Source organism: Rhineura floridana, chromosome 7 (assembly GCF_030035675.1).
Source record: "Rhineura floridana isolate rRhiFlo1 chromosome 7, rRhiFlo1.hap2, whole genome shotgun sequence".
In the NCBI taxonomy this organism is placed as follows: domain Eukaryota; kingdom Metazoa; phylum Chordata; class Lepidosauria; order Squamata; family Rhineuridae; genus Rhineura; species Rhineura floridana.
Genome location: NC_084486.1, coordinates 2,626,639 through 2,686,924, shown reverse-complemented (window position 1 = coordinate 2,686,924; position 60,286 = coordinate 2,626,639). Strand labels below are relative to the sequence as shown.

Below are 60,286 nucleotides of genomic sequence, written 5' to 3'. Positions count from 1 at the left end.
ACTCCGTCCTTTCCCTTTGTCCTTCACTTAAAATTTGGCTGTCAAGGTTTGTGTGTGCATTTGTGCCAGACTGAAAGGATTATTCCTCGCCTAGACCATTTTGGCATCATTTTATGTGTGTACATCAGTGGAGTTTGACTAAGAAAAGCAAGCCACCTTGGGCTCTGGGAAGGGCTGCATAGGCTGGATGCTCTCTTTGTTTCCCCTCATATGTATTTGGCTTGGCTCCCCAGAAATCTTTCCTGTCTGGGGACAGAGGAAACCTAAGGGAAATGTGGTGGCAGCTTTCTTGAGCGCCTTTTGTGTGTCTGGCCCACCAAAACTAGCAGACATGGAAGATACGGAGAAAAATGTAATTTGTTCCTTTGTGGCCCCTATGCAAGTGGGTGTTGCAGTCGTAGTGGGGAACGGGATGTGTTGACATAACCCTGGCAATACGCAAGCATAGATTCCCACTACTGGCATACCTTTAGGATCTAGTGGCACTGTCCAGTTGGAGGAACACCAGCTATGCGATTGTGCTGTAAGGGTGGATGAGCATGGCAGATCGTGACAAGTTGAGTGGGTATACGTAAAATCAGAGCCATCTAAAATCATGAGAGGCCCTTTTTGTGCTGTCATCAAATATAGCTGAAATAAGAGCAGATGATAAACTGCTATGTGATGTGAAAATACTGGCATGTGAATGCTACATGGTAAACATTTTCTCAGGACAATAAATATGATCAGGGCGAGCATCACTGTTTCCTGCCAGCGTTAACTTGGGCATTTAAAAGAATTTGGCACTTTGAGAAGTAGGGTCTGATGAATCTGCCAATTTAGTTTTGGGCATTTTTAAATTGTCCTTAAATGTTTTAAATATTATTTTATTTTATTTTAAATTGTACTGTTTTAATATTTTGCTGTTTGCCACCTTGGACTCCTTTGGGAGGGCAGGATGCAAGATACATATTTAATAAATAAATAAATAAATAAATAAAATTTAAATAAATCTGTAGAGTGCCATACCCAGTGGAGCTATTCAGAGTAGTCAGATATAATCTTCTAGTTATGATTTCCTGGAACCATCTGTAGCCTCCTGTGACATGTTTGTGATGGGGTAGGCATCTGCTTTGGATGAAACCCAAATTCAGAATCAAAGTGGAGCATTTCAGAGAAATTCGGGCCTTGTCCAAAATGAAGCAGGACTTCTCCAAAGTGTTTGGGAATGGCCTACTGTGTTTCAGAAGGTCTGGACCTGCTTTGGAGATGAAGAGGCACACACACTCAAATCTGTTAAAAACATGGATACGTGAACCCCTGTCCCCCCCTAAATCTTCATTATCACAAGGGAGAGGAGAGGGGTTAGTTTTCGGAGAGGGGTTACTTTCAGTGAGGAGTGAGTTTACCAGGACCCTCTCCAATCAGAGTGTTTTGGAGAGGGACATGTCAGGATTATGCCACTTGCTCTTTGCAGGTTCATTCTCTGAGGAGTTGGAACACTTAAAGAGATTGTTGTGGAGTCTAGTTAATAGGGATGTGTGAGAAACTTGATTCAATTCACATTTCAAGCAGACTATATCAAATCTGCACTTTCCAAAACAAAACTCGTTTGAATTTTGCAATGCAGTTTGGCAACCAATGTTTACAAAAATGCTATGTTGCGGGAAGTGTGCATAAAAATGAATATATGAGTGAAAATAACATACAAAAATGCATTAGATGAGGAGAAATTGCTTGCAAAAATGTGATTAGTCAAAACTGCCTGCAATAATGTGTTTATTAGAAGAAATTCACGCTAAAATGCTGGGGAATTTTCATGAGTATATATATATTTTAAATTGCTGCAGAAATGTGCAGAACTGAATTTAAGATTGGAAAAATGGGAAAAGGAGAGGACCGAAACTGACCGATCTTTCGATTGCTACTTGGTAGTCCTGCCTTTGGCTTTCCTGATCTAAACTTCTCCTTATTCCAAGTCAGGCCAGTTGTTCCTTACAATTCTTTCCAATCCAGACCCATCCCTTTCCAAAATCCCTTGCATACTAATTGAAAAGTATCATAAAGGAAGAGGCCACACAGAGGATCTAACAATAACAAGAACTTTACTACAACTAACGATATACAGAGAACAAGGCCCACAGCACAGTGCTGCTTGTAAGGCAGGCCTGGAACTGAACCTGCCACAGCCTGGGGCTGACTCAGCAGTTCCTGGTATGGCAAGCCTGGAGGGCCAATACGCTACACTAATATTTTTTATTATTTAATCTTGTTGTTTGTGTGTGCTCTGTCTTGAATGTTACTTATTATTAGGTGTGTCACTCTCCTCCCCTTATCCCTCCCTCCTACACCATTCTGGCTGTAAGCTATAGTTAAGTCGCGTATTTTTCCCCTGAGGTCTGTTTGTGAGTAGTACTATAATGTGTCTGACCCCATGTCTGTGTTCTTTATTGCAAGTATGTGTCATGTGTGACAGTATTGCGTACACAGTGTCATAATATGCACAAGCACTATAACAGTGCACACTTTCAAATTTCAATAAAGTGCCATCCGCTCCATCAAGGAAGAGGCAGGAGTGTGGTAAAACTCCTGTTGTCCCCAAGGCAGGTTCTGAGAGGCAGAGGCAGCAGTGGCAAGATCAGTTCTCTCCACAATTAACTTTAAAGGCAGCCAGCATGAAAGCCCCTGCACTTTATCTGTCAGAAATTTGGCAGGTTTAATCCACTCAGAAGTGGCTTCTATGCTGGAGCAGCCAGTAGTGTAGTGGCAAATTCAGAAGTGCAGGATCCCTTCATATTACTCACAGCCAAGCCCTCTCCCCCTTTATTTTGCTGTGGGGTTAGAATGCGATCCTTGTTGATGCTATCTCCCACAACAGACATTGCTAGGAACGAATAAGCATGAAAGAGGAGAGCGTTAGTTACAGTAGGGCCCCACTTATATGGCGGGTTCCGTTCCAGACCCCTGCCGTAAAGCGGAAATCGCTGTAAGGCGGAACCCACTTGACTTTAATGGGGCACGCCGCGCGAAAATGACGCGAAAATGCTGCAGAAGCGGCTTTTAAAGAGGGGAGGAAAGCCGCCACATTAGCGGAATGCCGGGAAACGGGGCCCTACTGTACTGAGAAAAGTCTTCTCAGTGGCTAACTCACCTTCTCTCACTCAGATTGGCTCCAGCAGGAAAGGACAAGGGAGCATGTTAGTAGACACTTCCCAGTGGCTAACACACTCCCCTTTCATGCTGATTGGTTCATGGGATGCTGGAGACACAGGGATCCTGCTGGGACCCTGCTCCCCAAAAATGTGGGGGTCTAAGGTCCCCCAAGGCCTGGGACAGCTGCACCCTGGAGATGACCAGAGGGAAGGGGACTCCAGATGTAAAATGAAGTGGTGCCTGGGACCTGGTATGAGATGTAAGTGTTGTTGAACCATTTGGGAACAGTGACCACAGTGCTATAAAATTCAACATAAATATAGGTGGACAATTGCCGAGAAAGTACGACATAGGGTGCTTTCATATGGGTGTTTATTCTGGGACTGGCGCTTCTCATGCATGCAAGGTTTTGTTTTCCCCAGTATCCAAATGACAGTGACATCAAAATGGCATCTCATATCCCCTCTCCCATTTCAGCCAGATATACCCTTTCCAAGGAAAATCCAGTAAGAAAAAACAAAAAACAAAAACCTGTTGCTAACAGCCCAAGAAGCAGGGAGTGTGCAACCAAATTTATTCTCCTGGATCTCTCAGCATCTTTTGATACTACCGATCATGGCATCCTTCGGACTGTTTCTTAGGACTGAGGGCTAGACGAGGTGGTTTCATTCCAGACAGATTCCAGAAAATGGTGCTCTGACTTTTGTTCCTAACCAAAGGAGTTATCCTGCAGGGTCCCCTCAAGTTTTGATATTACCTTCCAAGCTGTTTTGTATATACATGAAACAGCTTGTTGAGATTGTCAGGGTATATGAGGTTAGGTGTCATCAATATACTGATGACATCCGCATTTACTTTTCTCTTTTTAAAAATAAATCCAAGATGAATCAGTGAGTTCTTGAATTTGTTCTTGAAATTAGTGAAGCTCAATCTAGAGATAAGACACAGTTGATGACAGTGGACAAGGTAGTTGGGGATATGCCTGTTCTGGACAGGGTGACACTCCATGTTAGTAGTTTGGGACTGTTACTGGACTCCTAGGAGCAATTATAAGGTGCTCCACATGGGACTGCCTTTGCAGGAGATTAATGCAGAATGCTATGGCCCACCTGTTAACCGGTGCAGACAGATACTGTCATGTGTCTCCAATTCTGAAGCATCTGCACTATCTGCCAATTCATTTCCAGGCCTGATTCAACTTGCTAGTTCCTTGTTTTAAAGTTGTAAATTGATCTCTGATTAACACATGGCATTCTTATGTATGAACTTGGCATTTGAGATCATCTGATGAAGCCTGCTGAGGACTTGATATCACAAGGAGGCTAGATTAGGGACTTTTCAGTATTAGCTCTAATGATCTGGAACATTCATCCAAGAGAGATCCCTGCTGTCTTTTTGAAAAAGTGTTAAAAACCTTCCTTTTTCAAAGATTCTTCGAGAATTCTTAATGTGCTGTTGCCATGCTCAGTCCCCTGGCTTTCCTTATTGTTACTGCTGATGGTTAGTTTTGATTGTTCTGGTTTTATGTTGGATTGCATTATTTCACAGTAAATTTTGGGGATATATTTTAATTTTTGTGTACTGCTGCAGATTTTGAAATAATAGCAGTGCAGATTTTAAATGATAGAATCATAGAGTTGGAAGGGGCCTATAAGGCCATCGAGTCCAACCCCCTGCTCAATGCAGGAATCCAACTTAAAGCATACCCGACAGGTGGCTGTCCGGCTGCCTCTTAAAGGTCTCCACTGTTGGAGAGCCCACCACCTCTCTAGGTCATGGGTTCCATTGTCGTACTGCTCTAACAGTTAGGAATTTTTTCTTGATGTTCAGTCGAAATCTCTCTTCCTGTAACTTGAGCCCATTATTTCGTGTCCTACACTCTGGGATGATTTAGAAGAGATCCTGGCCCTTCGTGTGACAAACTGTCAAGTACTGTCTTCAGCTATCATATCTTCTCTCATTCTTCTCTTCTGAAGGCTAAACATGCTCATTTCAGCATAGGTCTTTGTTTCCAGTCCACTTATCATCTTGTTGCCCTTCTCTGAAGTTCCAGTTTGTCTGCATCCTTCTAAAAGTGTGGTGTCCAGAACTGGACACAGTACTCAAGATGAGGTCTAGCCAGTTCTGAATAGAGGGGAACTAGTATTTCATGCAATTTGGAAACAGTACTTCTGTTAATGTAGCCTAAAATAGCATTCGCCTTTTTTGCAGCCACATCACACTGTGGGCTCATATTCAGCTTGTGATAATCAACAATCCCAAGATTCTTCTAGCATGTAGTATTGCTGAACCAAGTATCCCCCATCTTATAACTGTTTATTTGGTTTCTTTTTTCTAGGTGTAGAACTTTGCACTTATTCCTGTTAAATTTCATTCTGTTGTTTTCAGCCGAATGCTCCAGCCTATCAAGATCACCTTATTATTATTATTATTATTATTATTATTATTAAATTTATTTATACCCCGCCTTTTGGCCAAAGGCCCTCAAGGCGGCTTACAAAGAAAAATAAACACAGGTATAAGGATACATCAATGAAAACAATACAATTTACAAAAATTAAGCTAAATAACAAATAACATTATTAAGAAAAAAATGTCCAAGAAAGAAACTCAGAATTGAAGACCTTGTCTTAAAAAGACATCCAGTTTATTTTCCACACTAAACCTTGAGCTGTGTTTCTGTACTCCAGGGTATTAGCTATCCCTCCCAATTTTCTGATCTGCAAATCTGATAAGCATTCCTTTCACCTTCTCATCCAAGTCATTAATAAAATGTTGAAGAGCACTGGGCCCAGGACCAAGCCCTGTGGTACCCCGCTCATTACCTCCCCTCAGTTTGAGAAGGAACCATTAATAAGCACTCTTTGAGTATGATTCTGTAGCCAACTCTGGATGCACCTGATAGTTGTTCCATCCAGCCCACATTTAGTTAGCTTGCTAATCAGAATATTATGGGGCACTTTGTCAAAAGCTTTGCTGAAGTTGAGATATATTATGTCCACAAAATTCCCACAGTCTACCAGGGAGGTTACCTGATCAACAAATGAGATAAAATTAGTCTGGCAGGATTTGTTCTTGATAAATCCATGTTGGGTTCTAGTAATCACTTCATTGTTTTCCAGGTGCTTACAAATTGACTGCTTTGTAATCTGCTTCAGAATTTTCCCAGGAATTGAAGGTCAGGCTGACTGGTCTATAGTTTCCAGGTTCCTTCTTTTCGCCCTTTTTGAAGTTAGGGTCAACATTAACCCTCCTCCAGTCATCCGGCACTTCACCCATCCTCCACGATTTCACAAAGATAATAGTGGTCCTGAGCATTCTTCAGCCAGTTCCTTCAATACTCTCGGATGCAGTTAATCTGAACCTGCAGATTTGAACTCGTTCAAAGTTATTAGGTATTTCTTGACCATTTGTTTATCAATCTCAAGCTGCAATCCCGCCCCATCAACTTCACGTTTCTCAGGAAGGTCATAGGCCTTTATTATCTTGTGTACAGATTTTTAGTGTTTATTGTATCTGTATGCTTATTTTGTACGCTTCCCAGAGTGGCTGGATAGCCAGCCAGATGGGCAACTAAGAAATTCAATAAATAAATAAATTTTGGGAGAAGACGGAGCCAAAGTAGGAATTGAGCACTTCTGCCTTTTCTTTGCCATCTCTTATCATTTTGCCATCTTCATTGTGCAGCTATACCACCATTTCTTTTTTCTGTCTTTTACTATGGATGTACCTGAAGAAAGCTTTTTTGTTGCTCACTAACCTCACCTCATTCTCAGCTTTAGCCTTCCTGCCGCCACCCCTGCAAATCTGTGCTACTTGTCTGTGCTCTTCTTTTGTGGCCTGGACTTCCTTCCAGTTTACTTCTTGTATGTATCCTTTTTAGTTTTCAGGACATCTCTAAGCTTTTTGTGAAACCATATTGGCTTCTTCTGCAGTCTTTCCCCTTTTTTCTTTATTGGAATTGCTTCCCATTTAGAATTTCCTTTTTTAGAAACTCCCACCCATCTTGGACTTCTTTTCTCATTAGGGTTGCTTGCCACAGGACCTTACTTATCATTATTCTGAGTTTATTAAAATCAGCTTTCCTGAAGTCCAGCATATCCGTATGGCTGCTCTCAGCTTTTGCTTCCTTTAAAATCAAGAACTCTAATAATAATAATAATAATAATAATAATAATAATTATTATTATTATTATTATTATTATTATTATTTCTATTTTTATGTGATAATAGTAAATAAAAATAATTTGTTACATTTGGCAAATTAAGCATGACTGTGATGTTTCAAATCCAAACTGTAGCAAGCTGTGTTTCTATTTTGGAGAATCAGGTAATATCTGGATGTTGCAATCGCAATGTTGCTGTTAATGAAGCCATAATTACCTCCATATCTCTCAAATGTACTTCCCCCCTTTAAATATCTTGGTTGTATGATTGGTGGGTCAAAGGGAATGCATACCCAGTGGCTTTTTGTAATTGTGAGCACTTTCTTTCAAAAGAACTTGACCTTATTACCATCCTGCTGCATATGTAATAGAATTTGCATTAACCATATTACACTCCCAGCAAGCAGCCAAGAGGCCAGGATACATCTTACTCATTTTCTCTGGCATTGTGCCATTGGCTTTAAAAATGTCTTTCAAACCTGTACTTATAGATAAAGGACATCTAAATTTCAAAATGTATATCTTGTACACTACTGGGCATTGATTTACCAAGATTACCTTTGTACCTGATCATAAATTTCATTCTGTTGGACAATTGTAGATTCAACAGCTCACTTTAGATAATAAATTATTTTGTACCAAGGAATGAAGTCAAGACTGGTCTTTTCACATTCAGTCCTGTTCCCAGGTAGACCAGTTTTTCCTATAAATTGGTTAACACAATGTCCTGCTTTAATGCACTGGAATATTAGGGACTGAAAGCCCTCATCCAGCTTGGATTTCTTTATAGCCAAGTGGAATTCCATCTCTCAATTGCCATTACTCTAATTCTTGCCATTAGGCTTGACTGTTCTTCCTTTTCTGCCCAGAGACAATCTTTTAAAAGTGTTCCTAAAATGTTTTGCTCCAATATTAGCTAAGAAATCTGTTCTCCTGTTTGTAAACCAAAGGAAATTGTACCTAGTTAAACAAACTCATAGTACAGCATTGTATTGTGGGACATTCAATTCTTGCTCTTGCTTGGGAACATAAAACACTAACGGGGGTGCCATTGCTACATCCATGGAATGGGGGTGGGTCAGCCAGCCACCAAGAGAATGTTGCTATCTGATTTGAAAAGTTTTTAAAGGGGAAAAACCCTGCACTTTCGCACCCTAAATTTCCAGATTTCCCACCTACCCCAAATAGTGCAGGGCAGAATGGTGTCTGATCCCATTTTGAACTGAACATTTGTTTCAAGCCTACAAATGTTAAGCCTTGGCACACACACATAACCATCCCTAGGTATCCATGACTCTTTCCCCCTCCCCTCCTTCTGTTGTATTTCCCACTGTCATATTCAGATTGCAGGTCCTTCCCTCAGACAGCTTATCTCTTTTGCTTGTGAAACTGTGTAGAACTCTGTGTAAATTGCTGGCACTGTATAAACAAACATTCCTCAACCTGGCACCCTCCAGATGTTTTTTGACTCCATTTCCTATCAGCCCCAGTCACCACTGCACTCCTGGTTTTTTTCCTGCATTGTCCCCTTCAGCATCTTTTTTCAAGAGGCAAGAGGATTTCCAACCCTCTTTTCTTTTCCTTAGTTTTCAGTTTGCACTTATTTGCCTTGATAATGAATTTTCATGTCAGGAGAAAAGAGAGCAATTATCTCAACAAGAGGATGCCAAATTGGCTCTTTAAAAGAGAAAATAAAGTTTAAATCTAATCTGATTAATGAGATTTCTTCTAAATGGATCTAAAAATCTCCCTTGGGAAAGGTGAGAAAAAGCTTGGAATGTCCACCCCCAGCCACCTTCCATTCATACATAATGTTTGACTGTTCTATATATGAGCAACCTCTGGATGGGGAGAGCTGTCCCCCCACAATGCACATTGAGTTGGAACAAGCTGTACACTTACCTGTGCTTTGGGCATCATCATCATTTCCCCTTTGGATTGTCTTTGGTAGTGGGTCATTGGTATTTACATGAAATGGGATGTTTGGGTGTTGGCCGGATGAATGTTTGCAAAAAAAAGAAAGTCATAATTTCCCCATGCTTTTGTAAGACCTCTGCTATATTTTGCTGATATGTTATGCAGTTGTTATATTGTCCATAAATAAATAAAATAGTTACACAAATACCAGCCCACAGTTAGCTAAACAGAACATTCTGGAAGCTTGGGGGTGGGGGTGAAACTAGAGAAACCTGGGGATGTGTTCTTATTTGCAATATTGAAGTACTTATATCAGAGTCTGTTGCTATCACACATCCCATTATATCTTCTTTGCTGCTCTTTCTGCTGGATACCTGTTGGATGGAATCTTGGCTTCCAGATGGCACTTGCCTCAGTGGTTCCAATGAAAAAACCAGAAGCAAGTGAAATAGCATCTCCAGGAAGAGGAACACACAACTGTGGAGGTCTGGCGCTGTGATCACTCTCTCCTTTGTACTGATTGTTCTTTAGCCGTGCTGATCATAGTAGTCATTTGCATTAGAAACAAGCAGGATGGGGATCGCCACTGCCCCTATGCAGTTTGGTGTACTAGTTAGAGTGTTGGATAAGGACTTGGGAAACCAGGGGTCAAATCCCCACTCAGCTAGAAAGCTCACTGGGTGACCTTGAGCCAGCCACTGTTTCTCAGCCTAACCCTGCGAGGGAGGACAGTCCTGAGTTCATGCTTCATTCAAGGATGACACATATTTTCCACATATATTCTGGATATTGAAAAGCACACACTCAAAAAACAAAATATGTTGGAAAAATTGTTTCTGTGATTATGAGTTTCTAAGAGACCAAAAACCTCACTTTCTTTTGATCATCCCAGTTTTCCTTTAATTATTACTCTCAGAAACTTAAAACTTGGAACTTAAAAACATCAGTGAAAGAGATTGGAACACAGTCATAAAACATACCACAATAAGATTTATGAAAAGCTTGGCTTTCTAATTAAAGCAGTATAGAATACATAGATTTCAATTATTGTTTAATGCTTGTCATGATTTGTAGAAGTCCCTTCTTTTCCTCTGCACAGAGCATTTAACAGTAAGGCATAATCTTCTCTTCCCAGTTTATTTTTAAAAGTATATTTCCCCCAGTAACGGAGAAAGGAACAATCTCAGCTATTCCCATACTTCGCAGTTCTCTTTTGGACCACTGTTCTTCCGTGTGAACCATAACATTTTCATATGTTTCTTACTTCAATTTGTTTTTATAAAATTCTCAGCTGCCTTTCTGCCAAAAAGGTGGTTTACACAGATCCATGAAAATAATTAATATAAAACCCAATATAAAACCAGCACTGTATCAGTCGTGGGTGTACCATTTGAAACAGCAGTCACCAATTGACCAGAGGAAATTAAAAAAATAAAACAGACAGCAACAAACATAATTAAAAACAAAACCCTAACAAGTTCAGAAGAAAAGGAAAACCTTCACTTGAAACCTAAAATGTAACAAAGAGAGTACCAAGCAAACTTTCCCGAGAAGATAGTTTCATAATTGGAGTGTTACTTGCCACATGCCTTCATCTACACATGTATAATAATGCACGTGATACCTGAATGACACTTAAGGTCTTTAACCAATAGTAATGGTGTGCCATGGAAAAACTGGGTTTCCTACTTAGCATCATGGCAATGAAGCAGATTTTTAGAGTAGTCAGTTCAAGTTTCATTTTTTATAGCCTATGGCCATTACAATATAAACACAAGACACAATCTAAACAATTGATCCAATAAAACAGGGATAAGACCCTGAGAATACAAATAAACAAGATTTAAAACAATTCAATTAATTTAAAAGCTCCTCATGACATTTGGTGCTAGTATGATTCAAAAAGGCCGCTCCTATCTTTATTGCAGCTAAAGCAAATAAAGCTACTCTAGAGCTGACAAATTTATCTACAGCAGCCAGCAACCATCTGATCTTAAACTCACCTGACTGACCTTCTAAGGAAGTCTGAAGAGGGAGACGAAACCGAGTCCTCGGTGCATTATATTAAGGGCAATACAGAATATAATGCACAACTCAGTCAATTTGGTCTGATCCGCATGCAGAGAAACGTTCTTTTACTGGCCTGTTAGAAAATCTGCCAGCCAGACATTCAGTAGGCATCATTTGAAATCAAAGCTGAGTGACAGCATGCCTAACAGGAGAAAAGGTTAGTTGCCGCGAATAAGTTGCCCCTTTATGGTCTGATTTTATTTTGGTATACCAAATGGTGAAAGCCTTGCAGTTCCTCATGCATTAAACATCTCTTTTGGCATCTTTGGCAAAAACTGTGTTGTGGATCCTGTGATGTCATTGCTAAGAGAATAGAATAGCTCAGCATCAGACATCTACAAAATTGTACACAGCGTTCTCTGTTCTGTAAATCTTAATGGTGTTTATCGGACATTGATGATAGCTTTTCCAATACGATATAATAGATTTGTGAATACGTATTTTAGAGAATGGAGACCTACTTTTGTCCTTAGTAAGGCACACCAGGTATACTGTGTGATGCTGCCAAAAACATGTGCAAGAACTTATTTTGAATTACATTAAGTTCGTCTCAGCAACGGTTACCCCAGATACAAAAGAGGCAACTGAAGGCCACATAGACACCATGTACCTATATGGGATCAATCATTAGGAGTTTGGGAGCACAATGTCATCAGTACAGAGATGACAAGCTGCTCTGTGTTACTGTATTATATTTTCGTAAGCCCTCACTCCATCATGGTGTCATGATGTCACAGTGATAGCGGGGGTGGGCCAACTGGTGAGCTATATGGCCGCAGCAGCATGCTGATGGTGGGTGTGACCTGAGAGAAAAGTGGTTGGGGCCATTTTGAAAACATTAAAAACATATTTGATGCAATGTTATATACTTTTTAGGGGGAATTGTACAGAAATTATGTAAAATGTGTGTAAAATACATAACATTTTAACTCTAATCCACAGAAAGTGTGGAAAGTTGTGGGGCATATCAAAATGATTGATAAGCCACATCAAATGACATCACATGGTTGGAGACTGGCAGAGTTATGGCTGTGTGAGCCATTTGGAGGGGCCTGGCATTTTGAATTAGATTGAAAGGCTGGAGGTCTCCTACTACTGCTATATAGAATATGGAACAGATGGTTTAGCAGATTTTTAAAAAGGGAATATGGCAACATTTCTCACCATAAGTGATGTGGTATATAGGCTATAGTGGATTTTTAAAACTTTCAGTCCCTTAGGAATTAAGTCTTGCTGTACTGTGTCGTTATGGCGGCCCTTAGTAATATTATGACTGAGAAATGTGTTTGGCTCAGCAACACATTACCTAACAATGCTTCCCTTTCATTTTACTTTGTATGTTTAGTACAGATACATTTATTTATTTATTATTTACTTATTTATTAGATTTATATCCCGCCATTTCTCCCAGTGGGAACCCAAGGCGGCATCAGAGCGTAGAAGGAGTTGAGTTTGATGTTTTTACTAGCCCTCTTCAGAAATTTGCATGACATCAAGTCAATTAAAAAAGGGGGGACTACAGGGATCATCATGCTAGCTCTGTGCCCCAGGTCACTTATTCATGTCACTCCAACTTGTGGAGGGCAGCTATCTGGAGTGTGGAGCATCCTGTACTTGTCTTCTGCCCCAAACAACAGCACCCCAAGACCATCCCTGGAGGCATGGATCCTGATTTGCCCACCATTGTTGAACTGTGAAGGAAAACCAGAGAGGGAGGGAGAGCATGTGAACAGAACTGTCCCCAAGCTCACAAAAATAAAACAGATCACTGAAGTACTCTACCGTGCCTAAAGATTGCAACAGTGAGACCTTTAGTATGGCCCTTTGGTAGAAGTTCATGGCAGATTGTGGAAGCTATTAAATCCTTCCTGTTTTTCTGTGTCTTTGCTTTTAATTTAGCACTCCTGTTTTAAGGGAGCTACAGCACATGATTTCGTCTGAAATTACTGGGGGGGGGGAATCCGAAGGAAGTCTACTTACTTTTTTTTTTGCTGTTAGCCCCCCCCCTCCAGGTCATGTGACAGTTGTTTGGTTTGTTAGTTTTGCTGGCTTTTGAGTTAATATGGGGAGAGCATTTATAAATGATAGATCATGTGGGTTTTATTGGCAGGAGGGCTTTCCTTCTTGACTGAAGTCTTCTATCTTGGCGAGGTAACTCTTCTGACTTCCTATTGACCTGTATTGAGAAACCTTTGCTTCTGCAACAGGCTGATTGGACTAATTGGCTGCTCAATAGTGTGAATGATACACCAACATTTGCAGTCTATGGTGGGTTGCCTCACCTTGCCTAACGATAGAGCTGACCCTGCAAATATACACAAAGAAGGCCCACATGCCCAAATTGTGTTTTGCACAATACATTTGCAAGTATGCATTTGTGAAGTAAATGCAACAGTTATCTTTTTATGTTGACTATCAAATCGTGGTTATTTCTCAGTCCATGTCTGATTTCTTGCCTGTGAATTCTTTTTTTTTTTAGTAATTCTTCTCCTGAAATGCAGACACCTATTTTCATAATTGCATTTTACCAATGTAGGAGCCTTTGAGTTTCAGAGAACAGCTTTCAAATGTGAACTTTTGTTTTAAATGTTCTCTTCGCCATCCTGACCTGTAAATTATGCCCTAACTTTCTGACAAGCAGGTAGCTGTTATGATGAATCCAGGTTAGCATTTCCTTCCTGTCTTTTTATTTTTGTGTATATGAAGACTGGGGATAAATAAATTGGATTGAGCCACAAATTACTCCTCTGTTCCCCCAGCATTGTAAATTGCCGGGAGTTGGCTCCATTTTTAAACTTTTCTTTCAACTGAACAAGATAATTAATGTAGGGAGGAAAAGACCATATACAAGTGCCCTTCTGCCTTGATGTTTGGCAGAGAAAGTTCAAGGTGACGGCAGGAATGAGGTCCCTGCATTTCAAGCCCTGGGATGGCCTGGCTAGGGAGTGTTTTTGCTCTTGCTTATGGTGGGAGGTGGAATGGTAACGTGGGTTGTGACCCTATTTAATAAAATACTGAGAAAGAGAAGGCTTTGATGGGCGGGGGAAGGCTGCAGAGACAAGCACTGACCCTTTGGTTAGGAGGAGGCTGTCGCAAGATGAAAGTGTTCCTCGCTCCTTACTGCTGTCAGCACTTTTTAATGTCAACTCTCAGCAAGCCGGGCAGGTATCTGTCTAAACTTTCCCAGGCCTCTAGCTTGGGGAGCTTGGTACTTGCACAGGATGGCACAGTTTGTCTTGTGTTGTCTCAACTTTCTGGAGGTTGAGTTGCTCCTTGATTTTTTTCAAAGGCTTTCCTATAGACAAGAGGCTATGAGGAGCGTATCAGCCCTGTGTGTGCACAGGGGTGTTAGAAACAGAACAACTTCAAAAAGATGGAAGCAAGTATCTATTAACATCGCCGTTCAGATCACAGTGAGGCTGACTACTTTTTCAAATGATCAACTTCTGCACCCCCAATCACATTTTATCTATGAAATGCTCCTCCTGGTTGCAAATTATGTGTTATTGAGTCCCTACAATAACCATGAAAAAGGATTAGATTCCCTCTACTTTTATTAAGATATTGCTGGATGAGCGCTCCCTTGCTTCAGCTGCAGAATACAAGGACACTTATCCAGCAAAGAAGAAAAGTTGACAAAATATCACAGGTAAGGTGTGTGTACTGGAATGTGTGCAAATGTGCATATGGCACACATTGTAAGCCATGATATGGAGATGATCATTATATTTGCTCGACCGTAGTCCACACAATCATAATGCTAGAAATAGTGGCATTTTCTGGTGGGAGAGTCACATTTACTCTGCAAATAAATGTCGTACTTTGAGTACTGGGCAGCTGGAACATCACACTGCCATTTACTTCCCAAGCTCCAGGCAGCCTGCTAGGCAAGGAGCTGGAGCTATAAGCTACCCCATGGAGCTGTTGCATCAGCACTGAGCAGCTAGGCCCTGATGGTTTTTGCAGAGTGCCTGATAGGCCTGCCTCTCCCTAGAACTGCTCTGGGCCAGGATCAGGAGCACGCATCAGACTTGCCTCCACGTCCCAAGTAGATCAGATAGATGGGAGGCCTTGGACTGCTAAATGAGCACTGTATCAGCTGAACTTTGGCCTGGGGAGTTTGGCACTGTCACTTCTGGGGATCCAGGGCTAGTATGTGGGTCCCAGGAGGCAGTTGAGGTCTGTGCTATTGGGCTGCCATGGGTAGAGTGTCTGGATGATGGCCTGTCTGGATGTGCCTCAACAGATAGTCCCTATTTGTGCTGGGCTCACTGTAGGATCGTGAGCGTGTAGAAATGGCAAGGCATTTGGGGGGGGAGTAGTGGGCCTTTAACTGTTCCCCTGCACACACTTCCCTGAGTACCCACCTGCATCCTCTTTTCTCCTTCTATTTCTACTTACCTTTCACATTCCTTGAAAGTCTGGATCCCATCGGGAACATATAAATTATGCAAAATAAATAATTATTTATTGCAGTGTGTTCTGCGTGCAGAATTTGTCGTGAAAGATGAGTTACCAGGGAGCAAACATCAGTTATTATTTTCGCCTGGAATATGCATGACTTTGCAGGCATTCAGTAGGTGGTGATGTGTTCGACAGAGTGCGTGCCAGTTTGCCTCCTGGGAACTGGCAAGGGCAGGGCTGAGTGGGTAGATCGTGAGGCAAAGATGAAGAGAAGGTTGGAGAAGAGCTGAACTTCCTACATGCACCCCGGCTCAGGACTAGCCTTAATAGTTCCTTTACTTCTGCATGGTTCAATGTGCTAGAAGTTTGGCTTTGCAGGTGTGCCATGCCATTGTGCTGCAGTTATAGTGCACCTATAATTGTACATACATGCAGGACTTAGTTATAACTTCGACAAATCATAGCATGTATTTTGTGTGAGTGGCTGAAATGATATATGAAGTGTTCTTTATTTTCCTGTGTCTTTTTGCATTTGGAGTGTTTTGCTCTGTGAATCAAGCCAGTTGTGGTATGTGGCTGCACCCCTCTTCTGTTGGGTCAAAGTGTGTGGCTCTGTCTGGTGTCTAACGATGCATAGTTGTTTCTGAGGGACATATAACATGATATTTTTCTTTCTTTGTGGGGAGGGTTCTTCCTTTTTAAAGCATCTTTTCAATATTTGGGCACAGCTCATTGAATCTTTAACCATCTTCTCTCTCTTTTCCTGCCAATTCTGTGTGTGTGTGTGGATTAGCAGCCCCCTCTGCTTGTTTTCCTCCCCTTCCTCTGGGTGTTTCTACAGAACTCAGGACTTCTTTTCCATTCTAACCCTAGCATGGAAAGAGTTAGTTAATGGCCCATTAAACATATTGAGAGTACTTCAGCAGCTATGTGGGGGGAAAGAAAAGCTGAGCAACAGGAGAATTTTTAGGGGGAGAGAGCAACTCTCCAGACACAAACACAAAAGGCTCCCTGTAAATATGACAACAGGGGCACAGAGGCCTGTTTCTGGAGGAATGTTTCCAAGGGATGGGAACTGGGCCAGCAGCCAACAGTAAAATACATGGTTCTCATCCTGCCACAAATTCTCTGTGCCACCTTTGGTAAATCACCAAGGGCATGTGTGCTCACGATGTTTTTGGACCATTAATCCAAGGCATAATACTGCAGTGCCATCCTCAGTTTATGCTGGTTGGAGGAGGACAGGATATCAACTAACAATACAATCCTATCTCTGACTTTCACTGGCTGGAGGGGCATGGAATATAATGACCTTAGCCTTCTTCAGAAATCATGATGCAGGTTTCAGACAACATATGAAGAAGGCAGTGGGTGCTGAAACTTCATGATCCCCCCTCCGCCATGATTGTTTCCAGTGCCCTCAACTTGTGGTGGGTGATTGTGTGAAGCAGAGAGCTTCCTGTATCTGTGGAAACAATGATGAGGTGATGGAGCTAGTGCTCCACCCATGTGCTGTCAGAACACTGGGTCACAATGCTTGAAGACCTGCTGCCAGATACTAAAGATATCGTGGCAGGAGGGATCACAAATGCACTGCCATAATATTATGCTGGTGTAACCATAATACTGCTATGACTTTGTTAGTGTAAGGCCCAAAATGCTGTGACTCTTTCCAAGCTTGGCTGCTATGGGGTTGGTGGTTGGCACACAACACCACGATTGATGGGTGTCAGTGGTGTTGCCATGGACTCTGTGGAAGTCTCTCCTGGTGTTCTCTGTTAATTAATAAAATATTGTTTTGCTGTCAGCATTGCTGCTGGGAATGCATAGGACCCTGTCTATATTATGCTGCCGTTACACCAATGTTAGTAGTTCCTGGAATAGGGGAGGCACTGGACAGCCATGTACATTAGTGAATTTTACTCCAAGGCATTTACTCTCTGTCTCTGAGTTAATCCAGAAAGAGGCTGTGATCTTGCCCGCATCTAGTGAATTACTTTTTGTCATCGTTTAGAGGTAGGCTTACAGCCACCTAGAGATAAACAGGATACCTACTTCCACTAGAATAATTAGGGCAGTGTGGTGTATTGGTCAGTGTTGGACTAGGACCTGGGAGACTAGGGTTTAAATCCTCTCTCAAGCAGCAAGCTCACTGGGTGATCTTGGGCCAGTCACTGTCTCTTAGCTTAACCTACCTCACAAGGTTGTTGTGAGGGTAAGATGGAGAGGTGGAGAACCACATATGCCGCCTTGGAGGAAAGGACGGTTATAAAAGTAATGAAAACAACAACAACAACACACAAACCTCTTATGTATTTCTTTTATTTTGTTAAAAAAGTAGCTATATGGAATTGTGATCTGAACTGGGGGGGGGCTGTGCTGCTTTGCTCCTGAAAATCCCCTCAGACTGTCCCTGAAAGTGCATCCAGATCAGGGGCCCAGGGACCCAGGACCCTGTTTTTCCTTTAAAATAAAAGTGGCCAACAAAACCATGCTTTTATGAAAGTTTGTTTATGTAAAGTGTAGCTTAGCCCTAAGACTGTGTGAACAGAGAAAACATGGCTTGAGATGGTTTGTGTCATTTTAAGAAGCATGACTGATATATGAAAGATGAAAGGTTGTGGAGCAGTCAAGCGCCCTGACAGCCATTTCTTACATAGTGATTCATACGGTTGTGAATTTGCTCTTTGATTACTGTGAATAAGTATGTTGGAAGGTTTTTGCCTTAAAGTGGATGCCTGATTAGAATCTGGGACTGAACAAACAAGAATGATGTTTCTTAATGGCTGTGGATGGTTGCTTGAATGGGCAATTGACTTGCAGGGTACAGTCTGAGAGGAGTGCTTGGCAGGTTGTGAGTGGGAAAGAGGGGTGGGAGAAGTGTTATTCATTGAGAATTTCTAGCCTGTCACTAGGATGGATTTGAGGTGGGATGCCCACATTGTTCTCTGGGGCATCTTCTGTCTTTTAAGAGCCAAGAGATCCTGTTTGCCTCTACATATGCTTTGCTTGTACATAAAGTCAGTATTACAGAGACTGCATTAGAGATGGGTTCTGTTGGAAAGTGCTGGTTTGAAAGCATTCCGTCGGCCTAATAGGCTGGTATTGATATGAGTTCATTCTTTGTCTTTTACCAATGACATTCCCCCCCCCTTTGGGAAAAAATAATATTAATATTGATATTTTAAGGAAATATCAATATTTTTAAGAAAATGATATTTTGAAAGGAAATGTAGATACATTAAAGGAAATATAGATAAATTGAAAGAAATTCAGTAAAATATTGACACAGATGTTTAAAAATCCGTTTCTGAAAATAGCCACAGAAAATCATTACATAAAAATCCTAGCCACAACTATAGCAAATAAGCAAATTAATGGAAAATTCAGTACCAAATCCAAATTTGGCAGAATTCTAGAACATCCCTAGACTCCATACTTCTCCTGTGCCTTCTTGTCGAAAGCAGCATTGCTCCTGGAACCTCTTACAATTTTAGGAACAATGGAGCAATACATGAAAAGCCAACTCTTGTTTCATAGTGTAGTGAGGGTTTGTCAACATGGTTTGAATTGGTCTGTAGTATGAATATGGAAGGATGGACACACATGGTGGTGCCTCCAGCTTGGTTTGCCGTGTAGCGATCCATCATAATGTATAATTATCCATTTTGGAATATGAAGCTGGCACTCATGTGTGTCTGTATCCTCACAACTGGGTATCATTTCCCTCATTACTTTGATCAGTTGGAGGCGGGGCCAAGTCTAAGTAGACTGACACAAAAAAGTTGGTTTGAAAGAAGCCCAAGGAGAAGGTTGTGTGAATTGGCCCAAAGTCTGTGTGTGCTTTCTTTAAAACGTCTTGTCTGTCTTGCCTCAGGAAAAAAGATCACCTGGTGGTCTGATTATATGACATCCATTATTTGCTCAGAGACAGTGATAATAATACCTCTTCTCACAGGTGTGTGTGGTTATTAGAAAAGGCTCTTCTGAAAGGATGCTCTCTGTGGTGCAACTGATACATTTGATCATTGTTGCATAGACTATGATTAAGATTTCAAAAACTAGCGCAGGAGATGAGGCCTCTGTTTCAATGAGAGTTGTGTGTGTAGCATTGGAAACCTCAGGCTCTTTGCAGCACCTGCTACTGGGGGATCTTATGTCACAGACATTCAGAATTTGTTCTGGCACCTGGGTAAGCCCATATGTACCTGCCTGACTTCTAGATCAGATCGTTGTTGTATCATAGTGTCAATAATAGCTCTACTTACTTTGGAATTTCTGAGACTCGGCAATTTTCTATAATATTTTCAAATTGATTTAACAATGTGATGAAATGCAAGAAAATAAAATGTAGGCTCCTTTTCTTTATCTAGAGATAAACAGGATACCTACTTCCACTAGAATAATTAGGGCAGTATGGTGTATTGGTTAGACTGTTGGACTAGGACCTGGGAGACTAGGGTTTAAATCCTCACTCATTCAGGAAGCTCACTGGGTGATCTTTCAATCTGTAAAAGAAGGGTCAAAAACACAATGGCACAAAGTGTTTATGGTCTGGAAAAGGAAGCAAATAAACAGCAGCCTAACACCTTTTGTCCATTCTCTGTCCATTCTGTACACCTTTTGTCCATTCTCTGTCCATTCTGTACACCTTTTGTCCATTCTCACAATTTCTCACTCCACATACCAAGTTTTTTTCAAATGCCGATGCTTTTAGAAGTTTTGAGATAATTACTCAAGTGTATCATTGTTTCAGTTTTATTACATACAAGTGGGACCTGCAACAAAATGTTGCAGTGTGGGAGTGCTCTTGTTGAAGGTGACAGCCAGCTATCTATATGTAATCCTTGATAACTAATCAGTCAGGAGGGGGTATGAAACTGGGCTTCAATTTGCTGCTGAGTACACAGAATCTGTTGCTCTCAGAACAATTCTTAATTAAATAGTGTACAGTAGATGTGGGCCAACAAAGGTAAATTGGAATCTACTGGTAGATCTCAGAGTCATTTGCAGTAGATCTGGAAGGAATCCTGACTTCCAATTGTTTTAAAATAGCCACAACAAAAGGCTCCCCCTCCTTCTAAATTAGGCTGCTGAAATGAAGAAAGCTTGGTGTGGTAGTGGGGACAAGGAGTAGACAATTGTGTGACAGTTCTGGTACTGGAAACAAGTCCCTATGCTAGTAATGTACTCAGAGGCATGCATGCCGCTCCTTAACTGTAAGAGTATGTTCCCCACCCCCATTCACCCACTATTTTGTACCTGGCTCTGGGTGGATGATCTTAGGGTTCTAGTAAAATAACCAAGTAGATCCTGCAAGCCTAAAGTCTGCCTGACCTGACCCTTGTATACGGTTTTGCCAGTGAAGAAAAGGTTGCCAGCTCAGGCAAATGAACAATCTAGACAACTAGCTGCAAGAGAAAGCAAAGGCAAACAGTTTATGTGGGCTCCATAACTCTTCAGACTAGAGAGAAGATGGAAAATCTATAGAGAATTGCTGAGAACTTCCATTAGGCAAATTGTGCAGGTGGCTGTTGGCACAGATAGGGAATATCATCTGCTCTGCTCTGGGCCCAATAGAAATGGTTTTTAAAAATGTTACAGGGCCACTGCCTCATGCTGGTGTGTGTGTGTGTGTGTGTGTGTGTGTGTGTGTGTGTGTGTGTGAGAGAGAGAGAGAGAGAGAGAGAGAGAGAGAGAGAGAGACTTTTTCAGCCTGAGGGGGCCAAGTATGTAGAAAAAGCTTGCAGTGATGGTCAGCATTTTGTGGCTGGCTTCCAGCTGGGTAGCTCTTCCAGGAATGATAATGTGGTCCATGACATTGCATGTCACATGGGCATTCAAGACATTGCTGTCTTAAATCAAGGATCACCAACATTTTTAGGCCAGTGGGCAAATTTGCAATTTTGAGAGTACTGTGGGTGCCAGTCACAAAATGGCTGTTGTGAGGGGTGTGACAACATAAAATGTCACACTGAAAGAGCAAACAAAGAGACAGTACAATGGTACAGGTATTGCCCCCATCAGTCACCACATCATTGGGACCCTATATCATCCCCCACGTTTGCTTGCTCACGGAGAGAAGCTCTTTGCACCTCTCCTCTGTTCAGAAAAGAATGGAGAATGAGTGTCCAATCCTGGCTTCCAATAACATGTGGGCATGTTCAAGGGGTGTATTCAGTGTAGGAGAGGCTGCTGTAAAGAGTGAGCTAATGCAAACAGAAACTGAGAATGGAATTTTGAGGGGATATATATTGGGACCTTTCCTGGGCAACACATTGGTAACCCCTGTCTTATGTTTTAAGCCATCTTATTGCTCTTAAACTTTAGAATAGCCCCATGTTGCCTTATAGACTGAAGTGGAGGCCTAAATGCATCAAGGGATTGCTTCAATGCAAATAGCACAGGTTTGGACCACACAAGGGTAGAAGAATAGCATGATTTAAGAAACAGGAAAAGGAAGGGGTAAAATATTAAAAATTACTTGTTCTAAGCCTGGAAAGAGGAAAGAAATGCGTGGGCTTCCTACGTTTCACTGGGATCCAAGAATTTAGAGTCACAGCTATATAGCAGAGCTCTGTGGGGAACTGGGCACCAAACCTGTGAATCACAGTGTGCAAATACTGAAAAGAAGACTATGGATCTTTCAGGGCACTGTCAAAGATGAAGAGCCTTATGGTAGACCAGCTTCAATAGGTCACCCTTCAGCCCTGTGCCAAACAATGTTCAAGCAAGCAACCTGGATTCTTTGGAATCTTCCAAGTCTAGTTCCAAAACCAGAGAAGTGTTCCTTAAGAGAAACCATGAAAGAAACCTCTCCTTACAGTTTCTGACTACCTGAAGAAAAACAATAAACACAGATAAGTGGAAAGAACAGGATGGAAGGGGCTAGCCGAAGCTGGAGCACATATCCTCAGGAGGAACCAGCTTGGAACAGTCTCATTTAGGTAAGATCTGAACTGGGGATCAGCCTGGAGAGAAAAGATGGAACAGATTGAGCAAAATGGTGTCTTACGGAAACATTGTTAAAGAACTGGGTTCTGGAGGGGAGGGGACTGTGATGTTCCTGCTTATAGTGTAAATATGGTAAGTGCTGTTTATATAGAAGACATATGGTAAGTGGAGTGAAAGAGGAGGGGGGAGTAGATGAGCAGTAGAATGCTGGATGATTGGCTGAGCGTTTGAATGGCTGGGAGTATAAATGGAATACTAATACTAATACTACTACTACTACTACTACTAATAATAATAATAATAAATTTTTATTTGTTAGTCGCCTATCTGTCCGACTTAACGGACACTCTAGGCGACTGACAACCAGAATTAAAATACAATATACAATTCATCCAATATCAAAACATCTAAACACAACAAAAAGCGAATCCACCCCAAGGTTCTTGTAGGCCTGCCTGAATAGCCAGGTCTTTAAGGCTTGGCGAAAGCTCATCAGGGAGGAAGCATGTCGAAGATCATAAGGGAGAGAGTTCCAGAGGGTGGGGGCCACCACCGAGAACACCGTCTCCCGGGTCCGCACCAGCCTAGCTGTTTTGACTGGTGGGACCGAGAGGAGGTCCTGTGTGGCTGATCTTGTGAGGCGGCCTGATTGGTGATACTGGAGGCGGTCCTTCAGATAAACTGGGCCGAAACCGTATAGGGTTTTAAAGGTCAGTACCAACACCTTGAATTGGGCCCGGTAAACCACTGGTAGCCAGTGTAGATCTACTAACACTGGGGTAATGTGATCTCGGCGTCGGCTAAGCTTTATCAAGCGTGCCGCAGCATTCTGTACCAGCTGCAGTTTCCGGACTGTTTTCAAGGGTAACCCCACATAGAGCGCATTACAGTAGTCTAAGCGAGAGGAGACCAGGGCATGTATCACCCGTGGGAGTAGATGCATAGGAAGGTAGGGTCGCAGCCTCTGTATCAGATGGAGTTGATACCAAGCTGCCCGGCTCACTGCCAAAACCTGAGCCTCCATGGACAGCTGGGAGTCAGGAATGACCCTAGGCTGCGGACCTGGTCTTTCAGGGGTAATCTTACCCCATTCAGGACCAAGTCGATGTCTCCCAGCCTTCTCTTGTCACCCACGAGTAATACCTCGGTCTTATCAGGGTTTAGCCTCAGCCTGTTCTCGCCCATCCATCCACTAACGGACTCCAGGCACTTGGACATGGTTTTCACAGCCAACTCTGGTGAGGACTTAAAGGAGAGATAGAGCTGAGTGTCATCCGCATATTGGTGACACTGCAGCCCAAAACTCCTGATGATCGCTCCCAGCGGCTTCACATAGATGTTAAATAGCATGAGGGAGAGGATAGAACCCTGTGGCACCCCACAATTAAGGGGCCAAGGGTCTGAAACCTCATCCCCCAATGCCATCCGTTGACACCTGCCTGAGAGATAGGAACGGAACCACTGCAAAACAGTGCCCCCCATTCCCAATCCCTCTAGGCGATTCAACAGGATACCGTGGTCAACAGTATCAAAAGCCGTTGAGAGATCTAGGAGGACGAGGAAGGTATATTCTCCCCTATCCAACGCCCTCCTCATATCATCCACCAGGGCGACCAAGGCTGTTTCAGTTCCATGTCCAGGCCTGAAGCCCGATTGGAATGGATCCAAATAATCCGCTTCATCCAAGTGTGTCTGTAACTGTTTGGCCACTACTCGCTCTATCACCTTGCCCAAGAATGGTAAATTAGAGACTGGGCGAAAGTTATTCAACTCTTGGGGATCCAAGGAGGACTTTTTAAGATGGGCTTTATCACTGCCTCCTTGAGGGCTGATGGCATTGCCCCCTCTTTCAAGGATGCATTTACCACTGCCTTGATCCCTTCACCCAGTTCCTCTTTGCAGCTCATAATGAGCCACGAAGGGCAAGGGTCCAGAAGACAGGTGGTTGGCTTCACGGTAGAGAGCACCTTGTCCACTTCCTCAGCGAGGAGAGGCTGAAACCGATCCCATCGGACCGGAATACAACTGGCCGACTCTGGCCCACTTTCTGTATCCACGGCATACGGAATCATGCTCTTCAGGCGTTCGATTTTGTTGGCAAAGTGTTTAGCAAATGTGTCACAGGTGGCTTTAGAGTGCTCCAAGGGTTCCTGAGCAACTGGACCGACCAGGCTTCGGACCACCTGGAACAACCTCCTGGGACAACACTGCCGACGCAATAGAGGCAGCAAAGAATTCCCTCTTCGCTGCCTTTGTTGCCACCTGGAAGGCTGCTATTGCTGCTCTAACCAGTGTCCGATCGTCCTCGGTGCGAGATTTCCGCCACCGGCGCTCTAGTCGTCTCACCTCCTGTCTCAGACCCCGCAACCGTGGAGAATACCAGGGTGCTGTCTGAGTTCTATTCAGGGGGAGAGGACGTTTCGGAGCCACCCGGTCTATCGCCCTAGTGATCTCCCTGTTCCACTCCACCACCAGGGTCTCGACCGGGGGTCCTTCAGTCAGCTCCAAATCCCCCAGTGCATTCAGGGATCCTTTAGGATCCATCAGGCATCTGGGGCGGACCATCTGAATAGGTCCTTGTCCCCTGTGGAGGGTGTGTGGCATTGAGAGGTCCATATTCACCAGGTAGTGATCTGACCATGACACGGGGTTAGAAGAAACAGCCCCCATTTTCAGAGCACTCCCTTCCCCTCCTGAGACAAACACAAGGTCGAGAGCATGACCGACAACATGGGTGGGCCCTGTATTACTAAGGTGCAGTTCCCAAGAAGTCATGGTTTCCATGAAATCCCGAGGGGCTCCCATGAGAGCGGCCTCGGCATGCACGTTAAAGTCACCCAGCACTAACAATTCTGGGGACAACGCCCGTACAGCCGAGACCACCTCCAGCACCTCGGCCAGGGAGTCTGCTGTGCAGCGGGGTGGGCGGTACACTAGCAGGATCCCTAGACTGCCCTTTGGGCCCAACCTCCAGTACATGCAGTCAACAAACTTGGTCTCATAGAGGGGGGGTCTGGCGAAAACCAAGGACCCTCGATAGATAACTGCCACACTCCCTCCCCGCCTACCAATCCTCGGCTGCTGTGCATATTGGAAACCGGCTGGACACATGGCCTCAAGTATGGGGGCTGAGGCCTCGTCCAGCCAGGTTTCCGTAATACACACCAGGTCTGCGTTCTCATCCAGAATCAAATCATGGATGAGAGATGTCTTCTGTACCACAGACCTGGCGTTACACAACAGCAGTCGGAGGTTGGATGGAGTCCTGCATCCCCCAGTCATCTTCCGGTTGTGGACAGACCCGGAACAAGGGATGGATATAACACATCCATCCCTAGTTCCCCTAAATTGGCGTGGCCTGCCACCCATGCCTTTCCAGGATCTGCCGCCTAGCCTTTTAATATGGTGGCTCCCCATCCCCTCCTTAACAACCCCCCCTGATTTGCACATGCCTCCCCCCTGTCTGCTGATCAGGCAGGCCCCCCCACCCCTCAATAAATTATATTATCCGTGTCTCTTCGGCCCCCAGGTGGAGTTGGTTTGCCAATAGCAGAGGCCTCTGCCCCTCTGTCTCTCGTCGCTTCTGGATCTCCACAACGGCTCTCCCCATCCCCAGCCCTCCCCACCGTCTTTCCAGCATGACCAGTAGCTCCCAATCCGACTCCTGTACCACTGCTTGGCTCCACTGCACCACACTCCCCGCTGGCCGCTCCCCCGTCAAACAGGAGGTGCTCCGGGCCGGGGAACGCCGCCCTCCCAGGAAGCAATCCAGCAGCGACAAGAAGCACAAGTCCCAGCGGCAGCGATGAAAGGCACAGGCCGCCACCGAGGACACAGCAGCGACGTCGACAACAACAAGCCCAGGCCGTGACAAGGGCGCAGCAAAACGGCCGGGATAGGAAACACCGGGCGCAGCAGGAGAACGGGCGATGGCGGCGGCAGAGTCACAGCAGCAGCAGCTGACAGTTGAATCTGGGAGGTGGTTTTTAGAAGGTGTAAGGAGGTGGTGAATTGAGAGGTGGTGTTCGAGAGTGAGTCAGGGTTCTGAGGCAATTGGTAAGAAGTTAAGTACCTAACAGAATATAGATGAAAGCATACGCTTGTGAAACATTCCTTAAGTAATCTTATTATTTCTGATATTAAATAAATACTTGTTTGGTTTACCAAAGGCCTGATCCTTGGCTGGGGAAATATACAGACCAGAAGGGAGGGCAAGGTAATTACCAAGGCTGAACAGAAACTGTATCTAATGGTGGCAGCGGTGAAGGGAGAGATTGTAACAAGTCACTATCCAGAGCAACCCAGAGTTGTATGCTTTTTATATAAAGATACAAGGGGGTTGGGAACAGCGTAGGCACACAGTCACAAAGTAACAAGCTATAGAGAGACTGAGGCAAAGTCTCTGGGAGTTTGGGTTACAGAAAGTGACTGGTGCTGCTGCCTAGCAGTGGGATCTAGGGAGATCTGTGCTAGAGCTGTAAAGGGTAAGAATAAACCTGACGTTCCTGTCTGCTGGTAGCCCCAAGTGAGAGCTTCACAGGTGGTGCTGGGGAAGGACGTCACAGGGACACCTGAAGTAAAAGGTTATTAGATTGAAGGGACCATGCAACGCAATGGGTGAATGTGCAGAATTGGTGCAGGTATAACAAGTTTTCCTCCATAGGCTGATTGGGCCTGTCCTTGCAGGGGAAACATGGAAGCCAAGAACCAAATGGAACAAAGTTGTCTTAAGTCCATATGATATTTGGACTTGAATGACAGAGGTGTCAAATGGGAAGGTGCTTCACCTTAGGTAATGCAAATGCTATTGATGAAATTACCAATGGGATAGTGCCAGGTGGAAAGAGGCTTTTGTTGTTGTCGAGACTAATGGGCGAGATAGAGGGTTGTGCCTGTGCTGGCAGCTGACAAATGATCAGGTGCATAATTAGTCGGTAGCATACCTCCAGAGTTCGTACACTTTTCAGTCATGCCCACAATGGGGCCAGCCACTCTATACCAAGGTGTGTTTCCTCTGTGCATTTGTATGTACACATTCTACAGTCATATGTTGAGTAAAGCTAAACTAATTATGTAGTTCCTTCGCAGTAGAATGACAGCTCCTCAGTAGTGTATTTGCAGCTGTTGCTGCATTAACATTTGGCCTGTCATTGTCAGAAGCCTTCATCTTCTAATCTTGCAATGGAAAACAAACATTTAAAGTAGGACAGGAGTTACACTTTTTCTAACAACTTTTTATTTCTTACAACTCACTGGGAAGAAAACCTTCATTTAGTGAAATAACAAGAACAATTTATCTAGGATTGTTTCCAGTTGCGAATTCCTCTGGGACTACGACTACTCTAGTCCTGAAGGAGACCATGAAAGGCCAACCACTCACACAGATGTCTGCTGCAAAACTGAAACTATTCAGCCCAGTTTTGCTTGCTCCGAGGATGGGACAGGGTTGCAGCAGAGAGTCCACAGCAGTGGTGCCCACTTCTACTCCCTCAGAACCAATGGGTTATATTGATATCAGAGTAGACCTATTGAAATTAAAGGACATGATTAGGTTCATTAATTTCAGTAGGTCTACTCTGAGACTAACTTAGTTATTATTATTATTATTATTTATTAAACTTATATACCGCCCGACTAGCAATAGCTGTCTGGGCAGTGAACAACAAAAAATACAATAAAATTACACAGTAATACAACAGAGCATATAAAAAGTACAAAATCTAAAATCAGATTACAACACATTTAAAATTAAAATTAAATTAACTTAAATTAAAATGCCTCGGAGAAGAGGAAGGTTTGGATACATCCCAATGTTTTCCTAAGTATTTGAAATATGTGTATATGTGGTGGTAATGGGGATTGCATTTTTGGGAGGGTACCTTTTATCCTTGGCAAATGTAGGCTCAGGCTGTATGGCACTATCGTAAAAAAATGAAAAAAGTTTCACAATCGTGACAATTCATTAGATTTAACTTAGGTTTTAATTAAAGATAACCACATTTATATCCATCTTGTTTTCTTGTTGCAATTTTGTGTAACTCTGCTAATTAACTACTCAAATGCGATGCATTCATTTTAAGTTGCTTCTCCTGGGTCCAGTAGTTCCAGTCTTTCAACTTGTATGTTTGTATTTATAGCCTGCACTTTTTTTCTCTGTGGAGCTCCTGACCCCAATTTTCTTACCACCACAACATTTGAGGTAGATTAAGCTCTGGGCATTCCCTGTGAATGGTAGGTTAGAGAGAGTCGCCAGCCAAAGGTCATCCAGGAAAGGGGATATGAACCTTAGTTCAACCCACCTGTGGCCCTCCAGATGATGCCGGGCTGCAACTCGCATCATCTCTGACTATTGACCATGCTGGGGCTAAAGGGAGGTAGAGGCCAGCAACCTCTGGAGGGTCATGGGTTCCCTACCCCTGCACTTTGTTTGATCAGTCAGAAGGTGACTTTTCAGGACATAAACATTTTTTTAATGTTGAAAGGAATAGCACTAAACTGTAGCTGTTGTGTTTGGAAAGAGCCAGAGATGAATTCCTACTTTGCTCATTCCAGGAAACTTAGCCACAACTAGAAAAGGACACTGCATTTACAAGTGGCTCTCTGATGGAGCGCGGTGAAAGAATTCCCTGCTCAGAGCATTAAAAGGTATAGGTGGGATCTCCAGATTGCCACCTGGCAATGCTACGTATTTGTAAAAGCATGTTACAACTGAAAGCATCTGGACATTCCACTTACCTGACAGACTTTAACAGAATAAGGTCTTATTCTATTTAGTTTATAAATAAATAGAAAAGGTTCTCTTGCCTGCCTTAACAAGATGAGTGTTAATTACACCATGTGAAGCAACCTGCAGAGGATCTGAGCTCTTAGCAGAACTCAGCTTTGATCCAGCAGCTCAGCTCTCGCAAACCTGAAGCTTCTGTATATCTTAATTTCTTATCACAGAGTCTAAGAAACTTCACTGAAGAAACGATGACAAGCTAACATGCAGAGGAAACTGATCAGAGTCAAAAAATGTATAGTAGAGAAGATCTCAAAGTAGTAGGGAGCCCTTGCCACTGTAAGCTTAAGGCTCAGTGATATGTTGCAGTTACCAGGAGGGGGGGAGCACCCCCACAGTGTGTACAGTCTCTTGCTACGTGACTCAGTCCATGTCACCAGCAGTCACTGGCAGGGATACCAGGAGCATGCTGGCTCTATGGCATGTGGTAAGCGCTGTACACATTACAGCTGGGATCTGGAGATCTCACCACGTGGATGTCATTTCCAGCGGCATCTCCTTGACAGCCATAACCTAGCTTTTGAACTTCCACCTGAACAGGCAGGAATAGCACGACTAGTTCTGTTAGGGGCAGGTTACAGTGATATATGTTCACTGGAATTATCTTTACACGTAGGTCCCAAGAAAGTCGTCACTGCACACTCAGTGAATTTCCCAGACTTTGCACAGCTGTCATTGAGAGACTGGATTGTGTGGGTTTGTCACTCAGTCCGTGGCCTTTATAGACTGCCTTTGTGTGCCTTTCTAAGCACAGCTGGGAGGATATACAACTAGTAACAAACAGCCCCATTAATGGGGTGTCATGGATTTCATTAGGGTGTCAGTCCTGACCGTTGTCCCCATAAATCAGATAGGCTGTGCAGGGGCATGTAGGCCTGGCTGTGGACAAAGACTCTGAGATGGGGGCTCATAATATGCAACAAGAAATGATAATGAACATTAGCTTTGTAAGAATCAGAAGTGTATATAGAAACTCTTTGAGCTTAGCAGGCACAGCGAGGTTGGGCAATAGCTGTTATTTATACCCCTTGTGCAGAGTGATAAAGCTTTGCTTTATGACCTATGTTTTATCACTTCCAATGAGAGTCATGTGATACCATTAAGGCTACTTTCTGTAAAAATAAAAATGGGAAATCAATGGGTTCTTTTTAAAGTTGTTAAATATTTGTGTTCTAGCTAAGAAGAATCATATGAGCACAAAAAAGGTTAATTCTGATGGATGGAGAGGAATGTAGATGGGCTCTGCCACGATTGCCTCTCTGATGAACTATGTTTGAAGCCAGCTGTTCTGAGTCCAAGCAAAGGTTCAGCAGGAAAAGAGCCGAAGTTTGAGAAAAGCCCTATTGCCTTTTTAAGTCTGAAAACTACAGTGACATCTGAATTGTGAACATTAAATATATTGATCCATCTTATACAGTATGCTGCCTGGGAGAAGATATAGATCAGCCTTTGCCAACCTGGTGCCCTCCAGATGTTTTGAAATACAATTCCCATCAGCGCCAACCAGGCTGGGCCTGATGGGAGTTGTAGTCTAAAACATTTGGAGGGCACCAGGTTGGTGAGGCTGATACAGATGATATTAATAATCAATGGAAAGTGGCTTGTCAGTTTCTGGTTGCTATGAGGAGCTGCCCATATTAAGTACATGCAATTTAAGGCATGAGAAAGGAAGGCAGGGAGGCGTTGCAAGGCCTCGGCTCTTCCTCTCGTTTACTCACTGACTGTAGTGACATGGAGACTGGGGAAAGTCATTATGCTGGAATGTTTGTTGTAGCCTTGGGACCCTCAGCTGATGGGCAGGGGACTGAGGCACTCCTTGGCTGTAACAGGGACTAGGTGTAGTGCAATCTGTCAGAGGGGACAAAGGCTGTGGCAAGAAACACAACGGGATGTTTACATTGCTGCCCTCTGAGTGCTACCGGGCACAGAGGAGCGAGGCCTATCTAGTCTGAGTGCCGTATGGCTGCTTCAATTGGCCATTGTCGTCTATATTTTTGCAAAATCAGAGCCAACTTTGGAAAATATTTTAGAACAGTTACACAGTGAGAAAGTTGACTCGGGTATCAAATTAAATCACAGAATTTCAGAATGACTGTAACAGCTCAAGTTTCAGATGAATGAAGTGCAATGGAATTTTAATGAATGATCCAAACTTCTAGAAGTTAAACAAGACACCAGTCATCACACAAAGGCTATGGCCAAAAGGGTCAAAGCACTATTGATGGGAAAAGAGATGGGCAGGCCCAAAGTGCTAGTTAACTGTTGAACAGGAAGCATAATCCTATATAGTCCTGCGTATGCTGCCAGCCTCAATATAAAGTTGAACAGAATCAGTCAAGATCATGTGTACCCAGCAGCTACGTTGACAGCAAAATAAAACAATGCTACTTTAAACTAGAGTATATAGCAACACTAACAGGCATTATAAAAAAATAATCAAACAGGAATTTAGAGGAAGGAAAATGGTCCCTGTTCCCAGAATCTAGCCCCCTTTCAGGACTACTCGTGTTGCACCGTTAATAAAGGCAGGGTTGGGGAGAAGGTAGATTGGGATCTATTGCCAGAAGTCTGGGGAATTTGCAGTAGGTTAGCAAGGATTTTTGACTCCCAGTCATTTTATAGTAGCAACAAAAAATGGTTCCCCATGCTCTAAATCAGCCTTTCCCAACCAGTGTGCCTCCAGATGTTGTTGGGCCACAACTCCCATCTTTCCTGACCATTGGCAAAGCTTACTGAGGCTGATGGGAGTTGTGGTCCAACAACATCTGGAGGCACACTGGTTGGGAAAGGCTGCCCTAAATTATACTGCCGAAACAAAGAAAGCTTTGGATAATCAAGTGGATTTTTTGTGTGTGGAAGGACTGTGAACTCCATTCTGGTACACACAAAAAATGTATGGGCTCCAAATTCTTTAATTCTAAATGTATTTATTTTGCAACAACCTTTGGTTGATGGATCTCAGGGTTCAAGTAAAAAACAAAATGGATTCCACAAGCCTCAAGTCTGCCCACCCCAATTTAGGGCCATTCCTGATACCAAAATGCCTGGAAAGGCAGCCTATGCTCTGGTTTCAGAATAGCAGCAGCAGCAGCTTAAATTTATTCAAATTTATCTGGCCCTTGCTGACTCCCTTAGGTTCTCACCGTCGTTTCCCATCATGGGGACATGATAATTGTCTCTTGAGGAAATGGGGAGAAGCCTTATTAATATGTGCACTTAGGAAAGGACTGTAAATCATGAAGTGTTTCCAGCGGTAAAATTGGATAAATAAATTAAAAGAGGCACTAATGATCCAAACAGAGATTAGAAATAACTAGCATAAGCTACTGAGAACCACATGCAGATGTAGTAGCAAGTATGGAAGGAAAGACACTGCCTGCTGCTCCCACTGGACACTCAGGTCTTATCCATATGGGAGCATAACTTCGTGCTAAAAATGCTGTTTTTACCTCTGTTTTCTGTTTGCACCGTCCATGGTAACGGGTCAATACCAGCTGCAAACATGGTGTTTTCTAGTCACACTTGAGGGGAAGGATCAATCATGCAGTTTCCTAAAGACCACACCCTCTAATTCAATATTTTCACTCCCTCTGGTTACCTGGCAACCGAGCATGCTCAGTTTGTTCTACTAATAAATTTCATTTTTTAAAAAAAACTACCTGGAAGTGCGGTTATTTGTATTTTCACTGGTTCAATACAGATGAAATACAAATCTTTCTTTGAGCAGTGTTATGCTTTTGTGCACAAATTAGGGGGGAAAGAAAAATAAGGCACCATTTGCAGCAACATAGAAAAGCCATGCAGACCGGGAGAGAGCAGCGGAAGTTTCTCTTCAGCCCACAGGAAATGAAATGAAAGAAGGGAGGAGGGAGTGGACACGGAGAGGGGAATGATTGACACACCGATCTAAAAGCATCGGAGCAAAGTGTCTACAAGCCCTAGAGATATGGAGTGAAGATTTTTTTTCTTCCCTTTTTGGATTATCAGAGGATTGGGTTAGTACAGATTTACAGGGGGAAACTGTGTGATAGCTTCTGTTTGCCAGTAATGTCATGTGAACCATGCAAATTAAAAGGGGAAGTGAGTAGCACAAGACAAACATTAAACCTCTGCGTAGATGTGCCCTAAGTCCAAGGACCATTGTCTTTGCAATCATGTTTAATGTTAACCCTAGAATGTTGTTCATCTGCTGGTGATGGCAACTACCTTTGAGAAATTACTGAAGTTGGTACAAAATGCAGCCTTCTAGACAGTTGACTGGGACCAGTCCAGAGGAAATCTCACCAGTCAAAACAACAGCACTGGCTCAATCTACTGGTGTAACATTTAACAGTCTAAGATGGTTGGCACCTTCCCAATAGCCATTTGCTTGCCAATGCCAGTACATTTTTGGGCTGCCTATTCAACCAAGTATTTCCAAGCAGATCTTAATAACAATTATGAGAAAAGTTATTTTGGAATTGGAAAAAAGTCTGAGTTCAATCCTATTAGGATTTGATTGGAAAAACTGTGGCTGGAGACCATTTCACTGAATTTCTCCAGGAGAAGGAGAACATTTCCAGCCATTTTTTGCGGATGGAGCCCACCAATAATAGTGTTGGTAGCACAGTTCTTTTCTTTCCTTTTTTGCTATGACTTCAAGTGACAGCTGCAGCAACTGTTACAGCCTGGCCATTGTTCTGCATCCTCCACAATGTCCAGGACCTCACACTGTTCTAGGGTATTGTGTAGCAAACCATGGTGGAGAATATTCAGACAAAATTCTGCAATGTGACCTGCCTTTTCTAGGGCTATATGTGTGAGGGGAAAAAAGATGTCCAACGTTTCTCAGAAAAAAATGTCTCCTGAGAAGTCCACAACAGGGCACTCAAAGGCAGATTATGAATGGGACAAACTTGTAACAAAAGATTCAGATAAATGTGCAGTCTTGACTTTCAACAAGGCAAATATGTTTATAAAAAGAAACATCTTGAAATACTGGTGTATTTGGGGAGGGGAATACAGGTTCATGTTTCAGAAGGAACCAGTCTTTTGTTGTAAAAGGACAAATTATACAGCCACAAGAGTGTCTGTATACTATAGCCAGCATGGACTTTTTACATTCCACCATGTTAAATTGAAAATATCCCCCATATCATTCTGCTCTTCCCCATAAGCTCATTTCAAAACAAAATCTTACAAAACTTATAGTCCTGAACTCAGAAATGCTTGTTTAAAACCTGCTAAGTTTTAATGGTGTTACGCAAAACACTCAGGAGAGAATCCACAGTTCAAAGTCTAAAACACAAGTAAACAAATCCAGACCTCTGTTGGACTCTTTTCTGTCAGTGCCATGTTCACAGAGTACCTGTAACCCATTACTGACCTTGCTCCATTCTCTGACCTACGTCTTCTGCAGTTTAAAAGTTCAAAAAAATGCATGGCTGATTTTTAATTATTTTAAGAAAATTAACATTGGAGCCTGTGATAGCACAGGCATACTAAGTAAGAACCAACCGTTAGTGTTCTAAAAGCCAGACTAACAGCTGTTTGGTTTGGCTAATCAGGGGGCCACACCTATGCCAGACATTTATTCCACTTTAAACAGTCATGGCTTCCCCCAAAGTGTAGTTTCTGAAGCATGCTGAGAGTTGTTAGGAGACTCCCTATTCCCCTCACAGTGCTCCAATCCCCAGAATTCTCTGGGAATTTTGCAATCAGGACTGCATGTCTAAAGACAAAGAATTACATTTACTGTATGTTCTTTGGTGTTCTTCTTACTTTGCTTCTTTCCTGTATTACTACTGTTTCTATAGAGAATCTAACCTAGAACATTATATTTCACTCATTAGTCAACCCAGAAATCTGTGTCCAATTTATTTTTATTAATATCAAAGCATTTTTATTGGTTAGCCTTTTGTGTTTCAAAATTGAGGTTATATTCTATTTCTATTTTGGGTGCATTAACAGTTGAATCTGAAACTGCAGTTTGATATAAAGTTAGACTGATTACAATATGTTGTTACTTAAGCAATGAATCTAGCTGCTGGAAAAAACAAACTTGCTATGTCCAAGATGCATATGTTCAGCCTGCTTAACCTTAAATCACTCCGCTTAAGGAAGGGTGGGCATGGTCATTTACTGTAACACATAGAGCACACCTAGAAATTTGCTAGAATATATTTCATCTCCCACTGTTTTACCTTGTGCAGATTGAGACACTACTCATATCCACTGGAGAGTGCCATTATTCCACAATTGTTTCTGGAGGTTTTTTTAGTATGAATTATGCAGTGTTGCTGTATTGCACATATTCACAGAAAAAGAAGGAAAAGAAAATAATTTACTATAGGAAACTTCACTAAAATTGCAAACATATTTAAAGTGAATATGAAGTACATCAACTGTCTTAATATTGTTGCTTCCTACCGCTAAAACAAGATCAGCATAGCACATGTCTTGTTTCTGTTCTTTGGGCTGATTGCAGGTGTTGCCACCACTCACCATGTGCTCAGAGGCACATATTACTAAATTCTTCCAAGCTACACAGAAAGTGGACTGGACTGGAAAGACAACCCAAATTGTGTTTGCATTTATACAAATTTGTAGGGCAGTATAATATCTCAGAAAGGAGGTCAGGTCTCCTGCTCCCCTGGTGCATTCACTATAGCTGCCCAATTTCCCTGCTTTTTAAAGTTTGATAGAAATATCTGTTGGCTATAGGTACATTCTTAAACCACAAGGTTTTTTTTTTGCCTATTAGTGAATAATATTGATGCATAGCAATACAAGAGGTGCAACTATCCAAGTTGTATCCAAGGTCTTACCTACATATTTGAGGTTCCAAACTGTGCAGATAACTTCCACAAGTAGAGGAGGCTCTTCCCTACCCACTTCAGTCCTTTGCCCTCCACGAGTTGGAAGGCTATGGGAGGGAGGGCTTAGAGTTCTCATTCCCACCCTCCTTGTTTGCATGTAGGTTTTACAAGCAGATGAACTAAAGAGGGCTATTTTATTTTATTTTTATTATACATCCATGTAATTTACTTTACATGGGACTGGCAATGTACAAATGGAAAGTTAGAACAGCTACAGCACTAGAGGACTGAAGAAGACCTGTCCTGGGAGTGAGTATCTGAACATATGGGTGCTTGCTGCTCGTTCCTTTGGGTTGCTGTCTCTTGAGATAGCTGAAGTCCCTGGAATGAAACTGGGCATGACTGACGGCCAGCTATTCTTCATACAAGGGAAGGCGATCCAGCTTACAAACTGCCACTGCTTGAATGATGACTGGTTGATCCACTTAGGGAATCGCCATCCCCAGCGTTTACTCTTGATCATTGCCATGATGATTCCTGGAAAATTACTGATGTGGGATTAAGACAGTTCTTTCAGCACTGTGAAAGGTCGCTCAAGATTCAGGCCTCAAGAGATATCGCTGCTGGAGACTCCGTTGCTGTGGTCCGTGCTGCCGCCATTGCTGCTGCCTGCCCGCTTACGCGCGGGGCGTTGTCATCTTCGCCGAGGTGCCGCGTTGCTGCCGGTGGACTTCGCTGTTGCGGACTGTGTTGCCGCCATCGCCGCCGCTGGTTGCGGGCGTCTTCATCATCGCTGAGGGCCGTGCCGTTGCCCAGGACACTATCACTGCGGCGTATATCTTTGCCACCTCGCCGCTTTCTTGCTTGCGTGTGGCGCTTCTGTTGCTGCTTGGGGCTGTGTTGCTGTCCTGGTGTCCTTGCTGCGGCTTGCCTTTGGATGGGACTTGAGACTGCCATCGCTGCTTGACGAGGATTAACTCATTTTAACGTTTGTTTGGGTGTGTGTGGGGGCTAATGTGGGGTGAATGATTGGTATGTTTGCTTGTTTGTGTGGTTTTGTGTATTTTTAACATGTGCCTGGGAGATAAGATTCCATCCTTTGTGGGGGGGCTCTCGGGGCCCCCGATTAACGTAGTGACGGGTAATGGGAGCTATGGCGTTAGGAGGAGAACAGGCCAGGTAAGGGGAACTCATCCCAGACAAATTGTGTCTGTGTCTTGTTCCGGTTCTCCTCATATCCACAGGGTTGTCTATCAGCCAGCTCTCGGATCTCCAAGTGCTGCTTTTGAATGCCAGGTCGGTACATAATAAAACCTCACTTGTCCATGATTTAATTCTGGAGGAGGGTGCCGACCTGGCATGTATAACCAAGACCTGGGTGGCTGATCAGGGAGGAGTTGCTCTTTCCCAGCTTTGCCCACCCAGGTATTTGGTTCAGCACTGTGGTAGATCTGAGGGCCGGGGAGGGGGGGTCGCTGTGGTCTATAGGAGTTCTTTTCCTCTCACCAAGCACCCTGTCCAGACGGCGACTGGTTTGGAATGTCTCCACCTTGTGTTGGGCCAGGGAGACAGACTAGGAATACTGTTGGTGTACCGTCCACCTTGCTGCCCAACAGCTTCCTTAGCTGAGCTGACAGAGATAGTCTCGGAGGTCCTTTTGAGGTCCCCTAGACTTTTGGTACTGGGGGATTTCAACGTCCATGCCAAGGCTGTCTTATCTGGCGCAGCTCAGGACTTCATTGCCTCCATGACAACAATGGGGCTGTCTCAATTTTCTACTGGCCCAACACATGTGTCGGGACACACTCTTGATTTGATCTTCGCCACTGGACATGGAGATGGTGATCTGATGGTGGGGTGTTTTTCATCTACCCCATTGTCATGGACAGATCACCGCTTGCTGAGATTTAGTCTTACAGCGGCTCTTTCCCTCTGCAAAGGTGGAGGATCTATTAAGTTGATCCGCTCCCGGAGCCGGATGGATCCTGTAGGTTTTCAGAGGGCTCTGGGAGATTTTCCGGCTGATAGGACTGGTGCTCCTGTCGAGGCCCTGGTCGCACTGTGGAATACAGAAATGACCCGGGCTATTGACACGATCGCTCCCGCGCGCCCCCTTCGCTGTAGAGCTCATACAGCTCCGCGGTATACCCCGGAGCTGAGAGCGATGAAACATGAGAGGAGGAGGCTGGAGTGCAGATGGAGGAAAACTCCCAGTGGATACAATCATGCCTTGGTAAGTGCCACCAATAAGTTGTATACAAAAGCGGTAAGGACAGCAAAGAAGCTCTATTTTGCTGCCTCTATTAGATCATCTTTAAGCCGCCCAGCGGAGCTTTTTAAAGTCGTGCGAGGGCTCTTACACTCTGGCCCCCACGATACTATGGAAACATCTGAGACCCGCTGTAATGAAATTGCTGGACACTTTCAAGATAAGATTGCATGTATCCGCAGGGACCTTGACTCTGATGTTGTGACAGATGAATCCATTGAAGTGTCCGGAGCACGGCCTTGTCCTTCTTTATTGGATGAGTTTCAGTTGGTGCAGCTCGAGGAAGTGGACAAGGTGCTTGGAATGGTTCGGGCGACCACGTCTGTTCTGGATCCTTGCCCATCTTGGCTAGTGAAAGCTGGCAGGGCTGGAACCACCGGTTGGGCCAAGGAGGTGGTTAATGCCTCCTTGAGGGAGGGAGTGGTCGCTGGTAGCCTCAAGGAGGCAGTAGTGAGACTTCTTTTAAAGAAACCCTCCTTGGACCCAGATAATTTAAACAACTATAGACCGGTGGCGAATGTCCCTTTTCTGGGCAAGGTTTTGGAGTGGGTGGTTGCCAGCCAACTCCAGGCGCTCTTGGATGAAACTGATTATCTAGATCCGTTTCAATCCGGTTTCAGGCCCGGTTTTGGCACCGAAACAGCCTTGGTCGCCCTGTATGATGACCTGTGTTGGGAGAGGGACAGGGGGAGTGTGACTCTGTTGATTCTCCTTGATCTCTCAGCGGCGTTTGATACCATCGACCATGGTATCCTTCTGAGGAGACTCGCGGAGTTGGGTGTCGGGGGCACTGCTTGGCAGTGGTTCCACTCCTACTTCGCAGATCGTCACCAGAAGGTAGTGCTTGGGGAACATCACTCGACACCATGGACTCTCCATTGCGGAGTCCCTCAGGGGTCGGTTTTGTCCCCCATGCTTTTCAACATCTACATGCAGCCGCTGGGTGCAGTCATCAGGAGTTTTGGAGTGCGTTGCCATCAGTATGCTGATGACACGCAGCTCTATTTCTCCTTTTCATCTTCTTCAGGTGAGTCTGTTGATGTGCTGAACCGTTGCCTGACCGCGATAATGGACTGGATGAGAGCTAATAAACTGAGACTCAATCCAGACAAGACCGATACATTGTTGGTGAATGCTTTCCCTGCTCAGATGGTGGATGTTAACCCTGTTCTGAATGGGGTTACACTCCCCCTGAAGGAACAGGTACGTAGTTTGGGGGTTCTTCTCGACTCTTCCCTGTCTCTCGAGGCCCAAGTGGCCTCGGTGGCACGGAATGCGTTTTACCATCTTCGTCTGGTAGCCCAACTACGCCCCTATCTGGACAGGGACGACCTCGCCTCCGTTGTTCACGCTCTGGTAACTTCAAGATTGGATTACTGTAATGCGCTCTACGTAGGGCTGCCCCTGAAGACAATTCGGAAGCTTCAGCTGGTGCAGAACGCAGCTGCCAGACTACTGACGAGGACCAGTCGGTCTTCGCATATAACACCTGTCTTGGCGCGTCTGCACTGGCTTCCTATTTGCTTCCGGGCGAGATTCAAGGTGCTGGTTCTTACCTATAAAGCCTTACACGGCGTTGGACCTCAATACCTTGTGGAACGCCTCTCTTGATACGAACCTACCCGTTCACTTTGTTCAGAATCTAAGGCCCTCCTCCGGGTACCAACCCATCGGGAAGCCCGGAGGGTGGTTACTAGATCTAGGGCCTTTTCTGTGGTGGCCCCTGAGTTGTGGAACAGCCTCCCCGAAGAGGTACGCCTGGCGCCTACACTTCTATCTTTCCGGCGCCAGGTAAAGACCTTTTTATGCTCCCAGGCATTTTAATTTTCTTAACCATTTTAATCTTTTAATCCGTATTTTTAATTTTTGTCGTATTGTGTTTTTGTAGTGTTTTTTGTTGTTTGTTTGTATATGTTTTTATGATTTTTATTATGATATATTGTATTTTATCTTGTTTGTTCACCGCCCTGAGAGCTATTCTGCTAAGGGCGGTATATAAATTGAAAATAATAAATAATAATAAATACATAGAAGTGGAGAGCATTATAACAACGTTTGGCACAAGGCGATGGAACCCCTTGCCTAACATTTTTTGCAAATTGGATATAAGGCACAAAGACACATGGTACTACTGGAGGGTGGGAAACATTCCTTCATTAGAAAGAAAAAGAGTCATTTTAAAAAGCAGTGTCTTAGGAAGGAATCAGTATAGATCCAGAAGCTTGGTCCAAGAGCTTCTAAAGTAGCCTTCCCCAACCTGGTGCCCTCCAGATACTGCTGAACTCCAGGCCCTATCAGCCAAAGCCAGCATGACCAATGCTAAGAAATGATGAAGTCCAACAAAATCTGGAGGGTCAAGATCCCCATCTCTGGTTTAAACAATAACATAGATTGAAATCCTATGCATGCCTACTCAATGATACTTACTCCTACAACTGTGTATAGGACTGTCACCTCAATGCCTTTATGATGAGAAGAACATGCAGATTGGACTTTTGCCACAACAGATAAGAGAGTAAAGATCAATCTATGCAGCTCTGTGGTTTTTTGCGTCTGTTACTTATTATAACTTTATATGATCTCTTGATGTTTTGGAGATCCCCCTCCCCGTTTTACCAATTTGAATACCCCGTGGCCCAGAAATGCTACTTGTCCCATATGGGGAAACATGTTCATATCACACAAGTACCTGTATCGTTTGCTCCACAGGGCACTTTGATTTTATATAGGAAAATGACAGGCAGAGAAAGGGTTAACACCCCCCAGGCAAACGTTCTGATCCAAATCTGGCCCCACCATAGCTGCTATTACCACTTTTTTTAAAAATGTGGGAGATCCTGTTCCTAGATCTACTTTTGCAACAAGTCTAGTTTGGCTCTAAGAGAAACTAGACAGTAGAAAACAGAAAGGAGAGGAAAAGGAGCATTGTCTGTGTCATTTCCTAAAGAAAATGTCCTTGGGACAAGGGACACAACTTCTTTCCATTAGGCACATTCTGGAGCTTCCTTGAACGGTGGGAATGCTGGGGTCGTGAGTAGTGCATACACAGGGGAGGGCCTATTATATTATTTTTCTTCCACCTTAATGAACTCCTCTCATGTCCACCTCTGATCAGTGAAGTATGACAGAGGGTGATTGAACGCCAATCTCCCAGGAAATGAAGTTTGTTCACACGCTCCAAGTATGCTAGCCCTACTGCTGCCTTCTTCTGATTTATGGGTCCAGAAATACCTTCCTCTGGTAACAATAATGCTTTTAAATTCCATACCCGCTTCCCCGTCTCCCCCACAGTATTGCCACATAAGGCATGCAAAGTTTCCAGTCTCCAGGAAAAAGGGAGGCAAACAAGTCTGACAGCTATCAATCAGTACAATGGGTCTTCCAAAGATGTATGTCCCGTGGATTTAGGAAAAAATAGCAGCCAGACTGGAAATGTTGGGGGCAGATCTTCCCATCCTCCCAGCGTTCCAGCAGTGTCTTCTGAGACAAGAAGGTTGAATTCGAAGAGCTGCTCACTCCAAAACTGTCCTTTGCTCTAGTGGCTCCTGCTTCTGTCCCAATACACTGATGGCACCCCAGTAGCAAAGCCCAGCCAGACAACCCATGACTCCAGTGATAGGGTATGGAGTTACATCCTGGCCTTGTGTTTTGTACCTTTAGGGTTACACGATGTAGTGAATAACAGAGGGTGATACGATTGTTGAACTAAAAATGCTAACCTACATCCATGGACCCATTCATAGGATGTGAAAATGGGCATTTCTGTTGATTTGGGGTGTAGTGGCAGTGATGTGGTGATGGTTTCTTCTTCTTCACCAGTGCAAGTAGCAGTGGGACTACCTCTGATGAATGTAATATAGTTCCACCTGAGGCACTGTGTGTAGGGAAATGTAGCACCACCTTTGGACCACCAGTAGCAGTTCTATTCATTGTAGCGATGAAGTTTTTTCCAATATATATATATCATGTAAGCCCTTATGCCATCATGACATCGCAGTGTGACAGCAGTGGTGGGGCGATCCAGCAAGCTAAGCAGCCTGGGCCTTGGTGGCCATGGGCTGGGCAGAAGCCCGGGTGAGAGGCCGGGCAAAGGCTGGGCAGGAGGCCGGTGGTGGCAGCAACAGCACCGAAGCTGGGCGTCAGGTTTGGTGGCCCACAAGAATGCAGGGACAGCTTTGGAGGTGAGCAAAGTGAGCAGGGGAGAGCCCCTAGTTGTTGTTGTTTTTAAAAAGAAAATGACAACAATTGCTGCTGCTGCCACTTATCCCATTGAGCCCCCAAGCCTTGGAACATTTTCGGATTTTCTGCCTCCCCTCCCCCATTTATTTTTCTTCTCTGTAATGGGATATGAGGTGATATAACTCACTGTCCTGCTAATCCATGGGTGGCTTAGTTGGTCTTAGTTAACTCATGCCGTATTTACCTTCGGCCACCCCTCCAGGGCCACATGCCAGTAGTGGGAGTGGCCACCCCACAATCTCACGTGTGTGTGTGTGGATGCGCAGTTGCACACACACACACACACACACACACACACACACACACACACAGGCACACTGCCCCCCTCAGCTGACCCACACTCATCAAATGAGCAGTCTGATGACCAGGGAGAAGGTGATTTGCATACCTATCAGGATACTGGACTCTGCCCATCCCAGTGCTCTGGCTATATTTTTATTTTATTTTATTTATTTATTATTATACTGCCACTGTCAAAACTGGTAGCATCTTAGCAGCCAGAAAAAAATTCCGGGGGGAGGGGCTAGATCAGACTACCAAAGTGGGAGTTAGTCACCCGTGTATTAATCTTATAACATTTACAGAATTGTGGGCTTTAGAGATCATTTTGGAAAGAAAATTATTTAATATACATGTTTGCATTGATGTTCCATGGGGACTCTTTCCACAGGTTAAATGATATACTAAAATGTTCTAAATCATGTTTCCATGCAATCTTAGTCATACATTTTATTTTACATTGATTGCATTTTCTGGTGCCTCTGCTGAAGATCTGGCATACATGAAACATGTTGGGCACATAGTATTTCCTATAGCACATTGAGAAATATGATTCTTTTTTTCTGGCCAGAAAAATATTAACCGCCCTCCCCAAATCATGGCCTTGATCCAAACTGGTCCCCTTGTGGGTGCTTTTAGGAATAAAATGCACTATGAAATCCAAGAATGGATCTTCCACGTCACATGTAGCTTGGTGTTGCTTGACTTGCTCTCTCTTTCTGCCCCCACGCCAATGTACTCATGTACTCTGCAAAGCCCTGATTTGCACAGCCTTCTGAAGCAGGGCAGGTTGGTAAAAAGACTAGAACTTAATGTTTAATAGAATGTTCAATGTCACAGTGCTTCTGATTATAGTTCTAGGAATGCTCCTTGGAGAAACAATCCAGTATAAACTTCTCTTAAGTTATTTTCCAGATCAAGATTCAAGATACCCCAGGACTGTTTGCCAATGAAGATTTAAAACAAACAAGATGCGTTGGTCTATGTGTGCACCGATAAATCATTACTGAGTGTAGTGTTAAGTACCAGCCTGCTGCTGCCCAATCCTCCCTTTTTGCTTGCACTTATTACAAAACACTGCACTTCCTTATATTTTCATGCTGAGCCTAACTACAAAAAAGGAGCATGTTTTTTTGTGAGCTGCTTTTTCTTGCCTTCATTCCTTAACATTCTCTCTCTCTCTCTCTCTCTCTCTCTCTCTCTCACACACACACACACACACACACACACAGAGCTCCCTTCTGTGTCCCCACTGTTAAGGCAGGCGATCTGCTTTGTTTGGTTCTCCATCCACCCATTGGTTATCTGCTCAAACATTTCTGGCACTTTAAAACTGTTTTTTTCACCTTCAGAAACTCCTTTAAAATTGCTGTATGAAGGTCAGTTCGGGTGGTGGCTTCATGATTGACACAAAGGTCAGCTAATCAGCACAGTACACACCTCTACTCCCAGTTGGGGGGGCATATTTTGTGATTGGCACAGGGCTAGCCAATCAATGCATGCGAATCCAACTTCACTGCAAACTGGAGAAACCAAAACTCCCTGAGCTGGATCCATGGGAGAATGGTGTGTCAGAAATATGGTGAGTGGCAAGCTACAGCAGTCCCATTGCTAAAATTATGTTGTTTGTGTGCATTCTGAGCCATTCTTACTATCTAGGTTATAGGGCAGTAGAAGGGGAGCAAAGTGCTGGCATTCTCTTTTCAGGTGCATAAAATAAATTGGCCCTAAAATAAATAGAGCCCTGGGTGATATAGCACCCTGTGTGAGGAATGCCTTTATGGTCAGCTTTGCAGGGTCACTCAGAAGGTTTATGGGGCATGGAGCAGATGTGCTTTTGGGGGCCATGCATGTGTGTACAATGCTGGGGGCCACATGCGAAAATTATTGCATGGGCAGACTACATGTGAGGATTCTCTCCTGCTGCAGCTCCTCCTTGTCCTGGGATCAAGCATAATGATAGATGTGCTTCATTTTTTCTTGGCTTCCCCTGAGTACCTCCTCCAAATGGTAACCCCCTTCTGGCAGAGCTTCTATCTGCTTCCTGGGACTCAAGCGCATGGATCTCCTGGTTCTGGCCGGCTGCTTGCTTTCTCCACTACTCACTCAGGAAGGATTCCTCCCAGAAGGTAGGCATGGGGGAGAAATTCGATTCAGTTCGCATTATAAACCAACTCTTTAAAATTTGCACTTTCCAAAACAATATGAGAACTGAAACACAGCCGTCCTTTGAACTTTGCGCTTCTCTGAATTCACCAACCAATGCTTTAAAAAATGTAAAATGTAAATATATGGGAAAGTGTGCTTAAAAATGAATGTATGAGTGAAAATAACAAACAAAAATGCATTATATGATAAGAAATGTTTGACAAAATGTGTACATCAGTCAAAATGGTCTACAAAAATGGAAAAACTGGAGCAGATTATAAAGCAGTCAATCTGTAAGCACCTTGAAAACAATGCAGTGATTACTAGGAGCCAACACGGATTTATGAAGAACAAAGAACAAGAGTGCTTATCAATGGTTGCTTCTCAAACTGGGGGGAAGTAACAAGTGGGGTACCACAGGGCTCGGTCCTGGGCCCAGTGCTCTTCAACATTTTTATTAACAACTTGGATAAGGAGGTACAGAGCATGCATATCAAATCTGCAGATGATACAAAATTGGGGGGCACAACTAATACAATGGAAGACAGAAAGAAAATTCAAAGGGACCTTGATAGGCTGGAGCATTGGGCTGAAAACATCAGAATGAAATTCAGCAGGGATAAATGCAAAGTTCTACACTTAGGAAAAAGAAACCAAATGCACAGTTATAAGATGGGGGATACTTGGCTCAGCAGTACAACATGTGAGAAGGATCTTGGAATTGTCATTGATCACAAGTTGAATATGAGTCAACAGTGTGGTATGGATACAAAAAAGGCAAACGCTATATTAGGCTGCAATAACAGAAGTATAGTTTCCAAATCGCGTGAAGTATTAGTTCCCCTCTATTCAGCACTGGTTAGGCCTCATCTTGAGTACTGCGTCCAGTTCTGGTCTCCGCACTTCAAGAAGGATGCAGACAAACTGGAACGGGTTCAGAGGAGGGCAACAAAGATGATCAGGGGACTGGAAACCAAGCCCTATGAGGAGAGACTGAAAGAACTGGGCATGTTTAGCCTGGAGAAGAGAAGACTGAGGGGAGATACGATAGCGCTCTTCAAGTACATGAAAGGTTGTCACACAGAGGAGAGTCGGGATCTCTTCTCAATCATCCCAGCATGCAGGACGTGGAATAATGGGCTCAAGTTGCAGGAAGCCAGATTTCGACTGGACATCAGGAAACACTTCCCAACTGTTAGAGCCATACAACAGTGGAACCAATTACCTAGAGAGGTAGTGGGCGTTCTGACACTGGAGGCATTCAAGAGGCAACTGGACAGCCATCTGTCGGGAATGCTTTGATTTGGATTCCTGCATTGAGCAGGGGGTTGGACTTAATGGCCTTATAGGCCCCTTCCAACTCTACTATTCTATGATTCTATGATTTATTAAGAGAAATTCGCATTAAAATGCTAGAGAACTTTCATCAAGATTTTTTTTTTAAATCACATATTGTTGCAGAAATGTGGAGAACTGAACTGAGTATTTATTAGAAAAATGAAAAACAGATAACTGAAATTCACAGATCTTTCCATCTCTACTTACACCTGTCCCTGTGGTAACTGCCACAGAAAATTACTTTTCAGTGGCACCTTGTCTGTAAATCTTAGGTGGCATTCAGCTAATAGCTAATACCCTGGAAGACAGAAACAAAATTCAAAGGGACCTTGATAGGATGGAGCATTGGGCTGAAAACAACAGAATGAAATTCAACAGGGATAAATGCAAAATTCTACACTTAGGAAAAAGAAACCAAATGCACAGTTATAAGATGGGGGATACTTGGCTCAGCAGTACGACATGCAAGAAGGATCTTGGAATTGTTGTTGATCATAAGCTGAATATGAGCCCACAGTGTGAAAAAGGTAAATGCTATATTAGGCTGCATTAACAGAAGTATAGTTTCCAAATCACGTGCTCTATTTGGCATTGGTTAGGCCTTTAGTACTGCATCCAGTTCTGGACACTGCACTTTAAGAAGGATGCAGAGAAACTGGAGCAGGCTCAGAGGAGGGCAACAAGGATGATCAGGAAACTGGAAACAAAGCCCTATGAGGAAGGACTGAAAGAACTGGGCATGTTCAGCCATGAGAAGGGAAGATTGAGGAGAGATAGGAAAGCACTCTTCAAGTACTTGAAAGGTTGTCAGACAGAAGAGGGCCAGGATATCTGCTTGATCATCAAGAGGCAGCTGGGCAGCCTCCTGTCAGGTATGTTTTAGGTTGGATTCCTGCATTAAGCAGGGGTTGGACTTGATGGCCTTATAGGTTCCTTCCAGCTCTTACCATTCTGTGATTCTCTGTGTCAAGCCATCAAGCCCTGCCTTCCCAGGATCCTCAGAACACCAGGAAGTCTCTTATCTTCAGAAACTTCTGGTAAACTCCACCCTCAGTTCTTGTCATCACAGGATCCCTCCTTAACAGAAATTCCTTGCCCCCCAGCTAGCATTATCTAGATAACATACCTCTAGCCCAGCTCCTGCTTCTTGCCTGTTCTGCTCTATCTCACCCCAGAGGTGGTTTATGTCACTCCTCAGAATTCCTTTATTTCTCTCTCCAACCTCGGCAAAAGTCCTTTTGTGGCAAGGGTTGCCGCATGACTTCTGTCTCCCTGCCTTCCCCTCTCCATGTCAACCTTCCTTTCTTCCTTTGCCTTTACACAACTTCCCTTATCTCTGTTTATCCCTTCGCAGCCTTTGTTTACACCTGCTCCTTTGTGTCCAGCCTCCTCTTCTTTCCTGGCTATCTGAAGCTCAGCTTCACTCACTTCTGACTGCATTTCAGGTTCCCTTCTCCTTCTTCTTCTTGAGTTTAATGGCGAATTAAGGTCAAGGAGAAAGGCCATGTTATTGACACCTACTGGCATTTCAAGTTCTCCAGCTCCCTTTCCTTGCATAGCCTCTGAAGGAACTTCTCCACCAGCTGCTCTGCTTTCTGCCCTGCCCCGCCCCTTCAAGTCCCAGCACTCTGGTTGGAAGCTTCAGCTATCAGTCACAAAGTAATACCTCCTTTCTCTCCCACCCTCTTCCCTGGTGTTTTCCTTTTATGGAGAGCTTGCCTATGGGATGTTCAAAATATGTATCAAGCTGGGCTTGCAAAATTAAGCTTTGGGACCACTTCACTTTGGACCGCTTCAGATCAGAGCTATGGTCCAAATACTACCCAAATGGACTGTACCACATTACAGTTCAGACTTCATCTGAATTTGATACGCACCTCTACTAATATAGCCATACCTTCGTTTAAGAAGACAAACGGAAGTTGTGGTGCTACTGGTGTGACCCATCTTAAACCAGGCCATGAGCCACTTGTGAATCCCAGCCCATGAGTTAAAAACAAGTATGGCTGCCAAGAGGGAGGTACATGGGCACATCTGTACCAAGCCCAGGGCCAGTGGGGGCCCAGACTGTGATGTTTCTTTTAAAAAATCCACATACACAAACAACACAAGTATCTAGCACCTTTTGAATGAAAGTTAGTGTCAGGACCCTGGAGTGGACGCCTCATATTCTGGGGATGCTGCTGAGGACACTGAAGCGGATGGGGAAGGGCCAGCCCCAGAAGGGCTCACAGATGAACCTGCGAGGCCAGTGCCCCCCCCTCAGCCTAAGGATGTGGCACTGCCATCCTCTGACTCTGAGGACTCCACTATGGAAGCCATAGGAAACCTAAAGACCTCCCGTGTGTTCGTATGCACTTTTAAAGACATCCTAATAATCTTTTTAAAAGGCAACACAGGGACAAAACAGAAACAGTGATTTTCCAGGGACAGTACCAAAAATAATTATCATTGCTAAAAAGGAACAGTTAGAGCATGTGGCTGTTGGCCTCTGGGCACTTTCTGACTTTCCTACTGTTGCCAATATTGCCCTCTGTTTTCTGTGCTTCTGTCAGATAGTTTACCTGATTTCAGCCTGCCCTGAAAGTGCTCCCTCTTAGTGACTTTTCCCCACGTTCATTGGTTCTTTTCCCAAGCAGGGGCAGAACAAATTTTCCATCTAGAAATGATATTTCTTTCAGTGATAAAATACAGATTTTTTAAAAAAGAATTTCAAGCAAAATGTGATGGTTACAGTTAGGAGCTATGTCGCCCTAGAGCTTTCCTTTAATTTTAGCATGGCTTGGGCATTCAGGGGCAAATTACACATTACCAGGATGCATGACACCATTTCCTGCCCCAAATCTCATCAGTAGCTTGTGGGTATGTGTGGGTGTGTGGGGGAGAAAGAGAGACATGTGGTGTGACATCATCTCATCCAGTGTTTCATTGCTCCCTGCGAAGAGCAGCTCCTGGAGTGAGGACAGGAAAACAGAATGAGATGAAAACCCACCAGACCTTTTTTTCTGTTGCATATTAGTAGGAAGACATGGCAAAAGAGGTAGGGTGGCAGTGGCCACACATGTGCTGCAATGTGATGTTTAGCCCTAAGTAATGTGCAGTGCAGAGCCAATTGGTGTATTCAGTCAGAAGAGGCTGTGAAACTGAGAGCCAAGGTAGAACTGATAGGGCAGCTATGTAGATTTTATCTATGTATCTGCCCCCTTTTCACATAAAGCAGGGGTGGGTGCGGTGGGACTACTATTTTCGTAGGAAGAAATGTGTGAGTCAGGGGAGTGAATCCTTCCCTGCCTTGACTTGCCGCACTTCATTACTTTAAGCAACTGCCTTCCAACCTGACGTACTTCCAGTGCTGGAGCCACACAGGGAGAAAACTTCTTAAAGCAATGGAGTACAGTGCAAAGAATAGACACGCCCTTTGTATGTGAATGGAGCAGTCACATCAGCTGTTTCCCCGTCACATCTAGTTTGGCCCTGATTTGCCCTGTCAAGAAGAGGGATGGAACAGAAATTTGGTTTAGTTTGCATTTTAATACAAACCTACCTAACTGCCCTTACCAAAAAATACACAGATTGAAATGCAGCTATCCTTCAAAATGTGCTCTTCCAGAATTTTGCAATGCAGTTGACAAAAAATGTGTACAAAAATGTATTATTATAGGGAGGATTGCTTGCAAGAATGTGTATGTTAGAAGTGCACATTAAAATGTTGACAAATTTTCATGAGAACTGCTTTACAAAAAATATTCACAGCTGATGTGGAACATGGTGAACTGAACTTAAGACTGGAAAAATGAGAATTTCAGAGGAACGGAAATTGATAGATTTGTCTATCCCTAGTCAATGAGTGACAACTGAAGGGAACGCCGTTGAGCTTGAAGTTGGCTTAGAAAGCTGCTAAGAGATTTTGGGTGAGAAACAATTTGAGGGCTTTAGGGGTGCTCCTCTGGCTTTAAAGCTGTGAATCTATTCTAAATATAAATTTAAGAGATTACTACAAGTGGCCACCTGATTCTCATCCTCTGCTGGTGGTCAAACTTCAGAGATAGTCAGTGCATGGAAGGGGGATCATGACTGCTAGTCCCACACCCAATCTTGATGGCTGTGACCAGGGGTGGTTATCCTGCGGCCCTCCAGATGTTGTTTAGCTCTAGCTCCCATCAGCCCCATCCGTCATGGCTAATAATCGGAGATGACTAGAGCTGTAGTCCAGCAACTGGACAACTGGAGAGACACAGGCTAGCAACCCTGGCATAGACCTTACATATGATGATCATTGTGTGAAGGTCAGGATTGGTATCAAAAGGCAAATCCTTCTCCCCAGGCCAGGGTTTTGATTATCAGTGGACAAGACTGTAAAACATTGTGATGAACTTCCCATTACTCAGGAAAGGAGGAGGACAGTGGTATCCACACTAATTGGGGGGGGGGGGAATGGCATGTTTCATTACTATCGACTGCATTGATAATGCTGTTGTATTTGAGAGAATAAACCTGGGGAGGATTATAAAAGTAAACCGATTATGATGGTGAGTCACCATACAGAATGTGGAAGAGTCACTGTGGAATATAGATCCTCAACCCAAAGGATCTCAGGGAAAACTCGGAAATTCCTTTTTTCCATGCTGTCGCTATGCATATGCTGCCCAGTCATTCTCTGAGGAGAAAGAGGGAGTGACACCAGCCCTGCCCTTTCTGGTCTTTGGCAGGGAGGTTAGTCCTGTGCTTGGAAGTGCTTGGTGCTCTTTCTCACTGGCAAGGAATATGAGCTGCATGGAAAATCTCCAGTGCTCCCTCCCCCCTTGCTTTACAACAGTGGCCTGCCAAGAAGGATGCAGTAAAACTGAGTGTGTAAAAGCCTGAAGGATCCTGCCCACAGCTGTGCCTGAGCTAAGACAGCAGAATGAGGAAGGATGAAACAAGATTATGGGTAGCATTCGAAAAGGCTGGAAACTAGTACACCTCCCCTTCCCATTGCTTCCCTCTGGAAAGCGGATCCCCCCCCCAATCAGTGGTAAGAATGGCAGGTGAGTTTTGTGTGGCACCAAAGGCCCTGCTGCATCAACTCCCCTGGGAAGGAGGTAAAAGGCCTTTAATGAGGGGAGGATTAACAAGCTATAAGAAGCAGCACTGAAAGGGCCGAGTGTGTGCACTGACCGCTGTATGGAGGGATGCTCGACAGGATGCAGGGTAATTGGATTGGACCCTGGTGAGCTCTTTGAATGAGCTTCAAAGGGTGTCTCCAAAGGGAGCTGCCCAGTGCCACCTCCCACACTGGGAAGAGGAGATCAGGCGCCTCATTAAGGGATTAGTGTGTTTGTTCTGCTACGCCTTTTGTTGCTTAAACACTTTTGTGTCACAGTTTCTCTGGAACCAGCTTCTCTTCCCTGTCATAGCAGGCCCTTTTACGAAGCTCACACCGACTGTGGGCACAGCAAAATCCATTCTTTATCTCATTGGCTGCTGTAGAGGCAGGCGGTGGTTCTCCTTTCACTTTTCAAGAGTGTGGATTTTTGGGGCTTTTCTCTCTAAAACTCCCTCCCACCCCCACTCCCGTTTTGTGTCTTGATTATAGTATCCACATTTTTGAGATCTCGTTGCTTTCTTGGACCAGAACTGGCTTTATTGCAAGAGTCCAGGGTAATCTTCATTCTGAATATAAAATGTCCAGGCACAAAACTAGCAGCTGATAGGAGTCCTTACAGCTTTGCCTCCCCTCCCCTGCTTTAGTCAGTGGAACGAGGGATTTCTACCATTTCTTACATGCTTCAATTGAGCCTTCAGGCCTGATCAAAACACCTTCTGCAGCCTAGTAATCTTTAACCATTTCAGATATGGGATCCACCTTTGATTGAAGCATGCATTTGGGGACCCATTCTCTAATGTTTTGTTGTATATTTGTATGGCGGTAGTGTTCCTGTTGCAACCAATCTTGGATTTGGCTACAACCCATAGGTAGGTCCTGACCTGACTAGGGATCGGGAGAAATTGGTTTAGTTAGGATTTATTGCTGATCAGCACCAAAATTCTGCAGCCATGAAGGCCAGAGTGAGCAGAATAAATTGGGTGAAGGTTTGTGTGGGTTTATTCCAGGGATAGGGAGGCTGTGCCTGCCATCAACCCTGACCACTAAGCATGCTTGGTGGGGCTAAAGGGAATCGGGGTCCCGTAACATCTAGACAGCCGAGGGTCCCTATCCTTGAACTATTTGATGCAAACTCTCTTCAGAGTTGGTGAAAGTGGAAATAATTTATTTAAGATAGCTTTGTCCACATATAGGCTTGGTGTTCTGCCATCATTGCAAAAATCGTGTGATAAGAGGAAAGCGTCTCATGGGATGATGGTGGCAGACTTGGTATTACTGGGGACCATAGAGAGGAACAGAGAGCTGTGCCCTCCCTCTGCATCACCTAACAGAGGACCATCCTGCCCAGATCCAGAGCACTTGGCAGACAGCACCTTCACCTTTGTAACATTATTTCTGCATCCATGGAGGGCAGAATTTTCCAATGAATCTGTTTATTGAACTCTCTGTGTCCATACAGAAAAGCTCTATCAATCTTTTTTTAATGGCATAGTAGGGTGTGTGTGTGTGTTTTCCATGTTAAAGTTGGGGAAGGGAGGCTGAGAGAGAGTGAACATATCTGATGCTGCCCAGGGATTCTGGGAATGAGCAGACATTTGAATTTTGTACTACACAAGCTGTACATTAACACCACAGCATTAATGTGCGTTGTGTGAATACCACCAATTTTGATGTTCAGTATTCCTCAAATACACATCCTTTCCGATAGGGGCAAATGGGAAATGAAGTGTCAGATTCCAGTGGCAAGATTGCTCACCACCTGCAACTGGCAACAGTTAAATATGAAAATCAAGAAGGTCATAACCTGTGAAGGTCTAGAGAGTGTAATTTTATGGAAAGGGTATAGGTACAACATTTTAGTGGAAGGTGCAGAAAGAAGTTCTTTTTTGCATGGAATAGTATGGGCCAGCATTGTGTCATGCGTGCCATCAGCCAAGATGGCGGCAGAGGCTTCAGCCCCTTGGGGAAACTCGGCCGCCATAAGGGCAGTGCTGTCCGTGCAACCGCACAACAGCCAAGAAAGGTAGGTTGAAGAAGCAAGGGAATGGCAGGGGCTCCGGAGCTCTCGCCATGCGATCTGCGGCAGTGATTCTACCACGAATCACCGAAGAGGAGCAGAGGGCCCCCTGAGGGGCCCCTGTAGCCCCAGGGGCTCTCAGCCAGGGCCCCACTTGGTTGCCTTTTGGAGCCGGCCCTGTTCATGGACTTGCTTCTGTCAGCCACTAACAGATCTGGGATAAGGAAGAGAACTTTGAAGATGGAAGGGAGCCAATAGGTTCTCTGTCAAGCAACTCAAATTCTGTATATCCTAGCAGTCCCCACATCTTCCTTTGTGGGGAGGAACTGTAGCCCTCCCTCCCCACCACTTCTCTTTGCCTCTTCCTTCTCCCTTTTTGGGGTAGGAGTCTTTCCAGTTAAACATGAGACGTTTCCATCATGGGCTATTCTCCTCTATTGTGCAACTGCTTATCCAGCCAGTAACTAAAGGCCAAACTAGATCTGACATAAAGCTCACTTTTGCATTTAACATTTTTAAAAACTGCAAATAGAAGCCACTAGGGTGGGGGTGGAATTTAGAATTTAACTCTTTCCTTCCCTGTCACAATCCTAATGAACACTCCTCCAAAGCTGCTATTTGCATTGGGAAGAAAGCTTCCATTGGCATAAATAGTTGCTATTCCCATCCATAGATAGTTCACTAGTGCAGCTTTCCCCAGCCTGGTGTTCTCCGGATGTTTTGGCCCATACTTCTCATGATCTCTGACTATTGGCTATGCTGGTTGGGGTTGATGGCAGTCAGAGTCCAAAACATAAAGAGGGCACTAGGTTGGGGATGGTGGCACTTGTGTAACAAAAGATAGTAGTGTGTGTACACATACACTTCTGGCAGCACATGGAAATTATAACTGAACCACAAAATGGAAATTTAAAATAAATCTGCAATCCTAAGCATGCTTGCTTGAAAGTTAACTCCATCAAATGTTACAGGACTTGTCTCAGAAAGGGGGCATTAATACGAAATATACTATTGCTGTATTTTCCTTTCAAAAATCTAAAATGTAGGGCAGAACTTTTTCACTCCTGAAATGTACTTTACCCCCCCCCCCCTCTCTCTCACACACACACTGCCACTGGTTGTCTGGCAACATTATATTCCTGGAACAAGAGGACAGTGAGCAGAGGAATGAAGCGAGCGTTGAGAGCCTGGGGTTAAGCAACACAACTGACTGACTGGATATGTTGTGGATTGACTGAGGGGATATATTCTCTCTACTGTTATTTTGAGTATCTGACAAAAGCTGGAGAATGGATCATGACTCTGGTTGGGATTTAGTCAGGAGTGGTATCGTCAGCATTTTGTGAATGGATTCGGGATCATATTGCTGCCTTGACCAGTTGGTCTCAGGTGGATTCCAAGCTGGAGGTGGAAAGGTTATACTTCATATGGGCAACAATTCTACACTGTAGGCCCAGAAAGTAGCAGATGGTGACTATGGATCCTCAGAGGAGGAAGCTCCAGAAGCATCAACATTGGATCAGCCCAAACTGTTTTGTTGCACAAGTTTTTGGTCCTTGAATATTTTGAATGGGCTGTAAAAGGGAGGAAACAGTCCAGAGGCATCTGCCCCTCTCTGGTTGGTTGTACTTCTGGACTAAGCAAAGTTGGGCAAAATCTGGCATGGTGCAATTTGGCTATCTTGATGTTTCTGGCTGATTAGTTTCCAGTTTATTTATTTATTTATTTATTGCACTTGTATACCGCCCCATAGCCGAAGCTCTCTGGGCGGTTTACAGTTTACAGTTCATAAAGCTCATGCTGTTTGTTGAGGGGGAAGAGGAATAATGTCAACCAGCCAGCACCTGGGTAACAAAAGATCCTGTCCTGTCCCGTGGGAACACTCTCAGTCCTGCTTTCGTTTCTTAAAAACATGGCTGAGTGGAAGCATCAGCAGGGGAATGTGTGTGTGTGTGTGTGTGTCTGTGTGTGCAAGTCAGGGGAGGGGGGCAGGTTATAGAGAAAATAAATGAGACTCCCCTAAAATTAATTGTTTGAAGCAAGTGTCCTACTCAGCTGTGAATTCTGAAATGATTATTGGATTTGTAGGCGGATGCGGAGTACAGTGGGTCGGTGCATGATTAATATCTTATTGATAGTGGATTAAGTGAATGAGATCAAATCTTTAACCCAGAGAAGATGCAGTTTATCAATTTGTCACCGAAATGTAGCAGTAAGATGTGTGTGTGGCCTGAGATCAATAGATTAGTAAGCACTTCCTTTGTAGACCTGTTCCAGTAAAAACAGGAGCCTTCTTCCAGTGGAATGGATATAGGGAAAGCCTCCATGCTGGGAAGGGATTTTGTTAAGGAGGACATTACACTTCTCCAAGATAAAGGAAGAAGTAGCTCCATTGGTCCAGGGAATCAATGATCTCTTGATAAGGTATCTGTCAGGCCCTTCAGAAGGGGCTGATGAGTTGCTGGCCATGTTTCAACTGGGGGATTCAGATTCTAAGGGAGCTTTCTCAAAGTTTCTGTTGTATGAAAGGAGCAGCAGAGTTTCCTATTATGTTGTAGGGCATTTTGTGATAATTTTAAACATTATAAAACCTGCCGCAACATGATGAGGGCAGAAAAGAACATCCAGCAAAGAAATGTTAGCTGATTAATTGATAATATCTGCATATAGGTAGCCAATATTTCAGAAACTAAGTTTTGTTTTGGGAGGATGCATGTATATGTCATAGTAGGCATCATCATTAGAAGAGGTATTCCCTCCTGTGTTTGAGAGAAGGGAGTGTGCCTCTTTCAAGATGGTGCTTGTCATCTGTAGTTTTGATAAGCACTTGCATTAAATAGAATATATATAAAATCTGCAGCCTGAATAATTGGGGGCATGTTTTAGTCAGTTAAATGTCTTTTTAGTTGATTGATCTAGCCAATTAATTGATTAAACTTTGCAGCCCTAAAAATAATACATACAACCTCATGAGTATTCCACATTTCAAACTTACATAGAAAATTATGGAGGCCTCTTATTTCAAGCACCACAGCAATGACATCCTCTTTAATTCTTAATTTTTGATCTGACAGACCTATTTCCCATGTTATATTTTAAAGTAATTGAATGCTCTTGCAAACCACTCCTGTGTCTCAAAATGTGACATAGGAAAGATGTGTTAGGGATGTGCACTAGGGATGGCTCCCCTTCTACAATAATCGGATTTGCCATCAGATTAATTATTATTTCTGATATTCTCTATCTTTGTTGAGAGAATTTTGAAGTAGCAACTCTTTGCCCCTGGTTTCTGACTCTTTCTTCTTTTTTTCCAATTTTTAAAAAATTTGCTTTGAAATCATTGATAGTGTGAGTGATACTTTTATCAATCTACCTTCTATGTGACCACTTCAAAAGTGTATTCCCTTTCACTGATGTCAATGAAGTGTTCATTGTAACTCACAGACAGAAAGCAGCAAGGGGGAATGAGGTTAAGCCGCAGGGGGGAAAACACTGACTTGATTATCTGCCTTAATCTGCTCTGCAGTGCACTTGAAAAGGAATGTAAATAGGCAATAATTACAGAGTTCAGAATAAAGATTGACACCAGTAGAGACTTGTGAATAAATAGTGATTATAATATAATAATTTTCTGCAAAGCAAATCAGAGGAGGTCAGAAAAATGAAAAGATATAGGAGGAAAAAGGGATCAGATTGTTAACGACCAGTAGGGGGGCACACTTAAAAACTTAAAAACAAAACATAAAAAGGAGAGGATTCCATCCCTAGGGCTCACCAATGACAAGGTTCAGTTTAAACCCCAATTTTGGCTCACTTCATTCCAAGGTGCTTTGTAGGCTGCCCAATTTGGCTTCAAGTCTGTCTGAGTCTATTTTGCCCCCTATGCCATTCAATACTGAGACATCAAAAAAGGCTCTAAGTTTTCCTTTCAACAGAAGTGGAATGAAATTTGTAGGCATGATAGTAGCCCCTCCAAAGTCTTCCAAATTATAGGTAAATATGTCCAGAAGCTTACGTGCTGGCTACTTATAAAGTTGATTTTTTTGAAAAGTCTATAAAGTTTTACATTTTGGACAATATTGGATGAGATTTGCAGACAATGTAGGAGAGCATGAATTCTACCAAGTTTCAGAAGGATAGCTGTAGTGGCTTTCCTGTAAGGGCAGCTATTGCAGTTTTGGAGTGTGTAAAAAAATGTATCAGTATCCCCTAATATTTTGTGGGCAATTGTGTGAAAATCGCTGACATGAGAGATGTGTCTCTCGGTAAGAAATATGCCAAATTGCAGACAAATAGGTCCAGAGGCTTTTGTGCCAGGCACCTTTAAAGCTGATTTGGTGGTGCATGAGAATGAACAGGGATTCACTTTCCAGGTAAAATCATTCCCTGTAATTACAAGCTTGCCCTGCCAGTCACAACCAAGCTGCACCCTCTGTCATCTCCCCACGATGGTGTTTGCTCTCCTTTCCCCCATTACCTCACTTGGGCATAATTCCTTTTATGGTAAGCTTGGAGATGTTACTTTTGCTTTTAGTAGTCTGACACATGTTTGAGATCTGGATCACTGAGGTACCACAAAGTGCTTCAGGAGTCCCTACTTTGACTCGTTCCACCTCATAGAGATCCCATTTCACCTCTGACAAGCCCAAACTTCCTTTTGAGCAACCCACTGTAGTGCAGGATTTGTCCCAATCCCAGGCACACCCCTAGAATGTATACATATGTACAATCCCAGGTAAAACAATGATGTGGTGGGCCATCCTTAGATTCTCAGTTGCTTGACTCACAGAACATGGTCCCCAAAACTGAAACACTTTTGAATTGAGCTGGAAATGCTTGAAAATCAGTCTAGGCAACCTCATAGGACATACTTTTCCTTTCTTTCCCAGATCCAGCTGCTTATCTGATGGGAGGATGCAGCAGGAACAATGGGAGGATGCAGACTGAGCACCCTGGACAAATTATGATCTTGGTTAATGGATGGTGGGACAGCTGTTTAGAATAGTTAATGAAATGGATGAATTTCCTTCCCCTAGGCTGGTGCTGCAGACCTTTGGTGGACATGGAGGAATGATGGGGTTTTCTACAATATGGACTACCACAAGAAATAAACTACAGTAGCAACCATTTCTGCAAAGTAATTCCGATGGGCAGGTTTGCAGGTGCAAGTAACTGTATAAGCTCCTCCCCTGCCATTTCTTTCAACAGTTCCTTTCTGAAGAACATGGTATGTGCTCCACATCCAGCCATGCTCTCACAATATTGCACAGTATTTTCCAGAGCTTGGAAAAGTTACTTTTTTGAACTACAACTCCCATCAGCCCTAGGCAACATGGCCACTGGATTAGGCTGATGGGAGCTGTAGTTCAAAAAAGTAACTTTTCCAAGCTCTGGATTTTCCTTGGTAATGTTTGAGAAACATGGGGCAGTTTTGCACAGTCAACAAAGCAGTAATATTGAATGAGCAGGGGGTGTCAGCTTGCATGTGCCTATACCATTATATAGTGCCACATGTGCATTAGATATCAACACACATTTGTACACCCATTTCCTATGATTCTTTCATCCTAATTTTGAGGTGGAAGAACTGGAGGAATTGAGTGTAAACACATAAGAATATGTGTGCATGCCACTCAATGCACATGCGTAGCCAGTCATTTTAATGTACTGCTTTTAATGGTTTTTATGTTTTTATATTGCTGTACAACGTCCTGATATTTTGTGAGAGGGTGATATATAAATTCTTTTATAAATAAATAAAAAATATGCACAATAGCAGGCCTGTCTACCATCTGTTTCTCACTGTACGTATAGACCCACATGAACTGGATCACACAGACTTACCATTTTATCTTAGCATTGACTACTAGGGATGGACGACATCAGAAATAAACTGAGCTTCTTCTCCCAAAATTGGATTTCCCCCCAGTTTATTATTGCCAAACCAAATGTGGATTGAACCTGCCCCTACACCGCTATGAGCTGCAAGCGCCTCTCGTCCCCATCCACCAACCCAGCGGGGAAAAGGGTGGGAAATCCCTTCTTCCTTGATATGCTGCATAAAAACAAATATATGAATGAAAATAGCAGACAAAATGCATTATATGATGAGCTGTTTGTAAAAAAGTGTACATTAGTCAAAACTGCCTACAAAAATGTGTTTATTAGGCGAAATTCAAACTAAAATGCTGAGAATTTTCATGAGGATTTTTTTTTAAAAAAAATGCAAATTGCTGCAGAAATGTGAAAAAATGAATTTAAGATTGGGAAAATGAGAAACTGAAACCAACAGATCTTTCCATCCCTACTGCTGAGTGAGCTCATCTGAGAGTTCAGAGCATACAAATAAAATAATGAAAATGAAATGATGATGAAGTGTCCTCAATGTGCTGACAGCCCTATATCTTTCTTACATCTAAGTCAAGTGAAGTAGAAGAGGTGTCTGGACCAGCCTTGAACTGGATGGAGGCCAGTACTTTGAAGCTCAAGCATGTCAAGCTGGAGGTGCTGCTGGTGGGCAGTCCATGTCTCTGGTGAGATAATGTTGCATCAGTTCTGGCAGGAGCTGCACTCACACAAAAGGATTAGGTCTGCGGTTTGGTGGATGTTCATAGATCCATCATTAGTCGCTAGAGAGGCTCACTGGGGTGGAGAGCCTTTAGTCAGTTGACAAGCAGGTTTCTCCTAGA

General features: G+C 43.6%; 1 long non-coding RNA gene across 1 annotated transcript; it reads left to right on the top strand.

Annotated features, from left to right (window-relative positions):
- Positions 1–44,514: 44,514 nt before the first annotated feature.
- LOC133388307 (uncharacterized) lies at positions 44,515–59,930 on the top strand. Its single transcript, XR_009763729.1, has 3 exons — positions 44,515–44,590; positions 44,938–45,137; positions 58,487–59,930. It is a non-coding gene; the product is annotated as an uncharacterized LOC133388307 (long non-coding RNA).
- Positions 59,931–60,286: the final 356 nt, after the last annotated feature.